The sequence below is a fragment of the Planococcus citri genome, chromosome 4 (assembly GCF_950023065.1).
Source record: "Planococcus citri chromosome 4, ihPlaCitr1.1, whole genome shotgun sequence".
In the NCBI taxonomy this organism is placed as follows: domain Eukaryota; kingdom Metazoa; phylum Arthropoda; class Insecta; order Hemiptera; family Pseudococcidae; genus Planococcus; species Planococcus citri.
In genome coordinates, this window is record NC_088680.1 from 6,959,596 (window position 1) to 7,031,684 (window position 72,089).

General features: G+C 35.2%; 6 protein-coding genes and 1 long non-coding RNA gene across 8 annotated transcripts in view; 5 read left to right on the plus strand and 2 right to left on the minus strand.

Annotated features, from left to right (window-relative positions):
* The first annotated feature begins 11,382 nt into the window (after window positions 1-11,382).
* On the plus strand, window positions 11,383-12,931 carry LOC135844702 (clumping factor B-like). Its single transcript, XM_065363017.1, has 2 exons — window positions 11,383-12,082; window positions 12,754-12,931. Exon 1 carries the CDS (start codon window positions 11,488-11,490, stop codon window positions 12,034-12,036), a length of 549 nt encoding a protein of 182 aa, XP_065219089.1. The 5' UTR covers window positions 11,383-11,487; the 3' UTR covers window positions 12,037-12,082; window positions 12,754-12,931.
* A 2,132-nt stretch (window positions 12,932-15,063) lies between these two features.
* Window positions 15,064-15,546, plus strand: LOC135843538 (uncharacterized lipoprotein SSP0535-like). The gene has a single exon (XM_065361473.1). It carries the CDS (start codon window positions 15,064-15,066, stop codon window positions 15,544-15,546), a length of 483 nt encoding a protein of 160 aa, XP_065217545.1.
* Window positions 15,547-22,666: 7,120 nt separating this feature from the next.
* LOC135843182 (collagen alpha-1(II) chain-like) lies at window positions 22,667-27,503 on the plus strand. Its single transcript, XM_065360961.1, has 2 exons — window positions 22,667-23,447; window positions 27,343-27,503. Exon 1 carries the CDS (start codon window positions 22,843-22,845, stop codon window positions 23,395-23,397), a length of 555 nt encoding a protein of 184 aa, XP_065217033.1. The 5' UTR covers window positions 22,667-22,842; the 3' UTR covers window positions 23,398-23,447; window positions 27,343-27,503.
* Window positions 27,504-29,875: 2,372 nt separating this feature from the next.
* On the plus strand, window positions 29,876-31,487 carry LOC135843129 (uncharacterized). Of its 2 annotated transcripts, none has more exons than XR_010558245.1 (2): window positions 29,876-31,164; window positions 31,274-31,487. XR_010558245.1 is itself a non-coding variant. In XM_065360887.1 (2 exons), exon 1 carries the CDS (start codon window positions 29,995-29,997, stop codon window positions 30,433-30,435), a length of 441 nt encoding a protein of 146 aa, XP_065216959.1. In that variant the 5' UTR covers window positions 29,876-29,994; the 3' UTR covers window positions 30,436-30,479; window positions 31,274-31,487. The 2 variants fall into 2 exon arrangements, 1 of the variants encoding a protein (XP_065216959.1); XM_065360887.1 differs by having other exon boundaries at window positions 29,876-30,479.
* Window positions 31,488-31,498: 11 nt separating this feature from the next.
* On the minus strand, window positions 31,499-42,592 carry LOC135843131 (uncharacterized). The gene is made up of 4 exons (XR_010558246.1): window positions 42,538-42,592; window positions 38,621-38,719; window positions 31,726-31,818; window positions 31,499-31,667 (listed from the first exon to the last, which is right to left on the minus strand). It is a non-coding gene; the product is annotated as an uncharacterized LOC135843131 (long non-coding RNA).
* A 212-nt stretch (window positions 42,593-42,804) lies between these two features.
* LOC135843130 (sericin-1-like) lies at window positions 42,805-45,300 on the plus strand. Its single transcript, XM_065360888.1, has 2 exons — window positions 42,805-43,296; window positions 45,012-45,300. The coding sequence occupies exon 1, from the start codon at window positions 42,893-42,895 to the stop codon at window positions 43,256-43,258; it is 366 nt and encodes a 121-aa protein (XP_065216960.1). The 5' UTR covers window positions 42,805-42,892; the 3' UTR covers window positions 43,259-43,296; window positions 45,012-45,300.
* A 25,855-nt stretch (window positions 45,301-71,155) lies between these two features.
* Window positions 71,156-72,089, minus strand: part of LOC135843544 (uncharacterized) — a 1,906-nt gene continuing 972 nt past the window's right edge. Inside the window, exons 1-2 of the mRNA XM_065361480.1 lie at window positions 71,298-72,089; window positions 71,156-71,188 (exon numbers count right to left, since the gene is read on the minus strand). The exon at window positions 71,298-72,089 is cut by the window's right edge and continues 972 nt beyond it. Coding sequence (XP_065217552.1) covers window positions 71,156-71,188; window positions 71,298-72,089 — 825 coding nt within the window. The remainder of the gene's footprint in view (window positions 71,189-71,297) is intronic.

Sequence of the window (72,089 nt, forward strand, 5' to 3'; positions counted from 1 at the left end):
TGCAGATTATTTTTATTTTTTCAAAATACTTATATTTTTTTCATTTTTTACATCATTTATTTTAATGCTGGTATGTAAAAAAATGAAATGGTAATAGTAAGGTTAAAAAAACAAAATAAGAAGAACAACAAGCTAAAAAAAAACGAAATAGTAACAGTACCTATAAGGTAAAGAACAAGAACAAAATAGTAACCAGCAACGTATTTCAAATCACCTGCTTTTCCTGTAGTTTTTATAATTTTGAAATTAAGCTCACCTAACACAGCTTCATTCGGCTTTGGCATTATGATTATACTAGGGGGCTCCGCCCCCTTGCCGCTTCGCGGCCTCACCCCCGTACTCGTTCCTCGGGCTTCGCCCTCGGAACTCGCTCTTGGGGGCTGCGCCCCCAAACCCCCCATCGCTCTCCCTTTTCTCTCTTAGAGCTCGCTTTTTCAAGGTTGCCCCCAAGTCCCTTTCCTTACAACAAACTATATTATATTACTAAGCAAAATGAGTAATTGAAAAGAGAAATACTCGGCTGAGAAGTATAAGTTGGATTTTTTGTTTACTATTATTTTGATGATAAATAAAATGCTTAGCAAATTGGAAATATTCGGCTGAGAAATTAAAGTTCAAAGTTATGATTGTTCAAAATAATGCTTTTTTGATTTTTAATTTTTCATGCTTAAACTAAAAAATTTTGAATTACAAATGTTTTATAACGTATCTACACGTCATAAGGAATATTTTGAAAAAAAAAATGAGCAAAATCGGTTCAGTTTTCATAAATTTAGAGGAGGGGGCCCAAAAATTGGTTTTTGGGCCATTTCTCCCTCTGTATGGGACCAAATTGGTTCAAATTTTGGAATTCGGTTTAAAACGCAATTTGGAAGAAAGTGTATTTCCAAAATTTTTTTATGTTGATTTTAGCCCCCTTTCTCCGAAATTTGAGGCCCTTAAAATCAAAATTGGGCCTTCGCTATAGTTTTCGCATCAAGTACTCGTCGAGGGCTTTCTTTTAAAAAAAAATCAGCTTCCTAGGTGTAATGGGGGCCGAATGAGAGCCTGGTGAACTTTTTTTGCTTGTAGCTTTATACTATAGATGATTACTAGTCTTATCACTTTTTCTGTTCAGTTCGTACCTAAGTCTATTGATTTCTTTTCTCAAATCAAATTCTTAATTGTTATAATCAATTTATATAATTCAAAAGAAGAAAACCCAAATTCATATTTCAAATTTCATTTCCTGAACAAAAAAGTTGAACTTTCATTTTTCAAAAGTGCATTTTTGGTAAATAAACAATTTGTTTGGCTTTCAGATGGGTGATTTTGTTGCATTCTACGCATTCTACACCGTATTTTATGCATTCTACGCGCATTCTACGCATTCTACGCATTTTACGCATTCTACATCAAATTTTACGTATTCTACACCAAAATGTAGAATAGGCTATTCTACGCGTAGATGCCCAACCCTGAAAAAAAATTGGTAGATTTTGTCCAAATTCAACAGAAACCTTCATTTTGAGTTGAAAGTTACTCAGAAAAAAATGTTAGCTCAGAAAGTGATATTGTTTGGGGAGGGGGGGTGGTTGTGAAGAAATGGGCCCCCAAAGAGAAGGAATTTTCAAAAAAATCGTGATTTTTTCGCTCCTTCACTACTCAACCTGCTTTTAGAAAAATAGGGATCGTTGCAAATGAAAGTATTTGAATTCAAAGCCACTTTTAGGGTTTTCTACTAAGCAGTTCAAAATTTGAAAAACGCCACTTTTGGAAAAAGTCGTTTTTTCAAAAGTTTTTTCTTCGCAAAAATTTGCATTAATTCAGCCAAAATATTGAAAAATGACATTCCTAAAACTGGGACAATATTTTGCAATGCAGTAGTGTGAGATGCAGGATGCCCGTAACCGCCTTAGCGATTATTAATATAACTCCCTTTTTGCACAATATTACTCGATCTATTTATAGGGAGATACTTTGTTACTTGCTCTCTCTAAAATTATACCTATACTGGAAGTAAGGGGAACGTGGGGGATTCTCTGCTCGTGGATCTGGCAGCAACTGTTGCAAGATCGCGAGCAAGGCTCTTCACTTAGCACCGGAATCTCGAGCTCTCTGGAGCTAAGTCAACGTTGTAAATATGTGTTCTCGCTTCGGCACCAGAAAATGTGAAAGTGCTTGGTCCTTAAGATCAAGTACCATTTATCGTGTTTAACCCACTTCTAACGTGGTAATTAGTGTTTTTCTGAACATATTGATTAATTTTACATAATCAATATGGTTCTTTTGAATGCACATTTGATTACCCCGGGCATCAAAGGCATTTCTCACATTACATCAAACCTCGTGTGGTATGTACCTATCAAGTACCAGGAATTAGTGAGTACACCAATTGGATAGGTAATATGTACAGTGTCTTTGGTAAGTATTGAAAAATACTTATTTGGGCCTGATGGTTCCTTCAATTAATTATAATTTAGCATTAGTTAATTGAGTTAGTCGAAGTAGGAATATATTATTTGTAACACCTACCCAAATTAACTCATAATGATTGTAACTTCATCTCGATCATTGGTGACATTCTGGTTGATTACGTATTAGGTACTCACTTAATATGTAATTAATTGGAATTCTTGCCTTATCTAGGTCGTAGTGGCAGGTAACGCGCCTGACCATTTCATTATGTTGAAAATGTGTAGTTTGTAATTGCTTTCTACGTACCTTCTTATATGTAACTAATATTTAATAAAGACATTTTAGTAGTCATCAGTTCATCACGAATGTGTTTTATTATTATTAGAGTACATACGTGATTAGTCAGGCAGGATTATCTACCCCACTTCATCTCTTGAGCTATCTAGGTAAGTGGTAATTATTCCCCACGTAAGGAATAATTATTGTCCCGATCCAGTAGGAATTAAATACAACGATTCCCACCATCTAGTTAATTCCTCCTCAAACTATATCAGTAGTGCCAATTTTTTGATCATTCCTGCTAATTTTAGAAAATTGAAAAAAAATTCAAAAATTTTTGCACATTTTTCCCGATTTTTTGAAAATTGGTGAAAAAATTTCCAGAACACAAATTTATCCAAAAATAAGTGATTTGCGAATTTTTAACCGCTAATTAAGGTCTCTACTAAATTTGGGAAGAACCCACCGGTTTTTTTTTCGCAATCTACCCCAAGGAAAATAATACTAAAATCAACAATACCAACATTCTTAATAATACATCACATTTCTCATACAAGACAGTGTTATTATCTTCTAAAATCAATGCAACGATTGCTACTTTTCGGATCTTCACCATTTTCTTTTGTCAATTTCACCCCCACCACTATGGTAAAAAATTTTGAAAAAAATCGTGTTAAAAGACCCACGCTTCCCCTACACATTCCACGCGGTACCAAAATTTTCTCCCCACAACTCATGGATACAGAATTTTTCTCGTAAAAAACGCGTTTTTTGGCTATACAGACCAAGGAGGGGGGGGGTTGAGGGGCGGAAATTCCGCTCAAAAATTTTCATTGGAGGTACCCAACAATAATCCATCATAATTTTCCAAATCTGGGGACAGGGCCATTTCGCCTATCTTACCGTGGAATACCCTTTCAAAGATATCCTTTTCCTCGTTTTCAAAAAAGATAAAGGACTATTACTATCCTCCAAAATTGTTTTACTGGAATAAGAAAAGGAGTGTAGGTAACACATATTACGAGTATGTATTGATATGTAATGTACCTACATAATTATGCATTGAAATATGTACGGTCTATTTATAATTTGTTGAAAATAAAATATCATCATCATCATCATCACCATCACCAACAATACGAAGCAATATTAAGATGGTGAAGAGATGGTGAATTGAATTCACTTGAAAAAAATACAGAAGATAATCAATTAATCATGCTTTACTAAAATTACTTAGAGGTAAATTATCTACCTATGGTGGTATAGAACCAAAAACACGCGATGAATTAAGGTACAAATAGGTGGATAAATCTTAGAACTAGAACAAATCAAAATAAACAGGCTAACCAATTATGAAAATAAAATCAAAATAAATAAATAAATTAAGCGCTCCTTGACTTTAGTAACTTGAAAAACTGAGATGTATATAACTTGCCTATCTATTCTGATGTACGTCCGTCTTCCAATTATTTACCGGTGAAGATCTATCGTTGCTGATCGGGAGGGATACCCTCTTTGTCTTGGATTTTAGATTTTACATTATCAATCGTATCGGACGATTCGACTTCAAGGGTGATGGTTTTGCCGGTGAGAGTTTTTACGAAGATTTGCATACCACCACTCGAGGCAAGTACCATCAAAACAACCACACAAAACATGAAAATAATTTTCATTTTTATTCGATATTGTATATGTACATATGTACCACGTATGATAGGTAGGTAGGTAGGTACCTATTTCAGCATACAGGTATGTAATGCGAGCCACACTGTATGGCACTTGTTTGTAATATTACAACAAATTTCAACGGTTTTTTTCCTTCAGTTGCACAAAATGACGTCTATACGATGTCGACATCTAGAAATACGTACAGTCTCTGTATGCGCAATAAGCATTATCAAATTATCATTATATCCACGTGTGCGTGTTTTTTTCGACGAATTACCATAAAAATTTACAACACCGGCGATCCTGACAACTTGGATAATAATAAGTAGGTACGTCATCATAAAAATTACCTATTTCTGAAATTTCTATTTAAATTCAAGTAAAATTTTAGACACCGAGTCTGACTTATAAAAGCTCAAACTTTCAGAAAGAAATGTCAAATTTTTCTTTTTATTTGAAATCCCAAACATTAACGACTTGAGCAAAAACATTTCATTATTTAATATTTCCTTTTGTAGAGCAGACTTCACCCTTACAGGAGACAAGAAAGTTTCTCAAGGAATAGAATACTCAGAGTTGTAGCGAATGGTCTCTTATTCGAGGAAGAGAGGGGGGCAAAGAACCAGAAAGTTCCAACTGGGTAGATATCGTGAATTTCCCAACTGGTCATCCCTAGCTGACCAAAAAAACTACAAAGTTCTCAAATCTATGCTAGGATGATTACCAATAATCTTGAAAGGTCCAAAATCGAACCACCTTACTCCTGCTTCCACGACCTTGTTGATCGATCCAAGTGCAATACTCAGTTTTTTTCAAACTTTTTCTTGACTTTTGAATTTCAAAAACTGAATTACCCAGAAACATTTCTCACAATTCAATGGACCCTCGTCAAAGAGGCGGAATTTTCAAAAAAATCGTGGTTTTTTCGCTCCTTTGCTACTCAACCGAAGATTGCCAATTTGCCACTACTGATTTCCAAAGTATACCCTCACTCAATTTAATGAATGATATTTTTCAATACCTACCTATTATATTTTGTCTAAATTAATGCAAAATATTTGCTTAGAAAAAATTGTCAAAACACGAATTTATCCCCAAAAATAGGAGATTTGCAAATTTTCAACCGCTCAGTAGACCCCTAAAAGTGTGCTTGAATTTTGATATAAACAGCCCCGGCCGATAAGAATCTGAAACATCATCTTTCGAAAGTGGGTGATTTTTCCCAAAACAGGTTGGTTAGCAACAGGAACGAAAAACACAGATTTTTTCGAAAATGTCCTCTCTTTGAGTTCTGTTCGAAGACCCATTTCTTCCCTCCAGGAATACCTCCGGGGCTGGAATTTTTTCAGAGTAGGTAACTTCTAACTTGGAAAAAAAATAAGTCCTTTTCCTCGTTTCTAAAAAAGATAAAGGACTATTACCTACTGAACAACATTCTACGTTCTGCAAAATTGTTTTACTGGAATAAGAAAAGGAATGTAGTTAATAGATACATATGTATTGGTTTTTCCTAATCCTAGAAAATTCGTTTTTTCAGAAAACCGTTCTGGAATATGCTCACAAGAGCACCTTTTGAATTCAGAATCACCCATTGGAACGAAACCGAGCTAGAATGCTGCCTATTGCAAAAAAAATAAAATAAAAATAGGTATATTTGATTTGATTTGACATAATTGTTGAAAATAAAAAATCGTCATCATCATCATCATCACCATCATCAACAATATTAAGATTGCGAAGAGATAATGCAATAGAATGTACTTGAGAAAACAAGTACAGAGGAGAATAAATGAATCATACAATTACCTAAACACGCGATGAATTTGGGTGAAAATAGTTGGATAAATATTAAAACTAAGTAAAACAAAACAAAATGAATGGGCTAATCAATTATGAAAATAAAATCAAAATAAACAAAACAAATCCCTCCTTGAAACGCGTTACTTACATTTAAACTAAATAGCTTTCTATCTGCGACTTCCACAAGAACAGCTGCCTTATTCAGACTTTTTACCATCACTGCTTCCGTTGTAATCTCCATCGGGGGTTGACTTTGGTGAAATATGCTCATCATCAGAAACTCGAACCTTCAATTCTTCAAGTATATTATTGATTAACGACCCTTCATTCGATTTACCGCTTTCTGTTCCCAAGTATACGTTTGAATTTTCTGATTTGACTTCGGGACTCGAGGCAAATATCATCAAAACAACCACACAATATATGAAAATAATTTTCATTTTTATTCGATGTTGTACTTCGTAGGGTAGGTATGGTATGTACTTCACAGTTACGAAACACGGTATTGTACTTTTTTGTAATATTACAAAAGTTTTTCCCTTTCAGTTGTACAAAATTACGTTGGAAATTTCGTCATCTAAAAAAATAGTCTTTATGCGTAGTGAGCATTATCATAATTTCCACGTGTGCGGATTTTCTCCGACGAATTTCCACAGAAATTTACGACACCAGTGGTTCTGACATATTAGATAGGTAATAATAAGTAGGTACGCCATAAAAATTTCCAAATTCTGAAATTTGTACTTGAATTCAAGTAAAATTTTAGTCATCGAGTCTGACTTATAAAAACTCAAATTTCCAAAAAAATAAGTGTCAGATTTCTCTTTTTATTTGAAATCTTAAGCATTAACGACTTGAACAAAAACACTCATAATAATTCAAGTCTTTCCTTTCGCAAATATAAAGCAGACTTTACCCACACAGGAGACAAAGCAAGTTTCTCAAGGAATAAAATAAGTATCGAGAGTTGTAGCGAATGGTTCCTTGTAGGAGAGAGAGAGAGGGAGGCAAAGAACCAGAAATTTCCAGCTGGGTATTCCAGTGTCCTCTCAGCTCTCTACTTGAGAAAAATTTTGTAGAATTTCCCTCCCCCTTCTCCACGCTGAATAAAATAGGGAAGGAATCCTCGTTTCATTCACACTTTTGGTAAATTGCCAAGATGAAGATAGTAAAGAAATAATTAAACCGAATGCATTTGAAAAATTGAAGAGATGAAGAAATTATTATTCTAAAATAACTGAGAGGTAGATTGAAGTAGATAGGTAGCTAAAAACACAAAAAATTAAAAAAAACAATGTTCAAATCAATAATAAAAATGAAGGCGAATTACCCAGACAAAAAGTCGGTAGATTTTGTCCAAATTCAGCAGAGACCTTCATTTTGAGTAGAAAATTACTCAGAAAAAATGTCAGCTCCGAATGTGTTCCTGATAGAGGGAGGGGTGAGAAAAAAATAGACCCTCAAAGAGGCGGAATTTCCAAAAAATAATCATGGTTTTTTCGCCCCTTCGCTACTCAACCTGTTTCGGGAAACATGACCCAGTCTCAGATGAAAGTATTTGATATTACGTCAATCTGTGCTGTTGTCGTCAAAATTCAAGGCCTTTTTTAGGGTTTTCTACTGAGCAGTTAAAAACTTGAAAAACCTCAATTTTTGGGAAAATTCGTTTTTTTTTTTTTAGTTTTTACTTTGCAAATAATTTGCATCAATTTAGCCAAAATATTGAAATATATCCTTCCGGGAAACTTTGGAAACCAATATTTTGGAACGCAGTAGTGCCAATTTTCTTGATCATTACTGTATTTTTACAAATTTTGTCCACAAACCCTTAAACACCCAGGCTAATCCTGAGATGTTGTGTGAAAATGCTTTCAATTTCCTGAATTAGATCATCACAAGTATCACTTTAACCCACAGTTTGCCCCCCAGCCCCTTAAAGCCATCTCGTAAAAACCGTACCGATTTATTCAATTTTCCTTGAAAACCGAGAAAGCAAAAACCCGAAATGAGGTCAATCATGGAACTGAATGATATAGTATCATTAGGTGTACTGAATGAGTGAAAGCATATCCCCAAAGAACACCCCATCCCTTTTTGGGGGGCAAATTTTGAAAAAAGTTGGGATAAAATAAAGGGACCCATGCTCTATTTTTGGATGAACATATAGATGGTAGACCCTTCACAAAATGAAATCATGAACGGTGTGAAAATGGTGGACCAGAACGATTTTTTAAAAATTTGATTCGCTTGTCTCGATAAAAACCCGAAAAAACAGAGCATGAATACGCAGAGTACATAATATGGGAAATAATATCAAGTAGGCTTGAAATGACCGAAACAAGAATTGAAAGGAACACATATGCTTTTAACAGCACATAAGTTCAGATAATCTACAATCCACCCATCAAATCTGTTTATCACTCCGATGATATTCTTTCTCGATATTTGTCACCAAATAGTTACATCCTACAAAGGTTAGCAGTAACGATTGTTTTTCTGCAGAAATATCGAAATAGGTTTATCTACCACTTTGAAAAGCTTTACACAGTCAAATTGCAGCACTCCCTGGCATTTCATAATGTTCAAGCATTCATGAAGAAGTCACTATCCCTCCTCGATCATAGATAATGTAGTTCTACATCATGAAAATTGCTTGAGCAGAAGTTGTCGTTTACAATCATGAGATTGTGTCTAGCTTATGACTACAGGATTCAGGGGATTTGAGATTCAGTAAAAAGCTTTCAACTGTTGTTCAACCACAACTCTGAACTTTTGAATGTTTTGAGAAATTCCTGCTGAAGTTGATATTCTTTCTCGATATTTGTCAACAAATAGTTACATCCCGCAAAAGGTTAGTGGTATGATTGTTTTTCTGTAGAAGTATCGAAATAGGCTTATCTACCACTTCGAAAAGCTTTACACTGTCAAATTGCAGCTGTCTCTGGCATTTCATAATGTTGAAGCATTCATGAAGAGGTCACTATCCCTCCTCGATCACAGATAGTGAAGTTCAACATCATGAAATATCATGATTGGAAACAACAAATTCTGCTCAAGCAATTTTCATGATGTAGAACTACATTATCTATGATCGAGGAGGGATAGTGACTTCTTCATGAATGCTTGAACATTATGAAATGCCAGGGAGTGCTGCAATTTGACTGTGTAAAGCTTTTCAAAGTGGTAGATAAACCTATTTCGATATTTCTGCAGAAAAACAATCGTACTGCTAACCTTTGTAGGATGTAACTATTTGGTGACAAATATCGAGAAAGAATACTTATCCATGGTGTGATAAACAGATTTGATGGGTGGATTGTAGATTATCTGAACTTATGTGCTGTTAAAAGCATATGTGTTCCTTTCAATTCTTGTTTCTGTCATTTCAAGCCTACTTGATATTATTTCCCATATTATGTACTCTGCGTATTCATGCTCTGTTTTTTCGGGTTTTTATCGAGACAAGCGAATCAAATTTTTAAAAAATCGCTCTGGTCCACCATTTTCACACCGTTCATGATTTCGTTTTGTGAAGGGTCTACCATCTATATGTTCATCCAAAAATGGAGCATGGGTCCCTTTATTTTATCTCAACTTTTTTCAAAATTTGCCCCCCCAAACGGGGTGGGGTGTTCTTTGGGGATATGCTTTCACTCATTCAGTATACCTAATGATACTATATCATTCAGTTCCATGATTGACCTCATTCGGGTTTTTGCTTTCTCGGTTTTCAAGGAAAATTGAATAAATCGGTACGGCTTTTACGAGATTGCTTTAAGGGGCTGGGGGGGCAAACTGTGGGTTAAAGTGATGCTTGTGATGAGCTAATTCAGGAAATTGAAAGCATTTTCACGCAACATCTCAGGATTAGCCTTGGTGTTTAAGGGTTAATGCGAAATATTTGCCAAAAAAATTCCTAAAACAGAATTTATTCAAAAATAGGCGATTTGCAAATTTTCAACCACTCAGTAGAACCCTAAAAATGTGCTTGAATTCTGATGTAAATATAGCCCAGGCCGATGAGAATCTCAAACACCATCTTTCGAAAGTGGGCCATTTTACCCAAAACAGGTTGGGTAGCGACAGGAGCGAGAAAATTCCGATTTTTTTTTTAAAATGCCTTTTCTGTGAGCCCTCTTCGAAGGCCCATTTCTTCGCTCTAGGGATACCTCCGGGGCTGAAATTTTTCTGAGCAGGTAACTTTCGACCTCAAAATGAAGGTCTCTGCTAAATTTGGTAAAAATCCGTTGACTTTTTTTCGTGATCCATCCGAATGAAAATAACCTTAATACTGTATTAAAATTAACGATACCTAATTACACTCTTATTGATAAATCACGATTCAAACTAGACAGCTGTTGATACTTATCTTCCAACATAACCACAAGAATTGCTGCTTTTAGGATCTTCACCGTTGTCATTTCCACCTTCATCTTCATCACTGCTGTCTTCATTACCACCACTACCATCGCCAATTCCAAGGATTGATTTTAGAACCTCGTAGATATAAGGCTCAGTAAACTCTGGTATCGAGGATGATGAACTCTGTCCAGCTTGGGAACTTTGATCTGGCGATTCTGCTGGGGAATCATCGCTTGACGGTTTTTCATCCTTCGACTGAGCTTGACAAGTCAAGGCGAATATCACCAATACAACGACACCAAAGATGACAATAATTTTCATTTTTTTTTTTTTTTTTTAATTCAAAATTGTACTCGTACTATTTTTTTTCTTCTATTATACAGAATGACGTTCGCAATTTCAACATAAGGTAATACCATATGCGTAATAAATATTATCGTAGGTGATTCTCACGTGTGTATTTTTTTTGTCAACGAATTTCCACGAAAATTTACAACACACTGATTCTGACACATTAAATGATAATAATTTATTTTGATGATTTATAAGTTGTACTAGAATATTTTCACAATTAGGCCTATCTACTGCCTATTCTAAAAAATATTCGGCTTAAGGTTCTTATCGCTTTCAAAATGGGGAATACAAGAGGAGAGAAGAGCTCAGGTATCATAACCAATTGCCTAATTGTTGCTTAACATCGGCATAGGCAGCTTTTTCCTAATAATTTATTATGGGCCTATGCGTTTGTCAAAAAATTCAAAACTGAGAGAAAAAAAATGATAAAAACAAAATTATACGCACAATTTTACGAAATTCGTCGAAAAAAATACCACAAATGGGGTGAAATTTCGCCCTATAAATAAGCACTACCTACGTAAATGTTGGAATATTATTACAACAGTGTATAACGCCTGAGCTGGGCACTGGTCGAAGGCCTACGTGAAATAAGTACTTACATTCGAGTACAACGTTGAATAAAATATGAAGTTTATTTTCATTTTCGGTGTCGCCGTGTTGGTGATATTCGTCTTGAGTTCCCAAGTCCAATCGCAAGCGGTAGACCTGTCCGGCCTGGGCTTTGGAGGTGGTTCATCTGAAGACAAATCTGAAGAGAAATCCGAAGAACCGTCCGAAGAACCATCCGAAGAACCATCCGAAGAACCATCTGAAGAACCATCTGAAGAACCATCCGAAGAACCATCGGAAGAACCATCGGAAGAACAATCCGAAGAACCATCCGAAGAGCAAAATTCGTCAAACGATAATCAGCAGTCGTCACAAGGAGATTCGAGCAACAACGCGACCTCTAAAATGGCAGTTGATCTTCTGTCAGACTTATCTAACCTCTTAGGTATTGGAAGCTCCGGTAGTGAACCCTCCGAAAGTAGCGAAAATCAACCGTCAGAAGATAATAGCGGTGAAACCTCAAATAATGAAACGCCATCAGAAGGTGGCGATACGTCTTCAGAAGGAAGTGGAACCTCAGCAAACGCAAACGCTCAAGAAGATACCCCTCAAGCACAAGACTGAAGAATAACAAAGCATCAAAAAAATCAAATCTGTTTCATATTAAGAGGTGAGCAAATTGAAAATATTCTTACCCGTTGTACCTGCGAATAGATAGGTAACTTACTTATTAAAGTTCCATTTCCATTCAAAATTTTTTCTTGTTCACCCTATAAAGTCGACAGTATTCACCCAATTTTCAAACTATATACTGCACATAACAGCCAGATCCCAATATCTGTCGAAATTTGGCAATAAACTTGGGAAATAATCACGATAAAAATATGTACGGTCATGAATTCTCATAAATCAGGGATTTTCAGGGCTTTTGAAAACGCTGAATAAATTTTTTCATCATACAATTTTACCTAGTTTCGAACCAAAATACAAAACAAACCAACATTCAGTTTGCGTTTTCCACCAAACGAGTATATTAAGTATTTGAATTAAAATAGCTAGAAAAATTGAATACACTATCTCACCTCCTCCTCGTTTGCAAAAATCATACTTTTAAATACACATGAGACACTTTCCTGTCATCAGTCAATAAAAAATTCTAAAGTAAGACCTCCCGATTGCAAAAACATAAGAACCTTTTCAAAGACAAAGTCACACGTCCCAAATTGAATTTTTTTCACATCTCATTCAAATACTCCAGACAAACTCACTCTAAAAATAAGCAAACATAATTATCGATTTTCTTGACACCAATATTTTCACTTAGGTAATTTTATATTCCAGCTGATCTCACTGTTTATGTACCTATAGCTACCTACCTAAACTAATGAACACTCCGAAAATGTATAGGTATCCATCAAGTATATTATTGTCAACATCATCATCATCATCATGTACTTTAAGCCTTTGTACGTACATTGAAATTTTTTTAAAATTATAATATAAAATACTTGAAGGTGAAGTTATTTGTTTTTCACTGTCTCTTCGAAATCTCAACTTTAACCATTTACAATCATTTTCAAGGAGAAGAGGGGAAGAAAATTACCCGAGATCTGGAAAGCTCTCTCTGAACATATCATTTTCGCAAGTTTTTCCCCTCGCTTCGCTCGAGCCAGTTTATTTTTCTTTTAGATTTCAGGATCAAAATTTTGATAACGTTTTCACAACACTGCGGCTCACATGAACAAAACTGGAGGAGTTTTTTTTTGGAGATGAGTGAGCGGGGAGGGAAGGAGAGGGGAGAGGGAGGAGGAAGAGAAAAATTTTCCATGAGAAAAAAATATGTACACTTTTTGCAGAATAAAATGACGAGATTTTTAAAATGAAGTAAAAAATTGTTATTTTCCCATTTGAATTTATGGGAGTTTCAAAAATAGATTCTGCTTTGGTTTTGAAAAAAAAAAAAAAAAAAAACAGAAATTGACACGAGGTCGAAAAAGCTTTTAAAAATTCGTATTTAAAGAGGTAAAAAACAATGTTTTTCAAAAAATTTGTTCATCTTTTTTGGCTAAAAATTTCAGAATTTGAATGACGAGTTTTTAAAAATATTCAAGTTTTGAAAAATGAAAAGCAAACAAGCCCGAGCAGAGAGAGAACAAAAGATAGTTACGAGAGGCAGAAAAACAATGGTTTTCAATGTGTTTTTTTTTTGGTTTGAACATTTCTCAAAATTTGAATACCTAATAAATTTTTGATAACAGATTTGATCTCCATTTGGGAAAAAAACACAAGAGGATCAAGCGAAACGAGAGTGAAAAATTTCAAAACTTCCTCCTCTTTTGAGAGGTAAGTGATAAATTTATTTTTTGACGAGACAATTTTAGAATTTCAATGTAATAATTAAAAATTTGATTGTGAAATATGTAAAAGAAAAGTAAATTACACCGAGCGAAACTAGGACAAAAGCTTGCAAAAATTCATGTTTAGAGAAAGTGAAAATGGCATATTTTTAGGTTTAAACACGGCCTTGGGGGTCCCTTAGTGTCTCGGAGGCCCTGGATGGTGACCGCCAGGAACATCATAGGTCAATTCACCAATGTGCTCCCCCTTCCTCCCAAAAAACCTCTCTAATTTTGTTCATGTCAGGATGACTAATAGTTTGGAAATTGAATAATAAATAAATTGCACAACCTGCATTCAAGTATCCAAGCCTAAAAAGAAACTGGACAAGAAAGATTCTTAACGGGAAGGGGATAAAATTGTGAGGGTCTCATTCGGTGCAACCACCAGGGGCCCTCAACTGGCCCAGTACAACACTGTCAAGTTCAATTATGATTGGGAAAAGAACCATGGTTTTTCTGGACGTTTGGAGTAGAACAAATCGTCTCGACTTGAAACTTGAATTCTGAACTTTTTCGACCTGTGGACACTTCGTACTGCACCCCTCCCCCTTGAATCTGGTGAAATTTACCTACTCTGAAATTTCAAGTCACACAAAAGAATTTCGTACTTTGAAAAATTTTGCAAACTATTTTCACCTTCGGCTGAGGAGATTTAGAATACTTACTCGATTTTGTATTTTTTAACGATTTTTTACCAGCCAATCTTCAAAACTTGAAAATTATGAATAATACACGTGTAAAATTCAGCATTGATAAGAACCAATCCCTTCGCACTCCATATCAAAATTATGGACAAAAGAATTAACGTCAGCAGCGAATTTCACCGTGACAAAATACAAAAAATTTGACGCACTTAAATATATATCACAAATATTGAATTTTTCAGGGAAATTACGAAATATTAGATGCATACATATTTTGTAACTAAAGTTGAAATTTACGTGACAATTTGATGGCAATATTATCACAAGTTTTCGCTATATAAATACGAAATCACGGAGTTACAATGCAGTACTTGCATACAAAGTAAACCTGTCCTGTTCATTGTGTGAACGTAGGTGCTTTCCAAGTGATAGGCATTGCAGTACCCAACTTCAAAACGCAGATTAGGGCACTGGTCGAAGTATCCGCGTCTACGTGTAGTACATACGAGTTTAACGTTGAATAAAATATGAAATTTATTTTCATTTTCGGTATCGCCGTGTTGGTGATATTCGTTTTGAGTTCCCAAGTCCAATCGCATGAGATAGACATGCCCGACCTGGTCTTGGGGAATAAATCATCTGAAGACAAATCTGAAGAACAATCCAAAGACAAATCCGAAGACCAATCCGAAGAACCATCCAAAGACAACTCCGAAGACCAATCCGAAGGACAATCTGAAGAACCATCCGAAGACAAATCCGAAGAACAATCCGAAGACAACTCCGACAGGAAAAACTCGGAAGAGCAAAATTCGTCAAACGATAATCAGCAGTCGACACAAGGAGATTCGAGTAACAACGCGACCTCTAAAATGGCAGTCGATCTCCTGTCAGACTTATCTAACCTCTTAGGTATTGGAAGCTCCGGTAGTGAACCCTCCGAAAGAAGCGAAGATCAACCGTCAGAAGATGATAAGGGTGAAACCTCAAATAATGAAACGCCATCAGAAGGTGCTAATACGTCTTCAGAAGGAAGTGGAACCTCAGCAGACGCAAACGCTCAAGAAGATACCCCACAAGAACAAAACTGAAGAATGACAAATCATCAAAAAAATCAAATCTGTTTCATATTACGAGGTGAGCAAATTGAAAATATGCTTATCCGTTGTACCTACATACGAATAGATAAGTGTAGGTACATATTAAAAAGTTACATTTCTATTAAAAATTCTTTCTTGTACGTTCAACCTCAAGTCGACATTATTCACCCAATTTTCAAACTCTACTGCACATAATAGCAAATACCTCGATATTTTTGGCAATAAACTCGACCACTAATCACGAAAAAAATATACAAGGCCATAAATTCTAATAAATGACGGACTTTCAGGGCTTTTGAAAACGTTGAATACTATTACCTAGTTTCTTACCAAAATACATACAAAACAAACCAACTTTCAGTTTGAATTTTCCACCAAACGAGGATATTTGAATTAAAATAGCTAGAATAATTTTAAATAAATAATCTCTTTTCCTCCTCGTTTGTCAAAATCATAATTTTAAATGCATATGAGACACTCTTCTTTTACCAGTCGATACAAAATTCTAAAGTCAGACCTCTCGATTGCAAGAACAAAGGAACATTTTCAAATGCACAGTCACATAAAATTTCTATACGCCACAAAATTGGATAAAAAAATTTAAAATTTAAAATTATACTTAGATAGCCCATCTCACTGTATTGATTGTAACTTTATTTCTAAATATGTATGTACCCTAATCATATGTATGTACCCTAATCATAAGTTTGTATTAATATAGAGCCCCTAGCCTAAGTTGCTGTAAACGGCTCTCAATAAATAAATAAACGTCCCAAATTAAATTTGTTTCCTGTCTCATTCTTGAATTTTTCCTGACATGCTCTAGACAAACTCACTCTAAAAATAAGTAGGTACGTACCTACATAATAAAAATATCGATTTTCTTTACACAAATATTTTCATTTAATTTTATATTCCAGCTGATCTCACACTTATGTACACCAACAAACACTCTGAAAATACATCTATGTAGGTACCTACATCAAGTATAATTGACAACATCATCATTCATCATGTATGTACTTAAGGCATTGTACGTACATTGAACATTTTTTAAAATTATACCTAATATACGTAAAATACTTGAAGTTGAAGTTATTTGGTTTCACTGTCTCCTCGAAATCTCAATTTTAAAATAAGAGGGGAAGAAGATCACACAAGATCTGGAACAATTGACGATTCTCTATGATAGGTAATCAAAAGAAGTAGTTTGAAAATAGCCGTTGAAATCTCAAAACTCAACGGTACATATGTACTTTTTTCATCTCCCTCTCCTCAGCTTTCATGTCATCTGACAATACCGAAGGAAAAACCAGGCTTTTACGCTTATCACGATTCCCGGATCGGTGGCGGAGTTACACATAAACTTTGCAATGCACCACCCTTCTCATCTCACTGTAGTCGAAGATGTTTCAACGAAAAACTTTGCTTCAATTTAGCATTATGGGATAACAAGGGACTTCACGAATGTGCAGTATCTTACCAATTTCACCCAATTTTTCCCCAAAGTAAAGGACTCTTAGGGTACTCTAGCACAAAATTTATAACTGCCCTACCGCTAAACTACGGGTTCTACAAGGGTACAGAAACAGAAGTCTCAAAATTTAGTTTTATGGCCAATTTCGCAACAAAATTGAAAACTGTGTATTTTTTTGGGCCCAAGATAGCTGAAAAATCACTCAAAAATGGCGAAGAAATGCGATTGGAAAGCCACATATAACTTTGGGAATCGTACCTATTTCCTACTCATAAGTAGAATTTTCTGGAGTTCGGGCACGAGATTTTCTTGAGCCCAAAACTTTCAAAAAGTCGCTCGAAATGGTTGAAATATTCCAGCGGGTAGCTACATTTTTTGGAATCGTCTTTTTGAGTAAAAATTCAAGTTTTTTGTAGTTTGGGGGCGATTTTGACTCTGCGCATCCATAAGACCATTTTTTGGAATTTTTTTGAAAATTTTGGATACAAAAAATACCTTTTTCGAGAAACTAGACTCGTGACTAGAAAATATGGCCCTTAAAAATTATAGCCATCTAGCACTTAGTCCTATTTTTTCGACCATTTTTGAGCATTTAAAATATTTTGGAATCGAGAAATAACTTTCTGGATGTTCAGACTCAAAACCGCGTCCAAACTTCAGGAAGCTTGACTTGTGATTAGAAAAGATGACACCAAAATTGTGACTACCCAATCAAATTTTTTGAAAATTTTGGGCCCAAAAAATACTGCATGGAAATTACAATCTTAACCTTTGTACCCTTTAGGTATTGCCTTAAGAGAATGAAATTTGGCATATACCATCCAACAACCCCTTTCCAGCTATAAAAAAAAAACAATTTTCGAGCCATTCTTCGCAGTTTTCAATTCTGTGTTGTCACTGGAGTCGTGGAGCCCCTCAAAATTGAACTATAGAGGTTGGAGGGATGCATTTTGGCGCGTATATTGGGTGTCCTAGTTATGAATTTGGAGAGCTTTGACTTTTCCAGCCCTCTCCATTGTTCTTGTAGCTACAAAAAAGTGAATTTTTTGACTATAATTAAACGGTTCGCCATGAAGGCAACAAGAACGACATAGAATCCCTCTGAAAAAACATTAAGCTTGCTTTTTTTCTTCTTATCAAAAAATGCAAAGAAATATTGAAATTTAAAATTCTAAAAAAGTGGCAGTCGTCAGCATATAGGTATACTCCAATTAATCAAATTTTTCGCTAATGTTTCGATTTCACTGCTATCGAAATCACAAACGTCAATGTAAGTTCAATTTTATAAATTTTACACCGCATGTAAAAAAAACAACAAGAACAGAAACGATAACGAAATATTCAAACGCCTTTGTTTCTGTAATCATTAGTAAAAAATACTTGATAACTGTGACAAAAAAATATAGGAAAGAAAATGCGAATAAAAACAATGACGCTCGTAGATAAAATATGATTTATATTGCGTTGAAAAATGTTGAACCATAAATCATAAAAAATAAGAATTCCTATCGAGAAATTTTGCAATCCACGTCAAAAGGATCCCTCTCCCTCCAAAAAAAAGCAAAAACGAAAAATGAAATAAAATAATGATAATGATAGTATGACTTTGTATTTCGATCGTGATTTTTCAAAAGGAAGAGGTATTAGCCGCAAAATAAAATCAATCACCGTGAGAAATTGAACTGGCAGAAGAAAATCATTCTGATGCAATTGACGTCCAAATCGATTGACTGAAAATGCTCAATTTTTCAAACTTAATTCATTTAAGACACAGTCTTTTTCAAAAAAAAAAAAAAAATACTCGAAATCCTTGAATGACGTTGACTCTCATCCTTCATAATGTTCGGCCCCTTCGCATTCCAAATTGAAAAAAATCCTAGTCTGAGAGCTCTAAACAGGAAAGCCAATATTGTTTGGGAGACTGAGGGACATTTTTTCTCAAGAAGAGGACAAAAATTTTATACCTAGGTATAATTTTAAAATTTTTCAAAATTTTCAAACTGGCAGTTCTTTAGAGACATTTTGAAACAGACTTTGATAATAATATAGGAGGACCTATAAATTGCTGTGATGACCGGAGATGGCCTTCCATCTTCAACAACGAACTATTTAAACTTATAATTATTAATTTCAATTAAAATTCAACAATTTTCTTTCTTAATTTTAAACAACGTGAAGTGGGTAGAAGTAGAAAAAAAATTCAAAAATTTTTTAAAAAGTGTAGACGGATCACACAAATGAGAGGCAGAAAGATCTTCGAGCAAGTATTTTCACCTTTAGACTAGGTAGGTAGGTACTGAAGATTTTTCGAAAAATTCTCACGATTCTACCGACCAACCAAACACCAACGACAATAATTTCATTTAAGTATAGCCCTCATAAAATTGAATTTTAATGTGTTTAAAAGTATGTAAATAGGTAATTATATTGTTTATAAGTTTTTTATATGTAAGCATTCACTTTTCATCTCCGATACTTCAAAGCGACGAAAATCGTTTAATTTTTCGACACGATTATTTCTGCACATTACACATATGTTTTTCTATGTTTGAAAATCTACCATCAAGAAATAAAACTCTAAAATATCAACTAAATCGCCATTAACCCATCACATCACGAGTACCTTCGTTTCAAATTGAAAACAAAGTAATGAAACTTTATTACTCAGATCGAATTGAATCTTTACAGTCAGTCACCAACACTCTACCTAGCATTAAAAAAATTTTCAAACCATAGGTATAAAAAGCAAGTACTGCATACAGTCTTGTACCTGTGTAGTAAAATCATATTATTTCAAATAATTTAAAATGAAACACACTCGTACTCTCGCACTTCTGGTTATTTTTACGTTAAACGTAGTGTTAGTCCAATTGCAAAATGCAACAAATGGAACAGGAACTATTAGTGTCTCTGTACTGCCTCATAATGGTACCATCATCAAACCACCTTTATCGATGAAGGAAATCGTTCATCAGCACTTCGAAGATTTATTCGGTTACATTTTGGATACGAATAATACGTTTTTACAAAAATTATACCAACTCAGCTGCGTTGACGAGACTTAGAAATTGTGCAGAGGGGAACGAGGTGAGTACCTGATTGAATTTCAAATAATTTTCATCGATAATGTACTCACTATCACACTGCTAATGATTGGGCGAGTGCACAATTTATAAAAAGCACCTATTTTTTTTTTTTTTTGAAAAATGCTAACCTGGTGGCTCGACTTTGAAGTTCTTTTCTACGTCTTTCTTCGAAAAATTCCATGTCAGTTTTTAAATTTAGTCATTTGACCAATTTTACATAGGTACATGAAAAAATTACTTATAAATGATAAAATTGTATTCATAACTCACTTTCAACATTTCGAATGAATTGATCGAGTTTCCAAGGATTCTGGTAAAACTCCCCGAATCCATTATTTCGAATTTAAATCATCTGAACGACTCTTCTACCAAATCGTCTTTTTTTGGAATTCGTATCTATAAATTTAAGTTGCCAAACACTTCGATTTTTGGACAAAATATCCAAAAAGTCATGTTTTTTGCCAGAATTTCCTAAAATTCCATTTCTTGTGTTAAAATATTGCTGAAAGGGGAGAGTGACTTGTTAAGAAATGAACAAGAACAATTTTTCAAAGTTGTTAGCAATTCATAACGACTGGAGACAAAAACAAAAGCATTTGGAAGCCTCACAGGGAAATTTTCAAATTTAAGCCAGATGTGAAGCGAAGAGTTGGTGGAAGGAGGAGGGGTCAGATTGGCTCTTATTTTGATTAGGATCCTGAGATAAATTCTGGAACCTCCAATGGGTCTTTGGATTTTTCAGTTCCGAAGAAATCCCAGAGAAAGAACCAAAAAACTTGGATTTATCACCTTCATGATCCATTTGATCGATTTAGGCAAACATTTTTTCAAAAAATATGTATTTCTGCTTGTTCAAATTAAAAGTTTTCTTCGACAATTCTTTTTTTTTTTGTTGAAAAAATGCTTTAAAAAATAAGGCTACATGGTACGAGTAAGTGAAAAATTCATCTTTTACATATGAAGGGATTGATGTAAAAAGCTGTAATTGGACGATTTCATCCATTGTTTTGAAATTTTTTCAAAACTAAACAATCTAATATACCCATTGGAGGCTCCAGTACGATTGGAACCACCAGTCGTTTATTCGAGAAGTGTTTGAGTGAATTTCGATTTTTCCTGATTGATTAAGAATAGTTACTTCATCTAATCAAAGTGTACTTAGATGAGACGATTTTTCAAACAAACAAATTGACTTTCAACTGGTCTTTTTTTCCAGAGGAATTAACTTGAAATTTATTCGTTTCAGATGCCTCGGGAACAATCAAAAATTAACATTGTTGGAGAAAAATTGAGCAGTATCGTATCCATTGAAGAGCCATCAAAACACGAATGCATATTTTTATCTATACCTATCGTAATTTATCATTCATCAATAGTAACTGTAGTTTCGACCTTTTTGCTTATGATTGAAATACATTTATAAAAATCAGAAAAATTAATAATAGAAGAACTTTTTTGTTTGGCAATGATTGCTTATTCGATTTCACCAGAAATCCAGGATTAATTGTACCCAAGTAGGTACATAAGTATGGTCAATAGATAACTTATACTTAAACAGAGGCAACGTGACCAAGGGATGAGGGGGGCTCTACCCCCTGGCCATTTCGGAAGTTGGCAATTTTGAATGTTCAATGATGAACTGTGACAACTCTAAAATTTGTTAATTGTGTCTAAAATTGAAAAATCCCTCATTTTTCAAACAAAATTCCTCAAGAAATTGTAGCCCTCGCTCCACTCGGGTAATATTTGACGCCTCTCTTGATGCTTCTGAATTTTAAAAAACTCTTCGAAATCACGTTACATTTTAATCATTTTTCATTTATATCTTTCAATTTTTCCAACTACATCTACATACCTAACTAGCCAAGTTGTTGGAAAATTTACGATTTTGTATACTGGACACTTTCAAGCTCATCCCTCCTCCCCTCTTAAAAAAAAACGGTTTGCTTCGCCCCTGTACTTGAAACACATTTCTACTCATCCAAAAACTGAAAGAGATATTGCTTTCTGTAATTTTTTTCCTCGTAAACCTTATCAAAGACCTTAACTCAGTGAACTGAAAAAACTGTAGAAATTCACTCGACGATGATACTATACACAAATTTGAAATATACCTAGGTATAAAATTTACCAAAGCTCTCTTCGTTCTCCAACAACAAAGTGGTTTCAAAAAAAAAAATCAATAGTGGACTTTATCGACTTGATACCCTCCCCTCCCCTCCCATGGGGACTTGTCAGCAAAACGTTACTGTCTTTGAAGATTTAGAATGCACGGTTTTGAATTTATTATCCATATTGAGCTAATCTTCAAACCTTAAATTGTGAATACTAGCTATACAAAAAAATTCAGCAATGATAACAACCAATTCCCTCGCACTTTCCATCAAAATAACGGACAAAATAATTTGCGTCAGCAGAAAATTTCACCATCGAAAAATAAAAAATAAATTTCACGTAAGTAAATACGTACGTATTTCGCAATTTTGTTAAATTTTCGAGCGAAATTACGAAATTTCAGAAATTTTATGATTCAATGTTGAAATTAACGCAACAACTTGACATCAACCGTAATCACAAGCGTTGTAGCTGTATATAAATACGAAACCGCGGTGGTAAAATTAAGTAGGTACATACAAATTAAACGAGCGAAGTTCATTGTGAATATTGTGGTTCATGCTGACATCGCAGTTAGGTACATAGTTCAAGTCTCAAAACGGCATCAAGATGAAACTAGCTTATATATATGGATTGATAGGTTTCGTGACATTCGCGCTGCTGAGTTCCGAAGTAAATTCGGGTATACCAGGATTAGACGAAATATCAAATTTTGGAGGCGGAGGATCCAAAGACTCGTCGTCTCCGCCTGGAGATGCCAGTGGCTCGCCTCCGCCTGGAGCCGTCGGTGACTCGTCTCCGCCTGGAGATACCAGTGGCTCGTCTCCGCCTGAAGATACCAGTGGCTCGTCTCCGCCTGAAGATACCAGTGGCTCGTCTCCGCCTGAAGATACCAGTGGCTCGTCTCCGCCTGAAGATATCAGTGGCTCGTCTCCGCCTGGGGATACCAGTGGCTCGTCTCCGCCCGGAGCCGTTGGTGACTCGTCTCCGCCTGGAGATACCAGTGGCACGTCTCCGCCGGGAGCCATCGGTGACTCGTCTCCGCCTGCAGATGCCAGTGGCTCGTCGTCTCCGCCAGCACCCAACATCTGGCAGCAATTCTTGGAATATATTGGTCTTTCATCTGGAAAATCCAATGGTGATACGAGCACAGAATCCAAATGACCGTAATGAACCAAAAGGAGGAAAAATTCAAATCATTTTCATCTCAAGACGTTAGTATAAATATGCTACAAGTGTTTTATCTCTTCCCGTACAACAATGACCATGCTAATTTCGATGTGAATGTCGACCCATCCACATCCGTCACTTTTGGATGCCACATGTCGATGTGAATTTCGACTCTGTGTCGAGCTAATTGTCGATGTAATTGTCGACTGATGTTGATCTACATTCGTGTCGACAATTGGCTCCACACAGGGTCGAAATTCACATCGACATGGGGCATCCAAAAGTGACGGATGTGGATGGATCGACATTCACATCGAAATTTATGTCTACCCCCTGCTTCGTTAAGTTATAGAATTTGAGTTTAAAAATTTTTAATATTTTTTCCAAAAATTATTTCCTCCGATGTGGCTTATTGCTAGTGCTGAAAACAGCATCGATGCAAAGTCCACTTCCGAAGAAGTACAGACGAAAAGTCTGTATAATCAAGAAGTTCAACAGAAATCCCTTATATCAAAGATGGTGCAATACTTTATCTGCGAGTACTAAACTAATCCATTTTCATGTCGACATGTCGATGTTAATGTTGATGTGAAATTCGACATCAACAAATACATCCACAATATCAACATCATATCATCTACAACTCCAAACTGCGGAAAAGTGAATAATTTCATCAATTCCCTAAAAAATTTGTTTTCCACATTGAACAAGATCATTATTTTGTAATGTTTACTAAAATTTTAAACACTAAAACAGAAATTTTAATTCTGAAAAATTGGTCGACATAGTTGTAGATGTAAATTTCGAGCATCGAATTTTACATCTACATGTCGAGATGGCATGTCGAGGTATCAGAAATAATGAGAAAATTTCGAAAATTTTCATTTACCTGGCTTTTGTATGGACAGAAGATTCCTACTAAATAATTAATTGATCACTTTTCCATCATGTGTTGGAAAAAAACGTAGTCGATGTAAATGTCGATGTAGACAATTGTTGTGCGGGTTATGCACATGCAACAGTTACGCTCTTTTGCGTTTCATATTTATTTACGTTTTATGCGGCTTTCTGTACAGCGTTCGAATTTGAGCCACACTTTTTTAGTGTGCGTAGCACACTATTGGTTTCGCTTTGAGAAATGAAATTTTATTGGAACTGAATGTTCTCTTAAGCTATCCAACCGTTTTTTGTACCTATTGGATACCATTTGAGAATCATTAAGGCGGAGGGAATAGATTAATTTTCATTCAATTCGGATGGGTAATTGCTGAGTAATTGCAATTTTAGTTCATTATTTTAATGCGTTAAATCCTAAAAAAGGGAAGAGGGGACTTGTAGAACACCTGCCGCTCATTGTACCCTGCTATACCCCCAGTCTATTCCATCACCAGCTGTGTTTCATTGTACCCTGTTACACCCCCAGTCGTTAGCTGTAAATTCCAAGTGGGCGTGGTTTGGTGGGGCGTTTACCAAACAAATATATTATTTTAATGCCCTAACCCTCGTAGCAAAGTGGTGGCTGAGTGGTTAGGGCATGTAGGTAGGAATAGGAAATTTAGGGACCCAGGTTCGAATCCCCGTGAGGTAAGTAGGTAGGTGACGGATTTTTCATAGGAAAATTGGATAGGTAAATGCTTTGGAGTTACTATGTAGTATATGGTAATGGGGCAAAAATAATGCTGAAACTGAGTTATGAATTATGATATCATTTGCTAACTAAAAATTCATTTCATCAATTTTTTGTCTACCTATAACCATAAGTATTGAGGTTGCAACATTTGGAACTAATACCCCTATTTCAACTAAACGACACTAGCGCGGCACCTGAATTTGCATTTAATTGAGGTGGCAACTTTTGGAACTATACCCCTATTTCAATTCTAAAACAATGCAAACACACTAGCGCTGCATGAATAATTTTTAACTTTTTACTACTTATAATTTAAAAATTACTTCAAAATGAGAAATTAAACTAATTTTTGTACAATTGAAACATGTAATTTTTATTATCATGATTTAGTAAAAATTATTAAAACAAAATGATTTTTAATATTGGTACCTATAGCAAAATTTATTAAAATGATAAGTTTTACTATACGATTACAGTAAAAATTATTGAATGGGATCTGGTACTTAATTGTGAGTATTTAGTTAAATTTTTTTGTAAAAATTACCCATGTTCTTTTCGTGTAATAGGCAATGCAAATTCTTAACATAGGTATTTTATAAGTTTTAATTCTTAATTTAGAATAAAAAGCAAGTTCTGAAAATTGGTTTAAAAATTTATAAATTTGAAGACAATGGAAATTCTAAAAAAAAATAATATGAAAATTTGTATTCAGAGACGCTGAGAATTCCAAAAATTGATTAAAAGTTCTGTAAGTTGCAGATAATGTGAACTTGAAAATTATATGAAATAAGTATTGTAATATTTATGAAGAAGATGAGAATTCTGAAAAATTGGAGGCAATGTGAATTCCAAAAATTGAGTAAACGTTTTACAATTTGTGGACAATATGAACTTGAAAATTGAATTTGAAATTTTTTAATTTAAAGACAATAAGAATTCTGAAAAATTATTCAAAATTTGACTAGGTATTTAGAGGCAATGTGAATTCTAAAAATTGATTGCAAATTTCCTAACTCAGCAGCAATGCAAAATTCTGAAAATTTATTGAAAACTTTATGAAATTGTAGCGATGGGGAATTCGGGAAATCGATTTGAAATTTTGTAAATTTTAAAACAATGCAAACTATGAAAAACAACTAGAAATTTCTTAATTTAGAAGCAATACAAGCTTATAAATTATTCTGAAATACCTATTGTAATTTGGAAAATATGAAAACACTGAAAAACAATTGTTATTTTGAAGCAGTGAGCGTTTCAAAAATTCTCATCACTGTGACATGGTTGATTCACTTATGCACTACCTAGATGTAATAACGGTTATAGCTGTAGAAAAGGCAGCTAGCTACGCACACTTTAGCTGTCTAGTTTCAATTCACATAGATTTTCCCCCCTAAAAAGCTATTCAAATTAGGCCATCTGAATGATTCCATATCCATACCAAATCAACCAGGTTTTGAGTTAAGACAATAGACACTCTAATTTTGTTCATTTTTTTGTACTTAGGTTTTTTTTTTTATTAGGAAAGATGGAAAACATTGCTATCATGACATCCTAATCACTTTTAGTGCAAGTGAGGCACATTTTTTTTCAGCTGTTGAAATTTCTCTTCATTATGCCCCAGTTTAGAGTTTGACAGCTAGGTCTAGGTACTGCCGCAACTTGGAGAAAATAGGTTTCTGTGACATTTTGAACAGTTAAGAATAGTTTAAGAAGTATTCTTCGAAAATTTCAAAAGTTCAAAAATGAGCTTTTTCCATTAGGTATTCGACATTGGTGCTTTGTAACCCTTATCTACCTATGGTTTTGCAAATCCCAACACGAAAATCTCGTAAGTAGGTATTTGTAAATAACATAAAAATGTATGCTCACTGAATTAAAAAAATTCAATTATTGATATCTTCGAAATCTGACAAGCTGTTGAAAATTCAACGATAAAAAAAGCTCAACGTTCAATTTTTGGAAAATATTTTTGAAAATACTCTCAATTATCTTTAAAACAACGCAAACAAATTTCCTTCAAGTTTTTACAGTCCAAAGCAGTTGAACTCCCAGGATAAGCGTTACGACGAGACATTTATTCAATTGTTGCAAAAAAAAAAAAAAAAAAATCGGGCCAATTCGATGTAAAATGACAAATGACTCATCCGTAGGGCACAAACAAGTTCATTACCCATCCACACGCCAGCAATGTTCACATTATCACACAATCTCTGTATAATACATAATGTACTTAGGTATTCTACTTACGTATGTATGTCTATGTACCTAATTGTTTTTCCCAACACTTAATTACCCATTTAATATTTCAGGTATTCTCGCACCAACATCATCGGACACGCTGAAGATTTCTATACCTTATTCATATTACAAACTGTATATTTAGATACCTATGTTGTATTGTTACTTACTAATCATAATACATATTACCTATTCTACATATTATGTAATTATACGATAATGAAGCAATGTAGATATTGTACATATTATTCATCATTTCAAGACCCAAATTTTAGTACATGAATTTAATTATTCGAATGAAAATTTCTCATCGAGGTTGGCGTAATTGAAAATAAAAAGCTTATTTGGGCCAAAAAATTGGAAATTGTTTTAGTATCCTTCCTATTCTCTTTTCAATGAAAATATAACTCAAATATTCTGAAAATTATCACAGTTTTAAAGAAAAATGTTATTTCTGACATTTCTTAAAATTACGTAGGTACCTATACTTGAAAATCTTACCATAATTAAGGTTGAATTCTTAAGTTTCTCGACCAATGCACTGGTAACTACCTCGTATGATGCTCAATTCTCGAAAAATAACCGGATCATAGTTCTTCACCTGTAAGAAATTCAGATCCATTAAAATTCTACATTTTTTCAAACTCAAAAATAGATAAATTTATACATACAAACTATACAATGCACATGTTTTGAAAAATTAATTTATACAAGTAGCACCTAATTAAACACCATGATTAGATGACTCAACAAAAAAAATTGTCAAATATTTCATAAACATTTGCTGTTATTGAATTTTTCGAGTATTTAAAAATTCTACGACAAAAGCCGGAAATAACAAGACTATTAGGTGTTTCTTGGAAACATACTCGCAAGTTTTCATTTTCAGTAAGTACATAATAAAATACTTGTAGGTAGGTGACTTCTCTAAAGTTGAACTTGGAAAATGATCTACTCTATTTTAGAGCCTCCAGCGACTTTTTGGAAAATTATTGAAGCCTCCAGTAGATTTTTGAAACTTGAACTTTCCCCAAAATTTCATCGAACTGAGATGGAGAGTCGAAATTCATTCTGCAAACTAATTTCAATACGCTACAAAGTTGACTGCTGCTGGATTTCAAGTCGTTTTGGAGCCTCCAGCGACTTTTTGAAAGGTCGCATGACGTTTTATTGGAAAATTGAAATTTCCTAAAAGTAGCTGGAAGCTTCAAAACCATTTGAAATCACCATGTAGTCTGCGAAATAAATTTCAGCTTGTCAACTCCATTTGATAATTCAATGTTGCGGGAATTTCAAGTTTCAAAAATCTACTGGAGGCTCCAGTAATTTTCAAAAAAGTTGCTTCAGACTCCAAAATGACTTGAATCCACCCGCAGTCGACTTTTTAACTCGATTTGATGAAGTTTTATGGGAATTTCAATTTTCAAAAATCTACTGGAGGCTTCAGGAATTTTCAAAAAGTCGCTGGAGGTTCTGAAACGACTTGTTCACCTGCAGTACTTCGTAGCGTATTGAAATTAGTTCTTAGAATAAATTTCAGCTTTACAACTCCAATTTGATGGAATTTTGTGGGAATTTCGAGTTTCAAACATTTGCTGGAGGCTTCAGAACTGCTCAAAACGGGTTGAAACCGTTTACAATCAATTTGACATGTCGAAAATAGGGTATATCCCAAATTTCAGCTTTCTGGGTCAATTCGGTAAAATTTTGATTTTTTCCCTCATTTTTGGCCTAAATTCGATTTTCAAAAATTCACCAAAAATCGAAAAACGCACTTTAGCACTTGAAATTTTGACAGGTGATGAATTTTTGCATGATCTTTCGATCTACCTTTGTAATGTTTGAAAAATTTCGTGCAAGTCCCATGTTAAAATGCAAAATCTGCGATCTCGGCTGACCTGTCAATCAAAATGGTCGCCATTTTGTAAGTAAGGCCAACTTTTTTTGGGCAAGTTTGCTTTAAAATGTCCCTTAGGATGTCCCCTTCAAGAAAAAAGTTGTCCCGGAAGATTGGCGACTCCTATTGTCATACGCCGGACTATTATGCACACAATTCAGATAGGTATTTGCCAAGACAGCTTCTCGTGAAATGAACATCTTGGAAAACAAAAAACTACCCCCTTCCTACCCCTCTTGACTTGCTCATTTTTATGACTTGTATTATTTGTACCATGCTGTAGAAATCCTTCAAATTTCAATTCACACGAGAATTTGAAATGTAATGATTTACAACTCCGCAATACATTTCCATCTTCGAAGATTTAGAATAAGTACTCGGTTTTGAATTTTTTATCCATATTGAGCTAATCTTCAAAGCTTAAATTGTGAATACCAACTATACAATAAAATTCAGCTTTGATAACAACCAATTCCCTCACACTTCCATCAAAATAACGGACTACATAATTTACGTCTGCAGAAAATTTCACCATCCAAAATACGTAGATAGAAAAAATTTGACTTAGATATTTCACAATTTTGTTGTAATTTTTCGAGCGAAATTACGAAATTTTAGAAATTTTGTCATTCGATGTTGAAATTAACGCGACAACTTGACGGCATGGCAACGTTATCACAAGTTTTAGCTGTATATAAATACGAAACCACAGCGGTGAAATGAAGTAGGTACTCATATATAAATTAAGCAAGCGAAGTTCATTGTGAATAGTGTGGTTTATGCTGACATCGCAGTTAGGTAGTTCAAGTCTCAAAACGGTTTCAAGATGAAACTAGCTTATATATATGGATTGATAGGTTTCGTGATATTCGCGCTGAGTTCCGAAGTAAATTCGGGCTTACCAGGAGATCGTCTATTAGATGGAATTGGAGCTGGAGGATCCAAAGACTCGTCGTCTTCGTCAGGATCCAAAGACTCGGCGTCTTTTTCAGGAACCGATAACGCGACAGAAACCACCGAAGACCCGGCATCTTCGTCAGGATCTGAAGACCAGTCAAGTTCCGAAGAAGATCCGACAGACTCCGACGAAGAGGGGCCGTCGGCTTCCGCAGAACCCCCGTTAGAACCCGAAGATCTGGTGTCTTCATCAGGATCCAAAGACCCGTCAGAATCCGAGGACTCGTCGCCTTCGTCAGGATCCGATGGCGAACCCGACTCTTGGGACATCTTTACATGGTTTTTTGGAAATTCCGATGGTGATAAGTAGGGCAACCCAAAATATGCTCTCATTCGAGGTAAAATCTTGAATAGGTAGGTATTATATTCGATTTTTTGGAATAAAATATTGCCGAAATATTCGAATACCCTAAAAATATTCGAATTCAAAATGGGTATCGTTTCACTTGTCTTGGCATGCACATTACAAAAATGGTTATATCGTTGGGTTTTGTTTCCTAAATTACACACACTATTCGCAAAATACAACAAAATTGTTGAATTTGATTTTAAATTCTATTTTAATCGTCAAAAAAAGAAACAACATCGAAGCTTTTAATCTATAACTGAATCTTCATCATCATTCCATCAATCATTTCATCATCATCAAAAACATCCATTTTTTTCATTTTCAACATAGGTACTGTGAAAATAACGTTTACTGTGTTGCGATTCTCAAAATGGAAAAATTTCCAAAAAATTCAAAAATTTTCGATAAATTGTGAAATATGTGGTAATTTTTGACGAAAATATTTAAATGCAATCGAACATGTGAAAATATGCATTTTAAGGCAAAATATTCGAAAATTCGAAATGTAGTTGGGCTTATTTGAAATGAAATTTTCTGAAACATGAAATGATTTCGTTACATTTGTAATCGGAGTGTTAAAAAAAAACATTCAAAAAAATATATCGGGTTACCCTAATGCTAAGAGCGGACAATAAAGTGACAGTGATGAACCAAAAGGAGGAAAAATTCAAATCATTTTCATCTCAAAAAGTGAGTAGATAAATATATGCTAAAAATGTTTGATCTCTTATGTACAATATGCAACAGCTACACTCTTTTGCGTTTCATAATTCTTCTCGAATCAACTTTTTTTGTTCAGTACTCTTGAATTTCAAGCCATTGCTCATCAATGCAGTTCAATTCCTTCATGTCATTCTCGCACCAATATCATTGGACACGCTGAAGATATCTACCTTATTCGTATTACAAACTGTATATTTAGATATGTTGTAGGTAATGTTATCAATAATACATACGTAGACCTAATCATAAAACCCATTATAATATTGTAATTACACGACAGTGAAATAATGCATTTTATTATCATTTCAAGATCCCAAATTTTAGTAGATAGGTGCATTTAATTAATCGAATGAAAATTTCTCATCGTGGTTGGTGCAATTGAGAATTAAGAACTTATTTGGGCAAAAAACTTGGAAATTGTTTTAGCATCTATCCTACTCACTTTTCAATGGAAATATCACTCAAACATTCTGAAAATCATCAAAATTTTAAATAAAAATGTTATTTCAGAACTAATAATGATCTTACCTTGAGGTTGTATTCTTGACTTTCTCGACCAATGTAATGGTAACCATCTCGTATGAGGCTCAATTCTTGAAAAATAACTGCATCATACCACACCTATAAAGAAATTCAGTTCCATTAAAATTCTACATCTTAAATTATATAAATTATACAATGCAAAGGTTTTAAAGAATTGAACACCATGACTCAAGAAAAAAATGTCAAATATTTCATGAACATATTCGCTGTGTTGAACTCTCCGAGTAAGTAAAATTACGAAATTCTACGACAAAAGCCAAAAATAACAAGACAATTATTTTATGGCAAAATAATGAGAAAATATCGCGATAATAAAATACATATAGGTAGGTGAAGAAAGTGAATAGAGTCAAGTATATTGTGTATCCCTGCATAAGTTCCAAAAATAGCAATAATTCGAAATGAACTCAGTTCACGTTCAACTTTTGCAATATTCGTGCTCTCAAATTTTGAAGTGAATTCACAAGATGCATCGTAAGCACATGTACAAACGAAAGATGGTCAGAACCTAAATGATTTACAGGTTCACAGTCCGGAGACAACGGATCCTCAGGCTCGAAGTTTTCTGTCAGAATACCTAATCAACTCTAAGCAGCGTCTCTAAGAAGGAATCTCCCTTGGCAGTTTGCTCTAAAACAATAATATTATTTTATTTATTTTAATTATGCAAACTTCTTTCTTTTCAGAAAATAACCTAACCTCTCTTTGCTTCAAAAGTTATGCATGGTTTCTAAATAAAGCTACAAAACATTTTGTTTTTAAAATTGAAAATAAAATATGTATCTAACATCAGTTTTTCAACATTTTCATTCCATTTCTGGTCAAAATTTCTTCAAATACTTGATTCCATTTCTAAGAGAAATTTCAAAGAAAATGAAAAAAAGTACCTAATAATAGGCTAAATAAAAAAATTAAACGTCACGAAAAATATTCTTTGAAAACTGGAGGTTCCGGTGTTGATTTTTTTTCTTGAAAGGAGCATTTCTCTTGGAGTAACTTTGACGCATAAATGTAACATTTTTTTAAAATTTCCATTTTTATTTATTATTCAACCATTTTTAAAGCTCTTTACAGGTGGACCAATTTAACTGAACGGGGAGATTTTTTCGTGAAAATGAGTTCTGTTACTTGTCCACAGATACAAATGCGGACAGCAATGATGACCATCAGCATTTTCATCATGGTTTTTGAAAATAGTGTAAGTTTTTAATCAATTATCGTAAACGTAGTTAGATTAACCCATTTGTGGACAATGCTCCGATTTTTTTAAATCAACAATCATGTAAAATCATGTCGATACTTTTGTCGAGGCCAATGACGATCTCGTCAGTGCTACGCGGGTGGTGCCAAAAAAATGTCCTTATCGCAACTCCTCCTTTTCATTCACATGAGAATTTGAACTCCGCAAAACGTTTCCGTCTTCGAAGATTTATAATACTCGGTTTTGAATTTTTTATCCATATTGAGCAAATCTTCAAACCTTAAATTGTGAATACTAATCAAGTATACAAGAAAATTCACAATTGATAACAACCAATTTTTCGTACCTCCTGTCAAAATAACTGACAAAATAATTTATGTCAGCAGAAAATTTCACCATCAAAAAAAAAATTAGACGTAAATATTTCACAATTTTTTTTAATTTTCGGGCAAAATTACGAAATATTAGAAATTTTGTGATTCAATGTTGAATTATTGCGACAACTTGATGGCAACGTAATCACAAGTTTCAGCTATACCTAAATACAGAACCATGGTGGTAAACTGAAGTACTTAAGATACAAATTAAACAAGCGAAGTGCATTGTGAATATTGTGGTTTATGCTGACATTGCAGTTGGGTATTTCAAGTCTCAAAACGCCATCAAGATGAAATTATCTTATATGTATGGATTGATAGGTTTTGTGATATTCGCACTTCCGGCGAGCATATTGTCGTCGCCGTTGCCATGTCCGGGACCCGAGGACCCATCGCCTTCTCCAGGACCCGAGGACCCGTCGCCATCTCCAGGACCCGTGGACCCGTCGCCGTCGCCAGGATCCGTGGACCCATCGCCGTCACCAGGATCTGTGGACCCGTCGCCGTCGCCAGAATCTGTGGACCCATCGCCGTCGCCAGGATCCATGGACCCATCGCCGTCACCAGGATCCGTGGACCCATCGCCGTCGCCAGGATCCGTGGACCCGTCGCCATCGCCAGGATCCGTAGACCCGTCGCCATCGCCAGGACCTGTAGACCCATTGACTTCGTCAGAAGATGACGACTCATCAGAAGATGACGACTCGTCACCAACGTCAGATTCCAACTTTGAGAAGGAGTTTAAAAGCTGGTATAGTCATTTATTTTGAAAATCTCGATGATGATAAGAACGGACAATAAGATCACAGTGATGAACCAAAAGGAGGAAAAATTCAAATCGTTTTCATCTCAATACGTGAATGTAAATATGCTAAAAGTGTTTTATCTCTTATGCACAAATGCAACAGTTAAGTAACTATAGATGGTCTTTTGCTTTTCATAATTCTTCTCGAATTGACTTTTTCTGATCAGTACTCTTGAATTTTGAGCCTTAAAAGCTCATCAATGCAGTTCAATTCATCTGTTGTTAAATTGCCATAATTATTTTAATCACTCTTCTGTAGTGTTATCGGCACTTGTAACTTTGACGGCAGTTTTTCAGGCTTATTATTCCCACATCAAAGTTACGGTAGGTGTTTTCGAACGCTCATCAACAATACAGAAACCTTCATAAATTACAGCCTAAAAAGCTACCTATTCAAATCAGGCCATCAGGATGATTCCATACCAAATCAACTAGGGTTTAGGTCAAGACAATAAGCACTCTGATTTTGTCCACTTTTTTGTAGGTTTCTTGCTAGGAAAGATGGAAAAAACCGCTGTCATGACATCCAAATCACCCTTGAGGTAGGTGAGGCGAGGTTCGTTTTTTTTTCAACTCTCCAAATTTCTCTTCATATGTAGCTGTTGGAAATTCAACTATTGAAAAAGCTCAACTTTTAATTTTTGGAAAATATTATTGAAAATACTCGCAATTATTATGCAAACAATACAAACAAATTTCATCCAAGAAGTTCATATAATGAAATGAAAATTTATTATTATTTTCTGATATCGCACATCAACACAAGTACTAACAACCCCTCTATGCCCAGAGGCGAGGCGAGGAGCCGGATTATTATTACTATACGTACATTCCAACTGAAATAACAATAAAAAAAAACAGAAAAATAACTAAATAAATAGATAAATACATGAAAAAATGGCATAAGTAATTAAAAAAAAACAAACAAAAAACCCCCCCAAAAAAAAACAATCATACATAATAATAATTCCCCCATCCCCTCAAACTAGAAAACTGCGTAACATGAAATACGTATAAGAAGAGAAAGATTTGAACGATGAACACACAGGTGATTATTTGAGATATTTTGCAGCAAAAAAACAACATCAAAAAACATAATAAGTACACATAATAATAATAATAATAATAATAATTCTTTATTCGAGATACATGCGGCAGCATTGCTGCCATCATATCATGTTAAGCATTCCATAGTTGAAATCTATAGAATATAAATTGAAGATGTCATAGCAAAAAGGACATACCTATGTGTGAAAGTTGTACAGTAAAAATCGCTTATTATTATAACGGTTAATGTTATAAATCGCTTTATGTTATTAAAATCGTCCGGTCCCGATCTTTTATATCTCATTACATTGAAATTCCATCGGTTATTGTAATTAGAGCATCGGATAATGTTATAATTTTTAAGTGATTTTTAAGCGTTTTTCGCATTTTTATGGAATTTTAAAATGTTTTCAACATTTTTTCACCCAGTTTTTGCCTAATTTTTTTGAAATTTCTGATTTTTTTCTAATTGACATCATTTTTTGATATTTTTTTCATAACTTTTTGTCTCGCAATTTTTGCGAAATTTCAGTTCAATGACTACATATTTAGTAAAAAATTGACCATATCAAAATTTTTGGAAAAAAAATCATTTTTTTGTTCAATCGGTTTGTGTTATAAGTCGCTTAATGTTATTATAATGGGCTGGGACAAACGTTATAACATTAAGCGATTTTTACTGTATTTTGAGAAAAAATTGTTTGAAAGTTTGAGTGCTTGTGAAGTTTTGAAATGTGCATATTTGAACATGGTGACAATTTTATCTTATTTACCCACTATCTAACTAATATGAAATGCTATGCACCATCAGTCCGGAGGAAACTGTGTGTTAGCGGTAAGCGCTCAAACATTTCAAATTATATGTCCTTTTTGAAGCGAAAAATTGGCCAATTTTTTTTTGATTTAAAAATGTTTTTGAGCAAATTTTTGGATTTAAAGAAGGTAAATAATGGTTGATAACAAAAAATCGACCATGAGTAACCCATTATCTCTGAAAATAGATCGCTATGTTGAGTAAAAAAAAAGAAGTTTTTTTGGCCAATTTTTTTTAATTGATTTAAAAATGTTTTTGAGCAAATGTTTGGATTTAAACCAGGTAAATAATGGTTGACAACACAAAATTGACCATGAGTAGTAAATTTTTAATCGACTTCACAGTTTTAAAATGGCGATATCTCACTGGATTTTCGACTTTGTGAAGTGGGGGTGGTCTCATATGATAGAGGAGGGTCTGAAGAATAACAATATGGATTCGTCTCAAAAAGGACATATAATTATACCCCTTTTTGTTATGACGTCTTCAATTTCAGCTTTAAATAGGATAAAAAGACATGATTAAAACATAAAAAGTTTAAGACTATAGGTACATAAAATCTACTCCAGATTATTTTTAAAAATTTTAAAAAAATAAATAAATAAATAAATAAATAAATAAACAAATTTTGAATATTTATTAATTTGGGGAGCTGAGATATTCTTCCAGGGTATAATAAGCCCTAGTTATCAGCAATTCTTTGAGGGCATTATTGAATTTTTCATTATACATGCTACAAAAGTAAGTATAAGTTTTCCACCCTCCATGCATGCTACAAAAATGCTCTATGTTTACCCGGGTCGAAAATGAACATCTTTCAACTTTTAAAGCGCTCTGGAGGCGGAAAAAAGCATTCTACAGAAAAATGTAGTCGAGGAAAATTATAGAGAATTCAATTTCCAATCGACATGATGTCTTTAGTTTTTTTCTAGGAGGCTTAGTATTCGATATATTTACGATGCAAAAAAAGGGGCCATACTCATCACTTCAACCAAAATGGGCGTAAAACTTATTTTCGTTGCATGAATAATGAAAAATATCTTACAATGCAAGAAGCGACGTGAAGAATGTTTGGTCTCGCTCCTTGTATTGTAATATACTATTTTTGCAGTTGGCTGGTTTTTTACACTCCCTGGAATCCGATTATATACTTTTGCAGCAGATGATACAGTGCTACTCTGAAGACGTTTTGTGCGGTGGTGGGGAGTTCTGAGGTTACCTCGTGATCTGGTACTGTATGGATGGGTAATTTTTGGAAAGGTTATAACCCCAGTATAAACCATGATAGATATGTCCAAAATATATTGTGATATTGTAGTGAGAATTTTATTATCACCAAAGGTGGGCCTGCATGTTTGTCTTAGAGGTAGTTTATAAATTGTTCTTATCGCACGTTTTTGTAAAGTGAGAATTTGCTCGACATAAGATGCATTACCTCCCCAAAAAACTACCCCATAGGCCATTGTAGAGTGGAATAGTCCAAAATATGCAAGTCTGAGAATTTTTTATTTGTAATTTGGTGTAGCTGAAATAGTAAAAAGTTTATAGATGACAAACGACAGGTTAATTTAGTGATGTATACATCCCATTTCAAATTGCATTGAACATCAACTCCTAAGAACTTTGCAGCACTTGAGACATTAGGTAGAGTTGAGAGAGTTTCTGCTACCAGGTCTGCCTCCTTGGGGGTTACATTGAAACTATTGAAAGGCACTGTTACTGTTTTTTCCAAGTTCAAGCTCATGCAATTTGCATTAAACCAACAGATTAAGTTTTTGAGAACATGTTCTGTTTTTTTAAGCAGTGTGTCCCAGCTACCACCTTTTAAAAACATAGCTGTATCATCAGCAAACTGTGTTAGAAGTGCATTAATGTAAGATGACAAATCATTAACATAGAGAATGAACAACAGAGGTCCAAGTATTGAACCTTGGGGGACTCCTTTGTCTATTATTTTCTCTTCAGAAAAGGTGTAAGTCTCGCCATTTTGGATTTTGACTATTTGTACCCTATTTTCAAGGAAGGATTTCAGCCAACTGTGGATTGGACCCCTTATCCCATATTTTTTCAACTTTCCCAGTAGAATTCCGTGGTTCATGGTATCAAAAGCTTTTGTGGCCAGCTTGGAGAATTTTAACATTTACCCAATGTTCACGTTATCACACAATATCTATGCATTTAGATATCATATTCTTAGTACCTAGGTACCTAGTTATTTTCTTCAACACTTAATTACTTATTTCATATTTCAGCCATTCTCGTTCCAATATATCGGACACGCTGAAGATAATCTACCTTATTCGTATATTACAAATTGTATATTTAGATACCTATGTTGTAATGTTAATAAAACCTAATGATAATACGAGTACATATTATTATGTAATCATACGACAATGAAATAATGGATTATTATTATCATTTCAAATTTTAGTAGGTGCATTTAAATTAATCGAATGAACATTTCTCATCGAGATTTGTAATTGAAAATTAAGAACTTATTCGGGCAAAAAACTTGGAAATTGTTTTAGCATCTTTATTCCTACTCACTTTTTAATGTAAATATCAGTCAAACATTCTGAAAATCATCTCAAAGTTTTATAAAAATGTTATTTCAGAACTAATAATGATCTTACCTTGAGGTTGAATTCTTGTCTTTCTCGACCAATGCACCGGTAACCATTTCGTTCTGGTATGAGGCTCAATTCTTGAAAAATAACTGGATCATACCTCACCTATAAGAAATTCAGTTCCATTAAAATTCTACATTTTCCAAACTCAGGAACAGTGATAAATTTATACAAACTATACAATGCACAGGTTTTGAAAAATTGATTCAACTACAGCACCTCATTGAACACCATGACTCAAAAAAAAAGTCAAATATTTCATAAACATTTGCTGTGATTGAATTTTCCGAGTAAAACTACGAAATTCAACGACAAAAGCCAAAATTTGACGAGACAACTATTTTATGGCAAAATAGTAAGAAAATATCGTGGTATAATAAAATATGTACCTATAGGTATGTTGAAAAAAGTAAATCGAGTTCATGGGCAGATGGGCACATGCAAATAAAGGATGGTCAGAACCTAAAGGATTTACAGGTTCACAGTCCGGATACAGAGGATTCTCAGGTTCGAAATTTTCTGTCAGAATACCTACTCAATTTTGAAGTAGCGTCTTCAAGAAGAAATCTCCTTTAGCTCTAATACAATAATATTTTATTCACTTTAATTTTCCAAACTATGGGAGCTCCATACAATCCACTTTTTAAAACAACTTCTTTCTTTTCAGGAAATAACCTCTCACTGCTTCCCAACTTATGATTGTTTGAAGCAACAAAATATTTTTGAAAAATTGAAAATAAAGTACGGTACCTACCCAACATCCTTTTTACAAGTTTTTCATTTCAAATAATTCCTGTTTCAAGAGAGAACCTTTTTTGGAAATATAACATTTGTTGAACATTTACTTATATTTTTCTTTTTTATTCAACTTTTTTAAGGCTCTTCATAAGGGGGGGGGGGCAATTTAACTGAACGGGGAGATTTTTTCGTAAGAATGGGTTAGGTACTTAAGTATGCAGCATGAATGAAAAAATGTTCAAAAAATTTGCGCAGACTTCAATATTTCAGTTTCAGAAATAAGGTCTAAGCATTTGCAGGGTTTTGCGAACACGAAAACCAATATTATTGGGAGGATCGCGGGAAGGGGTTTTTTCAGAACGAGGAAAAATTTACATAGAGAAATTCTTCCTGAAAAATTAAAAACTTTCAATAAATTTTTTCATTGCATTTTTATGATTTCTTCAACATTAGCAGGCTTCAGTCACCGAATTCTTTTTCAGATTCGAGTAGAAATAAAAAAGTTGAAACATTTTTCTCATAAATAGACTAAAAAAAATCTCAAAGCATCGAAATAAGCACCACTCTAATGAACACAAGACCAACTGTGCAAAAATCTTGAAATTTCATGCAGTAAAACCAAGATTTTGAAAAAATGAAAAAAGTACTGAACATTTTTCTGGTTTATATTTAAAAAAAAAATTCAGGTTCAACTGCATGAAATTTCAAGATTTTTGCACAGTTGGACATTTTTTTTTCTACACTCTGCAAATGTCATAGTTGTTTTCGATTAATTAGAAAGTTCGCTTTCGCAAGAAAATGACGGACCAGCATACTCCCTGTTATAGCGCCCTAATTAGGAGGAAGGAGTTAACTTTAGAGGGAAAAGAAATTCATTTTCGAGAATTTTGTTGCAAAAAATTGACGACTCGTATTTTTTCAAATTTAAGTTCCCAACTTGTAAAAAAAATATACTTTTCAACTCGTCACCACAAATTTTCGATTCATTCGAACAAATTGATTTGTGAAACCAAAACCAGGACAGGATTCAGGGTTGACTCAAACTATGAGACCTCGAAAGGGTTACTTAAAGCCGGATAAAAGTCTTCAATAGTCTGACTTGATGTCAAAAATTCATTGAATTTTTCCCCCAAGTTTTTAAAAGCCAGACAAAATATGTACGAGTAGGTGGACCTACTCTATTGTAAAATCAGCTAGACATATAAACGTGAGATAATATTTAAAATGATTCAAATTTTCTCCAAGTTTTTAAAAATTTAACATTACGTCAAAAATCAACTTTAAAAGGCAGTGTTCATTTCAGGAATTCGTCGGAATTGTTTCCAAGTTTTTGACAAAATAGGTATTGCAAAATCAGCTAGGTACCTATCATAAAACTTTCACCAAGTTTTCAAATTTTTGACTTTAAGTACCTAAGCAACGTTGGAAATCAACTGAATTTTTTTTTTCGAATTTTCAAAAGCCAGTCAACATGTCAAGAATACATCAGTATTTTTTTCAAGTTTTAAAGTCACACAAAATAGCTATTCTTTTGATAATACTGAAAATTTATTAAATTTTCTTCGTGTTGTTTTTCAAGTCTGACGTCGGAGTCATTCCATGTCAACTCAACCAAAAAAATGCGATTTTGAAAGTCATGTCTTTGGGTTTCACTCAAATTCTACCCACCCAATAATTTTAAGAAACCTGTCATGTTTGGTCCCAGCCCCCTCAGGGGGAGTGAGGGGGGAGCTCAGCTCCGATCCTTTTTACAAAATAACGCTGTAAGTGGGAGCTACCATTTAAAAATCTGATAAAATTTCCATAGATGTACCGTTGATGCTTCTTCGAAATATTCAATTTTCGAGATGGGATGATTCAATGAAGCGAGAGCACCCCCTCCCCCTTTGGGTAAAACTTTCAAAAAAAATTTGAGGCATGTGATACATCGAATTGATAGTTTTCGATGACGCTGAACGCGAATATGACGTCATATTTTCGATTGGACCCCATCCGCGTCCCCCCAGAAACTCCCCAAATAGGATATTAAAGTACAAAAAAGTGTTTTGTTCGTGCGACACATGAAATGGTATGTTTTTGGTGACGCTGAACACGAATATGACGTCAGATCTTTCATTGGACCCCAAATAAAACAAAGTTTTTGAACTTTTACACATTGGGGAGGTTTTGGGGACCATGGGTGATGTGAATTTGAAAAACTAAGGCTATAGTCGTGTTCAGCAATATCGAAAACGTACTATTAATGTGTCACACGAATGATGAAACCATTTTTTTTGACTGTTTCCCCCTTTGGGAAGGTGCTGGGGACCGTGGATGAGGTCCAATCAAAAATCTGACGTCATATTTGTGTTCAGCGTCATCGAAAACATACAATTCGATATATCACATGCCTCAGATTTTTTTTTGAATGTTTTACCCAAATTGGGGTGAGGGGGTGCCCCACTAATAAAAGACCCCCATCTCGAAAATTGAATATTTCAAAAAGCATCAAAAGGCACATCTACCTATGGAAATTTTTTCAAAATTTTAAATGGTGGTTCCATCTTGAAAATAATTGGAGTCCGCCCCCCAATCACCCCTGGGGGCCTGGGACCAAACTGATTGCGGCGTTCTTACGTATCGGGTGGGTACAGAATACATTGCAAAAAAAAAATTGATCGAAATCGATGGACGTGACTCGAAAACGTTGGTTGAGTTGAGGTGGAATGACCCATTACCTATGTCAGAAATTCTACGTTTTTTTTCAAGCCATCAAAATTCAATCATCATAATTATCCGGAATTCATCGGCATTTTTTTCAAATTTTCAAAAGCCACACAAAATAGCTTTTGTAGAATCAGCGAGCTATAAAGCTTTATTAATATTGAAAATTGAACAAATTTTCTACAAATTTTTAAAAGTCTGACATCGTGTGTCAGAAAGTCAAAAGATTTTTTTCTCGTTTTCAAGTCAGCGTGACGTCGCAAATTTTAAAAAAATCTCGGCCACGGAGCTAAAATCATATCCCTGTTACATTTCTGAAGAAAATTACGAAAAGCACCGATCAAAACTTCAATAATATATGGTAGATTTGGTTAAGAAGATACTCGTTCGAGAATTTCTTGCACCTTGACCCGTGGCAGGATGTCGCAGTCTTTTCAACTTATGACGTAAATTGTACATTTATTCATTTTCACTATACTTACTATGTACAAATACATAGATAAAAAACAAATTCACGAGCACTTTCCTCATAAATACTAAGTAGGTATTGTGCAAGCATTTTACGTCAACGAAAAATTTCACCGCAACAAAGTGTTGAAAATCTAACGTATCTATCTGAATATTTCGCAAACATTTCGTTCGTTTGAAATTTCGAGTTGAAAAATCACAAAATTTGGTGACAGGGTGAAAATAAAGCGACAATTTGACAGCAGTATTATCACAAATTCTTACTATATAAGTAGCCAAATATCGCTACATACAAAGTAAACGAGTCGGGAACATTGTGCGACGAAAACAAGTACCTACTGGAGCAACGTCGAGTCACAAGTCACAAAGATGAAACCAATTCATTTATTATTCATGCTCGTAGCAGTGCAGACATTCGCGCTGATTTCCGCGGGAGGAAATGACGAACAGAACAAGTCGGATGTGATAAGCAAAGCGGAAAACACGCTCGGTACTAAAGTAGGACTCGGAGGAGGTCTTGGTGGGAGCACTGGCAGCTCCAGCTACCCAGGCGGCAGTGGCAGCAGCACCACTGGTGACAAAGACACTTCCGGAGACAAGGACACCTCCGGAGACGAGGACACCTCCGAAGACAAGGACGCCTCCGAAGACAAGGACGCCTCCGAAGACAAGGACACCTCCGGCGGCAGTAACAGCAAAACCACTGACAGCAGTGACCTGCCCAGCGCTGAATAAACCGAAAGCGACGAAGGTAGCGAGCATGGCAAATGGTTGTAAGTAAAACTCAACTTCACAATTCACTTTGGAATTACCTTCCTGAACCACGAATCCCTTCATTTAGGGAATCCGATTCATTTGTAATGCAAATTCCCCAACTTCAGTAGGTAGGAATCGAAATCTATTGCGATTCCGATCACCTCGCGATCCTTTTCACGATTCAGATTCCTTTTTCGTTTTTTGTCTTTTTATTCTTCTGTTCGATAAAAAACGTTGAATTGTCCTACTTACCTACTTCGTATATGTACGAATTTCTCTAAAACATTGAATAAGGGTAGCAAAACAATTGAAAAATTAATTTTCAGCACCGCACTAGCAAAAAAAAGTCACGGATTTTCGATTTATGGGAGAAAGGCGATATTTTACCCCTTATGATATGCAACATATAAACCACGGCCGCGCCACGAATAAAACTTGTATCACCTTGATTACCCTTAGCTCCATCCTCTTCTCTGTCTCGCGTTCGTCTCCCATGTTCATGTATTTTTCTTACTTTGGGGCATTTTCGGACCCAAGAAAAGCATTTTCGCACCCGAGAGTCGGGTTCCCTACAGCCCCTCTCGGGTGTAAAAAGGTCCACTTGGGTGTTTATAGACCCGAGAGGGGCATCATCATACCCAAGGGGGACATTTTTACAATCGAGACATGGGTTCGCGATTCTATGACGTTTTCTCTAACGCATTTTCTCTAATAACAAATTTTTCTTATGTAATTTTTTCGAAAACTGTATTCACTAGTGATGAATTTCCTAACGTCGGTGTCGCTTTCTCTAACGCATTTTCTCTAACACAATTTCTTCTAAAAGACAAAATTTGCAATATAATTTTGATTGCCTATAGCAGAGATGTTGTACAAGGGGACCAATATTACGGACATGGGCGGAAGGATGAGGCTGTTTATTGAAAATGTGAAAGGGGGATATTCAGAAATATTTTGACCAGAAAATGAAAATTTTTCAAATTTTTATATTTTTAAGTTACCTTACCTACTTTACTTTGTTTTTTTTTTTGGGGGGGGGGGGGGGAAGGGAGTGTTTGGGATTGGGATTGTGATTGTTACACACACGCAGAGAAGGTTTTTGATTTGATTTATCAGATTGATATTTTGGATTTCAAAATGGTTGTCTGTTATTTTTTCCAATTTTGGAGACCTCTGCGAAAGACCAAGAGAGGGATTTTTCTTGAAAAAAGAAATTATATTCAGAAAAATTCAAACACAAAAATGGAAAATTTTCATACTTTGAAATATGTTTTAGAGAAATTGATGTTTTTAAGAAAAAGTAATGTTAGAAAAATTTTTAGTAGAAAATATGTGTTTTAGAGAAATTGACGTTAGATAAATTTTCTATCAGAAAAAATTGTTTTAGAGAAAATGTGTTAGAGAAAAAGTCGCAGTACCCGGGTTCGCAAAAGCCCCTCTCGGATATGTGAACGCTCCACTCGGGTTTACATACACCCCTGGAGACCTTTTCATCCCCGACAAGGGCATTTTCACACTTGAAAGGGGCTGGCTTTTCAAAATTCTGAAAATGGGTAGGTAAAGAAGAAGTTTTGGTTTAAAAATATTTCAAAACCTCCTAAACAAGTTTCGTATACCCAGTTTTTTTTGTTCGTTTTTTGACCACTTACTCTCCTTCCCCCTTACTACTTTTGAACCATTTTGACAGTACCTAATCATTTTCTTGTTGTTTTTTTTTTCTTTCAAATTACAGCACTCGTTCCTTAGGATATTCATTGAGGACTGTGAAACATTTCGTCTTAATTGCTATATTTCAACAGGATGATTTATTAGGTACCCTAACACTTCACAACTGCTCCGAATTTGATCATATTTATTCACATTTTAAATTTTAAGACTTAATCTTTAAATATTTTTAACGGGTTTATGGGTGGTGACGGTTTAGAAATTAATTTACACTATACTTAAGCATAGTAGGAATGGGTAACGACAATTTATGTTGTACACTATCTACTTTAATAAAGGTTTACTGCATTATGAAATCGTTTCACTGAGCCATAAACACTAAACAGTTATCGAACTGTACATAGGTAATTTTATGACGAGATAAAATATTCAACTTATCCGTTATATACAATTCCACAAAAATTGTTTTCAAATACTTAAGCGTTCTAGAAGTTATTCTCATTTCAAAAAAAAAATCGCAAAATTTTACAACAATGAAGTGGGTGGGAGCAAAAGTTTGCACTTGGTGATTGAAACTCCTCACAAGGAAGTAAAGTATGTTGGAGGGGGAGCACGTGTTAGTGAAAGAGCGACCCTTTACCTACACTTTGGCAAGGGAACAACAATTTTTGGTCCCTAGGTAAAATTTTCGAAGGGTGCATAGTTTGAAAATTCTACATCTTCGAAGTTGGAGTAACGAAAAGTTCGTTTTACAGAGTTGGTCTGTATGAGACCAATTTTTCATTACTGCATCTTCAAAGGCGTAGAATTTTGAAATTTCACGCACACGAAATCGTCGAGAATTTAAATTATTTTATATTCTCATTTCAATAAAAAATCGCAAAATTTTGCAACAATGAAGTGGGTGAGAGCTAAAGTTTGCGCATGGTGTTTGAAACTCCTTACAAGGGAGTAAAGTATATGGTGGGGGAGGGGGGTTGGAAACACGTGTCAGTGAAAGGGCGACCCTTTACCTGGGTCATTCCACGTCAATTCGACCAAGAAGTGGTAAGGGGGCGGCGATTTTTTTTTAAAATTTTTCCTGTGGAAAGACCTTTTGAAGGGATGGCCAATGGCGCAAATCGCAGCCCTCTAGACCTTTTTCAAAGACTGCCAGGGGGTGTCATTTGCAGTGAACTTAAAATATCATCCATTTCAGCAGTGGATTACTCAATAACCGCAATAGCTACCACCATGGATTTTTTTTAATACTGTAGGTAGGAATTTTGAGAGGCTTTTTGGTAATATCATAAAAATCAGTGTTTCCACTTTTTTTCGTACAAAAAATTAGCTTGAAACGTTTCAAAACGTATAGTTTTCATATCGTTTCGACTCTCAAAAATTCTGAAAAAATATATTACGGACAACTTTTCATGCTGAACAACATATTAAAAAATTGGGATGGCCTTGTGTCGTGAAGTCGATTTGAAAAAATTGAAAGTTTGCGAAAAAATTTGATTTTTCAATTCAAAACGTAAAAAAAAGTTTTGAGTGGTGAAGTTAATCCGTTTGACCCCTATTTATACGTTTTCGATGAAAAAGTTGAAAAAACCCTTTCACTCGATGAAATGAACTCCTCACAAAAAAATAAAAGTTTGAAAAAATTCAAAATAATAGGTAAACGAATTTCAATTTTTTTGCGATGAGTGCGATTTTTATCAACTTTTTCACGAAATACGTCAGAAAAAGGTCAAAATAAGACAACATGATATAGTGAGAGTTGGAATTATCATAATAAGCGGGAATTACTTTATTATTCCTACTGCAGATGGACAATAATTATTCCCTAGGTGGGGAATAATTACCTCTTACCTGGATAGCTCAAAAGAGGTAAAGAGAGGATAAAACCCCCCTAAAAAAACACAGATGTACTCTAATCATAATAAAACACACTCATAGAAACTACTAAAATGTTTTTATTAAGGATATAGATACATTGAAGAAGGTACTTTGAACACAAATGACAAAACAAGTGTAAAGTTATCCTGTATTCAGTGGCTAGGCGATTACCTGCCACTTACGACCGAAACCGGCAATCAGTTTGGTCCGAGCCCCTTCAGTGGTGAGGGGGGATCAAATTATTTTCACAAAATGGCGCTGTAAGTGGGAACTACCGTTTAAGATCCTGATAAAATTTCCATAGATGTACCTTTTGATGCTTTTTGAAATATTCAATTTTCGAGATGGGGTCTTTTAATGATGAGGCACCCCCTCCCCCAAATTTGGGCAAAACTTTCAAAAAAAAAAAAATCTGAGGCATGTGATAATTGTGATAATACCTATCGAATTGTATGTTTTTGATGACGCTGAATTCGAATATGACTGTCATGCAGATTTTTGATTGGACCCCATGCACGGCCCCCGACACAAATAAAACAATTTTTTTGAAATTTCAAACATTAGGGAGGTTTTGGGGACCATGGGTGATGTAAATTGGAAAAACTAAGGCTATATTCGTGTTCAACGATATCGAAAATATACTATCTCATGCGTCAAACGAATGATGAAACCATTTTTTTTCTGACTGTTTCCCCCTTTGGGGAGGTGCTAGGGACTGTGGATGAGGTCCAATCAAAAATCTGACGTCATATTTGTGTTCAGCGTCACCGAAAACATACAATTCGATATATGACGTGTCTCACATTTTTTTTTTTGAAAGTTTTGCCCAAATTTGGGGGAGGGGGTGCCCCACCATTAAAAGACCCCATCTCGAAAATTGAATATTTCAAAAATCATCAAAATGTACATCTATGGAAATTGTTTTCAGAATTGTAAATGGTGGTTCCAACTTGAAAATAATCAAGCCCTCCCCCCACTGGCCCCACTCACCCCTGTGGAGGGCTGGGACCAAACTGATTGCAGGTTTCTTACTTATTGGGTGGGTACACAATACATTGCAAAAAATAAATGATCGAAATCGAATGACATGACTCGAAAACGTTGGTTGAGTCGAGGTGGAATGACCCATTACCTATGTCAGAAATTCTAAGTACGTTTTTTTTTCAAGCCATCAAAATTCAATCATCATATCCGAAATTCATCAGCATTTTTTTCAAATTTTCAAAAGTCACACAAAATAGCTACTGTAGAATCAGCGAGCTATGAAGTTTTGATAATATTGAAAACTGAATTAGATAATTTTCTCCAAGTGTTTAAAAGTCTGACATTATGTCAGAAAGTCAAATGATTTTTTCTCGTTTTCAATTCATTTTCACTACTAGTGGGTACCCGTGTAGCGGGTACAGGGTACAGTGAACATCTGTAAATGATGAAAGAATCAGGGTTGCCATTGTACTTAGACTTACGTTCTTAGGGAGGAAAGTAACTTTCCACACATGTTTAGATGGCTGGGTTAAAGACATATTTTCCAACCGCAAAAGTGGGTAGGAAATATTTTAATCATCAGGTTTCCGCACCACCCCTGAGGTACTGATGTAGGCGCGTTTTTTTATTGTGGTTTCCCCTGTAGGCCTAATCCACAGTTAAATACTCATCACAAGCACCACAAAGTTAACATAAAATGAAACAGAACAAAAATTACTAAGTCTTCCAAATACATTGGTCTATTTGTAGGGTCCTCATTTTCAAAAATAGCCATAGGACATTTAAAATCTTCTCTCCTCAGCTTCAAGGCAGCAAGGCTTGAGATCTAATTACCATTCTGACCATATTGCAAATTTAATAAGGCAATCAATGAACTAAGATACAACACTTCTATACACAATATTTTTTGTTTTAAATTCTACACATTCAGAGGATAACTGTACTTTGAAATTATTTTCATTTTGTACTCTGGAAAAAGCAGTATATAATTGACCATGTGCAAAAACTTCATGAGTTAAGTTTACTCCAACAAATTCAAATGTTTGACCCTTGTGAGGAGCAGGAATGCCTTAACCGTGTATCGTGTGTATTCTAATACCCACTATACTCGCGGGTATTAATGTATCTTTTCGTTATACTGGTTTTTCTATGAAAAACCAGTACATGATATTTTCATGTATTGTTCTACTATGGTGTGTGTGTGTGTGTGTAAGCTTTGACGTCAGTCAAGGACTTTTCCGATTTCGCATAGGGCTCGTCTCTAGGCGAACCGCACTCGATTCTCACTTGATCTTTTACGTCTGGCCAGGGTAGAACTTCTCGTCACCAAAACGATTGTTCATATCGTTCAATGGGTTACACAGTATCCTTCTTGCAATTTATTCTAAGTATTACCCGCTTGTTCGGTGTGAATTTGTATGTCTTTTAAACGTAATGTAAATCGTGAGATACATCGTCTCGTTATATCGTTTTTATGGTATTTTGGATCACGTCCCATAATCCGGATCTTGGGGCTGTGATCTCGCTCAAAATGTATTCCTCAGACTTAACAGAATTATCGATCGGACCTGGTATTGGTGAGTCCACAGGAGAGATAATTTAACGCGAATAGTTCTGGGTAAGTAATGAAAAAAGCTTACTCGTAGAGTCTGGCACTCTGCTGTGGTTAACTCCTTTTATTAATTAATCATAATTAATATTACGACTAACTAATAGTGAGTAGACATAATTTTATCGTGTCTATGTTCATACCTATATTATTGCCCTAATTGACAACTAAGTATCTACGTGTTGTCAAATGTTGCTTATTTTACCGCATACTCGAATATTTGTTCATTCGAGATGTATTTCTATGTAAATCTTCTTTTGGCTACTGTGATTTACGTATTTTCCATGTATAGTTGTATAAATACAATATAGGCGAGTTATACATGTTCTTTCGAGTTTTATTTAATGGTACGTAAAGCTCAACTTTTATAAATGATAGTGGTTCGCTAATAGAAAGAGCCTGCCTCCAGAGCTAGTTAGGTATCAGGCAATTATTCCCCTCCCAGGGAATAATTATTTGATTCCCTTTTTATGAGCCGCAAGACAAAACTTCTTACCGTCAAAAGTAATTAGTTACTTTCTACCACTGCTATCTATTACAATTACCACTATATCATTTATTGGCGTCCAACTTTGGGGGCTTACTCTTCGATGTACGTAATTATGGTGCACGAAAATTATCGGATATTTTCTGACTGATATAGAGGACCTCGAGTGACGGCGTCTATGGGTCAGAAAACCTCTATGTTTCGCATCATCATATTTACGGAGATTGGAGATAAGTCTCGAAAACGAATTCACTAATAATTCCTTTTCTTCAAATTTTTTCGTAAAAATTTGAAAATGCCTAATTCGGGGATTTACTCTTAAATTCACGTAATATAATGCACGAAAATTATCGGATATTTCCTGACTGATATAGAAGACCTCTATTGATGGCATCTATGGGTCAGAAAACCTCTATGTTTCGAATCATCGTATTTACGTGAGTCCAAAGATAAATCAAAAATACGAATTTGCCTAACTTTCAATGAATTTTTTTATACTTTTGAAAAATTGAAGTCGTTCATAAATACCAAAAAGCTGCCTATAAGCATTATTTATGACGAACTTTTGAATTTTTCGTCGAATTTGAGATTCATTCCTCAAATCTTGGCACCCATAAATTATGTCTTTATAATTTCATCTAAATATTGAACGGAAAAAGCTAAGAACAAAGCATAGTTCAAATCTAAATTTACGCTTTTCTTGTAGTTTAAGCTAAATTATCGAGTGTAAAATGGTTCGGTGAAATGTACTCTTTTTCTAAACATCATGCTCTTCTCACCTCTCGGATTTCTTTGGAAAGATGAAAGTGAGAAATTCTCGTGAAAAACTGTTGATATCGAATTAACGATGTGTGAAATAATCACGATTCAAGTTGTGTCCAATTGAGATTAGACCCTATCTGTGAGCAAGGCCTCGAGTCTGACAAGTATCACAGTGGGGTGGTCATCTCTAAACACAGGAGAACCGTGAGGATATATACCACTTCAAATTTGAGAAACAACAGGGATTCACTAGATTACGAAAACTGGAATAAATTGAGTAATTTTATCGACCCATTTATACTCGAAAACAAGTCATGGTAAGTTCTTTTTCTCTCTTCAAACAGAGAAAATTAACTGTAAAAAATTGACTCGTGTTTGTTCTTCCTAGTCATGTTAGAATTAGAATATCTAAAATTAAGCTTTTTTCAAAAATAGACACCAAATATTTCGAGACGAGATTTCACTTATTTTCAAAGTCACGAAATATTTTGAATCTGTACTTTGAAATTATCATGGCCAACAATTTTTTGATTAGAGAAAAATTCTTGCTGGGTAATTTCACGAAATTCTAACCTGTTAAGTTAAGAAAATTCACCAAGTATGAAATGGCTTGAGATTTCGTAACTGAGGAACGAAAATTCAACTCGTTTCATAATTGGAGAATAATTATTTTGAAGATCATTTTGGTTTCGTAAAAAATGATACTCTCAAAATAATTTACCATAGATTTAGATATAATGATTATTCCCACAGAGTAACAGAATCTTGTAATTCAAAAAATGAGATTTCTAAACACTAGGTGATAACTTTGAATTCACTTTGAAGATCATTTTGGTTTCGTAAAAAATGATACTATCAGAAAAATTCAAAGTAGAAATGAATCTAAGAACGCTTTATTTTCTAAGTCTCAAAATTAATGTTTGTCATTTTTGGATTTTTTGCAAATAATCAGAAAATTCGAAAATGATGAAACACCAAAATGTGGCATTGTTCAAAAATCTGTTTCGAATACTTTGAGACGAATTTGAACAATATCAATTCATGTTCCTTATACTACAAATTAAGTATAAGTCTCTCTTCCGAAACGCATTTATTCAAAATCTCAAATTTCAAAAATCTGAAAATGAAAATTTTTTCGTATCTCTGTAATATTTGGCAGAGAACTACGAAAAACGAGGTGGTTTAGGCTAGAAAAGACCACGTTTTTCGATCGTTTTTTCGTCCCTACAGACGACACAGGCGATCTTAGAGGTGACTTTAAGCCTAAATTTTCAAGGATAGACACGACGCCATCTTTCCACACGAGTCTGGAAATGTCATCCTGACCATCTAGAATCGTCTTTAGGCTCTTCCATCAAAGAGAGCCGACAATATGATGTAATTTTTTACGATTTTTCTTCACTTGAAGTAAGAAGAGAGACACACTATTTTTAGACTAGATATGGCTTGACAATTTTTCGTCCCATATGCTTCAGTATAATAAAAATTAGTAATTAAGCTTAAGAATATGTACTTGACACTGGTACTAATTTTTCAAGGTAATTAGTGCTCGCGGTAAAAATCAAAGCAAGCACAGAAATCTCCGCTTTTCTGGAAATTACGAGCGGCAGAACTGACCAATCTCAAAGAAAAACCATTACCTATGTCAACTGCATATACGTTGAGTGTAATAAAAATTATTCTTCTTCTCTCTCGTTTTGTTCAGACAAAACCATGATTTTTAATCTCGTAACAATACACTCAGCGCCATACCACCGCTTACCCCTACCTTCCACCCATTATATTCTTTTGTTCTATGCCGAAAAAATTGTACTAATCACTTTTGTCAAAGCATAGGTAAAGATGTCAAACAGCATGCCGCCAGGAGATGCTACAGTTCTCTAGGTAAAAATTACGTAAAACTGCTAATATTTTTACGAGCAGGTACACGAAGATGAGAACAGCCGCCGACCTAGCAAGGCCATGCAATTCGCGAACTTTTCATGGTCAAGTTCATCGTTAAAATCTGGCCCACTGACACAGTCACGATGCCGACATCGTCCTGCATTGAACTGGTGACATAAAATCGCACTAGTTAGTCAAGGACACCTGTACCATCGTTTCGATTCCTTGGTTAAGTTCAGCTTCCAGTTCGATACGAAAATCATTCTGTGCTTTGATCTTGAGCTCTTCGGATCTCTTCAGTCTTTTCTCTCTCGACTCGAGTATATGAATACTCCTCCGGCATTCAACACTAGAAGTAGGGTAAGTCAGTCGCAAATTTTACCAGCTTTGAACTTTGATAAATTACTTCAAAGTCTCCCTTGCAATAATTCTCTCGCGAATATGGATAAATCTGCTAAGATTATTGATTCGGATACTTCATCATTTAGTGATCATTCTTGTATCATAGATAAAGAAAATTCATCCGATGATGAAAATGCTTTTATTTTTGTAACCGATGAAGGCATCGGTACCCAAATTATTACTCCGCCTTTTGATTATGATAAATTGCGCGATACTACTGACGACGAAGTCTATAAAATCTTTCGAAAAACTTGGAAATGGAATGAAAATATCCATAAAGAAGTTCGTAAAAATCACGCCGAGCTTAAAGAAGAAATTTCGAAAAATATGACTATGACTTCGGAAAATAAAGATGACGTTGATAATTTGAAAAAGAAAATTTCGGATATTAAAACTTCGAATGATGCGAATAATCAAACATCTACAATGTGTTATAACGAATTAATCTCGAAATTTAATGATACGCAAATTACCATCGACGACGCGCATGAAAAAATCTTCGAAAATAAAATGGATATAAAATCGATTTCGGATTCGCTAAATAAAATTGAAAATGACAATACGATTCGTGACGAAGGTAGCAGTAATTTGGTAAACGAAGTTAACGTGTTAAAACGAGCTATTCGCCATCCAATTACGGCACCTGCGAAAGCTAAATCTTTGGCTATCGATGCAGGATCTGTAAAAAATGCAGGAATTGCATTTGCTGATGAGCAATTGCATTTTCCTCACAAATTCCTCCAAGAATTCGATGACTATTTTGCTGAAACGAATGCTCTCGAAAAACATAAAATTTTCGCGTTTAAAGGTGTCATCACCACAAAAGATCGTAAAGCTTTTTTGGAAACGGTTCGCAATGTTAATAATTATCGCGAATTGAAGCAGAAATTCCTTGATTTTTATTGGGATCGTCGTGCTCAAAACGAAGCCATGAAATTCTGCCGATATGACTTTGTCATTTCTGAAAATGTCAAAGACATGGCAAATCAAATGACTCGTTGGGCTAGATCACTAAAACATCATCGTCATGGTAATGACGAAGAAATCATAGAAATTCTACTCGGAAAAGCGCCTGAGCAATATCAATGGATGTTGTCCGATGACAACCAAACTTTGGACCAATTCATCTCGAAACTTAATAAATTGTCTCGTATGCAACGCGATCCGGATAACGAAGTTCCGATTGTTTTTCATAGAAATCAAAAACGTTTTGACGACTATACCGCTAAAGCTCCTTCGAAACCGAGATATACTTCCACGCAAGCACTGGATAACAATCAGTTGCAGTCTTTACTTGAAACCATTGCTAAAAAGCTTAAACCTACCGCGACGAATTCGAATTATAATCGCGGTACCTATCAGAATAATAGTAACGCTACGCCAAATTCAAATTATAATCGTGGTAATTATCAAACCACTAATAATAGTAATTTGCAATCCGCAAATAAGAATTCGAGTACATATCCACAAAAAGACAAATATGAATCAAAATCTACATCACAAAATCCTATTCAAACCTCTAAAAATACGTCAAATTCTACTCCAACAACGTATGCGAAACCTTTTGACGTTGATAAAGGTGGTAATCTCATAATGAAAAAATTTATTCCGAAAACACCATCCGCCAGCATTCCCCTTCCTGTCAAAACCATTCAAGTTGACGAAGAGGACGATGACGACGTGATTATTCAAACCTCTCAAGAAGATTCCACCGATCTAACTGCTGTTTGTAATATGCTTAACACTCTTTTCGAAAATTCCGATGATATTGATTCTCAACAAATCACAGCCGCGGTTCAAATGCTTACGACGAAAGTCACAGACTCTATCACCGAAGATGATTCGTCTTCGGGAAACGAGAGTCACTAGGCAGCCGAGGGGCACCTCCTAGTGTTACGAACGCCCCTATTGAACCTCCATTAGATAGATACATATGGATAGGCGATGGAATTTCCCATTTTATGGCTCGCGGTGAAGTGGCCTTTGCAACGCAACTTCCTCGTTATTTACGCGATCAAATAGCTCTCGAAGATCTGCAATACCAAATTTCCATCTCAAAATTTCCGAAAAACGCAGATTTCATACTTTCTGCTGCCCAGCTAGAGCTAAATTATTCAAAGAAACCCTATCGCATAATAGAACGTCAACTTCGCGCAGTCATAGTAACCTTACTTGAAAAAGAGCCAAACAGCATAATTTTACTCTTCCCTTTAATCAAACCGAGAACTCCAGGTGACCCTGAGGTACGCCTACATCGATACATTGATTTCAAGAATATCTTCTTAAGAATCGCTACCCACGATAGGATCATGTTATGGCGCAACCCATCAATGAAATTTTTAGAAACAGAACGAGCACAAAATCATAATAAACCGTTTATAAGACCAAAAATTGGTCCGAAAACCGAATTAATTCCTCTCGTGCATAAATTTCATTTCATCCCTGGACTCAAACGCTATTTTCCTTCCATCACAGAATATCGAGATGTTCGTAATGCGCTAATTTCATCCATTCGTACACTTGATAGGCTGAATGAAGAAAATTTGAAAATACAGAATGTTGACGTAAATCCGGAATTGAGTATTGAACCTTCCAAAAATGAAAAATTAGAAGATGATTCTCAAGAAACGAAAATAATAATTCCATCTGTTTTTGCTACAAAAGAAATCCAAACTGACGATACTTCATTAGAAAACACGCCTCTAGATTGCGATTTTGGCAATCTATTACTCGCTAGAATAAATGATCATCAATATCAATCAAAATCTGCTACGTCAAAAGCTCACAAGCTTGAGAAAAGAAACGAAATTGGTTATATTGACGTGATTGATAATATACCTATCGATCTAGAAGAACCGGATCTGTCAACAGCATCCCAATTAATTTCAGAAAAAACCAATGACCCTGCCTGCGTCATTCCCGTTATCATAGGTGCTCGCAAAGTTGCATTGCAACTGGATTCAGGGGCACTTCCAAACGTTTTAACTCGACAAATAATTAAGACCTTTTTAGAAGAAGCGCCTAGTTGGATAAAATTTATAAAAATCACGAAAAATATTCAACTGAAATTAGCCGACAACTCGCTAATTCGTGCGGCGACACATATTGTCGAAATTCAAATGATTCTAGGTACACAGGAAATTAAAGTTCCTTTTTACATTCTCGACGCACCAGGCCAAACGTTTATCATGGGTCGTGTATCCATGGATTACTTGAAAATATCACTGAACGTGCATAAGCGAATGGCAAAATGTCAACCTCCATTTTGCGATAAATTTTACATTCCCTTTATGCATCCTGAAGAATTCCAGAATGCTCTGACTGTTTTCTCTCTTGTTTTGAATATTGAAGAAGATGAACAACTCTATAACGACATCTCCGATGACATGTCAGAAACAACCTACAGTGCTGAAGAACAAGAAATTTTCGAAGAACGTCGATTTGCACGCAGCACTTTTATTCAAAATTTAAGAAATGACCTACGAGAAACAGCAGAGAACGGATTAATTACACCTGAGCAAGCGAATGCAGGATTCGATAGTCTGAGCAAATTTGAAGACATTTTTGACTTAAACCCAGGTAGATATACAGGCGAACGCGTAAGCTTCAATTTTGAAGGAGAAGAACACCTTCAACCTTGGAGAGGTGAAAAATTTCGTCCGAGTAAAAAACTGTTACCAGCCTTAAGGAAAGCTATAAATAAAATGCTCGCGCTCGGTATTATTCGATACTCGCATTCGTGTTATATAAATACATTAGCTCCTGTAGTCAAAAAGAATGGTGATATTCGCCTTTGTCTTGACGCAGATGAGCTCAATAAATACCTAATTAATGTCCTAACCGAACCGAATACTATTGCAAGCATGTTGTACGACAATGCTGGTGACAAGTTCTTTTGTACACTTGACTTTACTGCTGGTTTTTGGCAACTCGTTCTCTCTTGGAATCGAGAAAATTTACTGCCTTCCAAGTTGAAGGTCAAGTGTATGAATTTACTAGATTGCCATATGGTCTCAAAATCTCATCAGGAGAATTTGTCCATATGATTAATCAAGTCATTCCGAATGAAGACGGTATTACCAAATACGTAGATGACGTAAAAATTTCCGGTACCACTTTCGAAGAAACTCTTGCCCGTTTAGAGAAAGTATTCACTCTCATCAGAAATCATGGTTTAAAATTAAATCCTACAAAAACGCAATTTTTTAAGAATCGTGCTGATCACCTTGGTTTCATTATTTCGAGCCAAGGAGTAGGCAAACAAAGTGAAAAGATTAAAAAATTAGATGAGTTTGAGAAAAAACACACAAAACGTGGCAAATTTTCGATTAATAATAAAAATGACATTTTAGCTCTAATTGGTAATACTGGACTTTATCGTGACTTTATTCCTGAGTATTCGCAAATCGTTAATCCTATTTACCATCTTACTAAAGGTGATGTTCCTGTAGAATGGACCGAAGTCCAACAGAATGCTTTCGAAAAATTGAAATCTGAATTTCGAAAAGATTTCAAACTTCAACAAGCTCCCAAAACGGGAGACTTGTACCTCGATACGAAACTATCCGATCATGCGATGAATGGAGTTCTATTTTACATGGAAGGCGACGAAAAACGGATAATTTTGTTCGTATCCATAGCCTTCAAAGAACACCAAACGAACTTCACTCTTTTCGATCGAGAAACAATGTGTCTCGTGAAATGCGTACAAAAGCTTCAAATGTGGCTCCATGGACGCCGCATTCACGTTAGATCCAATCTTCTGCCCATAATTAATCGCTTTCGAGAAATCGCGCAAACACATCGAAAAGCTGCACATTGGATCACTGTCTTAAATTGCTATGACCTGATTTATGACATGACCCATTCGAATAATGCTTTATATTGAATTAAAGCTCCTGAACTCGAGATCAGCTATCTTGGCCATCTTAGAACAGAAGCTACTGAGCAAATTGAACAAGATTCCTCATCCGATTCAGATAATATTTCGCCTGAAAAAGAGGAAATTGAATTCGAAACTGCTATTGAACCTTACGAGTTGAAATTTTTAACTGAAAATATACCTACACTTCATCAACGTCTCAGGGACATTTCGTCATTTCAAAAAGACGACGAGATGTGCAAACGCCTCGTAGAAATCCTTGAGGAACGTGTTCCACCGAACAATAAGAAGCAACCTGACATTCAAAAAATAAAGCTCACGAAATTTCAAATCATAAAGAATACTATAGGTGAAAAAATCCTATATAGAAAACTCGAAAATGGTTCAAAAGTACCTTGCCTACCCAATGTTTTATTTTTCGATACGGTTGATTATCTCCATTGTGCATATGGACACATAGGAGCAGCAAAGCTTGACGTAATTTTTCGACGCATTTATTACCACAACAACTCGCTCGCGTACATCCGCGATATTTGTAACATGTGTATCCTTTGTAAAGTAAATAAAAATTACGCGACGCACAAAACACTCGAATATGCGCAAATCGAAGCATATTCTCTTGCTGATGTCTTATCTGTTGACCTGTTTGGGCCTTTACCAGCGCTCAAAAATGACCCTAAATATCTTTTAGTCGTAAAAGATGTTTTTACCAACCGTACATGGCTTCGAACCCTCTTTAATATTAAGAAGAGGTCAGTTTGTCAACAAATGCAAACTGTAATTCTCGATATCGAAAGCCACAAGGTCAAAATCAAAAAGGTTATTACAGATAATGGCACTCAATTTATTTCAAACGCTTGGCATGACCTACTTGATTCGTTTCAAATTCAAATCGCTCATACGAACGCCTACAATCCACAATCCTCATCTGTCGAACGAACGATGAGATGCATAGGCGATAAACTTCGAGTCAAAATAAATAAAACTTACGATCCGTTTCGTTCGCATCGCGATTGGCAAGATCTCATAATCGAAATTGAGAACGAGCTTAATAATTCTCCAACATCATTTGGTTTTAAGCCTAATGAGGCCTGGGGCATTGCAGATACTATTAGTCTGCAGCTCCCTCATGAAAGCTCAAAGTTCAATTTTGAGAAGGAACTTACAAAAATTCAAGAGAAAATGTCAAAACGCGATCTACCATTGGTTACCTCTGCAAGATGCCTGGAAGAGAAATTAAATCCAGACATTGACCTCGTAATTGACACTGACGGTTACGCTCGAGTCACCGCTGATGGTGCTTGTTCCAAAAATGGAGACGCGAATGCAATTGCGGGTATAGGTATTTGCTTTGCACCGGATTCAGTTTTGAATATTTCAGAACGTATCACTCATGATAAATATCCAAGTTCTAATAATCTCGCTGAATTGATAGCGATTCGAGTTGCTCTTGAGATACTTCGAGCAAATGAGATTAAAAAAGTTAAACTGCTTAGCGACTCGAACTACGCGATTAAAGCTTTAACAAACACATGTTCATTTTGGCAAACCAATAATTGGAAAAACTCGCGTAATAAACCTGTACACCACGAAGATCTATTCAAAGAAATTTTAAAGCTGTGTAAAGAATTCGACAAAGTTGAATTTATTCATGTATTCGCAAGAAAACATGAATTCACGAATATCATTGCGGATTCTTTAGCCAAAAAAGCGGTCTATACTATTGAACATACTGAAACGAGAATTAATGAAATGACTCCTCGCCAAGTAATTGAAACTTTCATCCGCGAAAAACGTAGACTCAAAAGGATCGAAGACGAATATGCCTTCAATAAATGCCACCCTGATCCTACCTTTTTCAAACAAGGCGACTGGGTACTTATGGCAAATCACCGCCAATCATCCTATGCAAAACGTACTTCTGGAAAACTCTACCAGAAAAAGACAGGACCCTTCATTGTGGTTCAACGAAATGGCCACAATTGCTATCTTTTGAAGCCCACTGACGACTCAGACATCGATCGTGTCGCCAACATTCGCCAACTTACCCTATTCATCACGAAAGAAAACCTTGAGAAACTCAAAACAGAATCGTGTTTAAAATCCAGTCTTGATCTCAGGTCACTTGAACAACGAATTAAAAAATTCCTCACCGACTATCAGAATGAAGAATACGAAGAAGAGAGTGAAGAAGAAGTACAAGACTCAGACTCTGACTACGACAACCCTCCAGAAATCGTCATAAGTAGAAAAGATTTCAAACGTGCATCGCAAGTTGTGCTGAAAGAAGTCGTCGAAACAGCTCGTGATCGACGCAGCAATGCTCGAAACAAGCATGAAAAGCAAACAACCTTAGACAAACGACTTCCAGGAGGATCAACTTTATTTCAACCTTCAGCCTCGACTTCGAGTGGGGCATCTGGATCACCTCAAACCCTTCCAAAGAGAAGAGGTAGACCTCGAAAAAATCAGATAGAATCAGAATCTCAAAATTCTCAAAACAGCTTTGACCTTGGTTCAGATAATCCTATTGAAACCGACGATTCAATTATTTCCCAAAATACACCTGAATTTGACTCTCAAAATTCTACAACATCTCAGAATTCATTGCTTGACTCTGGATATATCGACTCTCAACCAGATTCTCAACAGCTTATTGTCATAAAACGTACAACTCGATCACAAGCAAAACGCCCTACTTCCTTACCTTCAGGAACACGTGCAGAGCGAATTACGACGAGGCAAATGCGTTCAAGCTTCGACACAGGGAAAAAACAGCTCGAGTTAAAATTTATAAACTACGTTTCCGACGACGACCAAGAACCTTATGCGAGATTTTATGACATGGCTCCCGATGAAAAATCAGACGACGAGGACTACACCCCTCGATAAATAAATGAGAATACTTGGATACCAATCTCAAATACATGTGTCTAGTGTCCAAGTACTTCTCATTACTTATTCCATTTTTACCATCAAAAAACCAGATAGCCAAAATTATTCAGATGTTTAATCAAAATGCATATGCCCTACATCTGAGTGATTTAGCTCTTTCTCAATGTCCTACATCTGAATGATTCAATTCCTTTCTACATCATATGCCCTGAAAAATCTATGTCTATGAATTAGCTTACAGAATTCTCAATTTATCTCACCATACAAATGACCTATGCGGAAATAGGCCATATGATAATTGTCTACTTCAAATATAATTCACTTCCCAATGCTGAACAAATTGCCATGGTATTTTTTACATTTTTTCTGTATCGGAAAAAATCACCCAGCTTGTAATACTTGCGAGCTACTTATGCAATAAAACACCATCTAACTCGTGTAATATTTAGCACGATAAAGCGAGGTTACACCCTCGCCATATGTTACGAAAAGACTCGTCGCGTCTATATAAATTAACCACATAGGTAAACAACCCCTATGTAAACAGTAGCCGTGATTACTCGACGCGATGACTTTTACGACCTTAAACCCGTTGCTACGATTACGAAGACAGATATGCTGCGCGGTCTCTTTCAAACACCTTTTTGCCGCCTGTACCTGTCCATTCATCAACGAAAATACTACGCGATGGTAAGTACCGTGTATGTACACTGTATGTCGCGTAATGCCTTGGTAATATTTCGCCGAGATGATATGTAAATAGTCAACTAGTATATTCTACAAGCTATGTATTTTATTTTTCAATCCCTCAAATAATGACATTTTCATTCGATTCATTCTCTGCCAAATATCATCCAAAATCAATTCGATCCAATTTTCATTCCTTTTCGTATTTTAAATCTCTGTAACTATACACGAAGATGCTCGTCATGAAAGCTAACTTCTTCAGTATACATATTCGCTTATACTTTGTGCTTTGCCAAAACAACTTTGTACTTCCAAAACCAGATCTTGTTGCCTACGTGAGATCGTATTCATCATGTGTATTGGTATCTCATTGTTTTCACGCGATGTTTATTAACCAATACAACGACAAATCTCGTCAATCCTCTGGTAATTCATTAGCCAAGAGAACCTTGAGCAACGAAACTACGACTTACGCATACATACGCATCGCGGTCTCCTATTACAAAGTTGTTAATCACTACTTCGCGCTTCAGCTAACCTTTTTTGCCCAAAATTTACGAATGTAAAAACATTCCACACGCTCGTAAAAAAGCGCTGATGCAGGCATAGGCCTACCTCGCGATACCTTCAACGAGCGATTTATAGAACATTTGTCAACTACGCGAATGAAAATAATACGATGAATTAACAATTCGCCCACGTATTATGCAGTTTTCAGTACCATTCATGAATGCAATTTCTCCACGATACCTCTGATACATTTCGCATGAATTTTTCTACAAATTAATCATTTTTTCGATTAATTTACCTCGTCGAGATGGTAACATCCAGACGAACGTTGCCAGTTCTCTAAAATTCCTTATTTTAGAAGGAGGCGGCGTAGCTATTAAAAACTCGAAAACATATTTCGTTCTCTCTTGCACATTTATTTCTCTCTTTCTTCTCATAAAAATCACGACGATTTTTTCGAAATACCCTTTCGTTCCTCTTCCTTAAAGCACACCAGCGTCCGTTTTCGACATTGGTCGCTTGAAATTTTATGTGCTAAAGGTGGGGACATTTTTTCGATCCTCTATATTTCTTCGTCTGAAAAATTAAGACGAAGCAATTCCAATCGTCAACCACAGCTTATTATGTGCGACGACGAGTTCCAGTAAAGAGGTATCCTGGTAAGCATTCAACGACTTTTTACCCGAATCTCGCGATCATCATATTTCTGCTTTATATATGTACTTTCGATACTTGAGTGTGACTTTTATTACGTATGTAATTTAACACACTACTAAATTGCGAATTTTCTCTCGTAAACCGCGTAAATGATGTCGATCTCCTATCGTGAAATTCTTTGTGAAGCCTGTGATAGGTCCCTGGCTCTGCCAGGCATCGATCCTCCTCCGGTAGGCGACTTCCTAGTGATCACCATCTGCTATCATCTTTTTCATCATTCTTGCTTGATTACGTACTACCGTAATTCTACTCAAATTGACGAAAATGGTAATCGAATTTTCCAATGTCCGGCAGAAGACTGCCATCGTCCCTTAAATTCGAGTGGATACTACCGTGTCAATCATCGTACTCGATTATTCCGAGTACAGACTGTTATCGATGCCCATATTTCTCAACTTTCCAGTCAGATAACAGCCCAACACGATTATCTCACCCGTTTGGAGAACACCTTTGTTCGTGAAAATGCAATCTTGAGAAATCAATCAGAGCATTTTCAGAGAGAGTATGCGACGCTCTTCGCTCGATACAACTCTGTAATGGAACCCCGCCATGGGAACCATTTATCAACCTTTAATCCTTCAAACCCTTCTACTTCGGGCATACCCTCAAATACCTCTTATTTGAGCATGCGCCCACCTGCTTACGAGCATCCACCTCCTTATTCAAGGATACCCCCTAATGCCGAATATTTTCCGAATCAACCCCGAATGAACCGCGTACCTACTTCAATGGTACCCCCGATTATTCGACCTGAGCCACCTAGAACTCCGGTTCCAGCTCTGGTTTCAATTTGTAATGTACCCCCGACACCCTCTTCGCATTCGGCTTCCGTTATTGTTTCAAACCCTTCAGCTTCGGTACCTGCTCCAGCTCCTACTCAGACTGGAAGTACACCGAAAAGACCACATAGTGCAATTTCTACTGACGATTCTTCGGTGAAGATTTCCCCTCCACCACCTCCGCCATCAGTAGCTCAAAATCAGCCGAGTACTTCTACCTATCCGAATCCTACTCAACCGGCAAAACGCCCGCGAGGACGTCCGCCTAAGAGGAGGACTTTTGCGAATAAAAGCGCCCATCATCGTCGTTATCTCCGACGATTTGGCACTAACGCACATGAATTACATCCCTATTACCCGATTGACTCGTATCCTCACTACTTTACGGCGGTAGGATATGAGCTTGACATCGATACCTATATCATAGCCTACTTTGCGTATAACATCCTCTTAATGGGGGATGGACACGCTGAAGGATTGGCTCGGTACTTAAATAATAGTCGAGTGTATGAGAGTCGTTTAGATACGGACTTATACAGACGAGACTTATACTTGGCTGAACTCCTCCAATACATCATGACCTTTGAGCATTTACCTAGACGAATTATGTTGTCAATAGGCAATTTTGACGTCTATAAAGGTACAACTTATGAAATTTTTTATCGAGATTTCAAACTGCTGATGGAACTTTTTAAGAATCTAGGTGTTCGAGAAGTCATTCTTTTACCTCTTATTCCCCAACCCTCGAACCATCGCACTCCATATGTGGTAATTTCCGAAATTCTGTCCCTTAACTGGGCTGGTGTTTTAGAAGGCACCATTACCCGAATTCCTGAAGATTTCATGACTATACATGAACAACGTAGTGGATGTAATGAATTAGGTCCTTTTTTCCCCACTCATTACTACCATGAGACGGCTCGTCTCATACGACGTCGTTTTATTCCCCCTATTGTTCGTAGGGCCCAGGCTAACATCGATTCCGACTCCGAAGATGACAATCCTCCTCCTCCTGCTGTCGCTCCTATTACACCTCCTCAATCAACTCGCTCAAATAACTCGAATAATAATGATAATATTGTTAATAAGAATTCTTCTGAGCTACAGAGACTCCTAGAAGCACAGCCATCAACGTCACGAGCAGCCCTAATGGCTGATAAACGTCCGGAGAAAACCGCTGATGACTATCGTCATGTGGGTAAGATCGGAAAGATCAGACGTAACTCACAAGAACCCATGACGATCGACGTAGAGGATCCTGAGGCGAGAGCAGAGCTATTTCGTACCATCATGCACAAAGCTCTGCATAAGGAGCAAACTACACCCGGCACTGTGCCTACGCTCAACGAAATGTCACAACGTCAGGTTCGAAGTTTAAACCTTTTTACAATTAATATTTCTCAACCCTCCACCTCTAGAAACGCAGCTACAACACGTTCTGCGACATGGCGAGAGGAAATTTCCGACGAAGAGGCAGCACAGGATGCGATCACTGAGGCAATCGAAGTCCTCACGAATACGACCATTCATGACCCCGCACCTCCGGAAAATGAGGAGTAAAGTATAGAAGTATCGCCGAAAGGCAAAATTGTTCAAATTTCGCTTAGCTTGTAACTTGTATATGGTTGTACATTTGCGTATATTTTGTTTAATTGTTTTTATTTCAGGAATCACTAATTTTTTTTTCTTTTTGTTGCTACTTTTGCACGATTCCCCTTATTTTATAGATTATTTTTTACTTTTTTCTAATGCTCTTATTGTTTGCTGTACGAGAAATAGCTACACCATACACGACGATATGAAATGTCCAGCGCTTAACAATTCGAATGATACTCTCTATAGAGTGATAATATTGACGACGGTTCGAGATAACACCATCGTTCTGCCGCTACGTCTCATTATTTCTTTGCATTTTTTGATTTTATTTCATGTACTGTATATGCGTGTATGTATGTTCCTTTTTCTGTTTTCCACAGCATTCTATATTTTATAAGTTAATCTAGAAATATGCTTACGGTTAAACGTATGCCCATTAAAAGTTGTTAACCCCAAAGCCACTAGAATATAAGCTAAATTTCAAAAATTGTTAAAACTTTGGCTCAAAAACTTAGATTTAGTCCAAATTTCTTGCCACCAGGGTGACGTAAAGCTTCTTGATCATGTACATATATTTTTAAGTGCTTTTTAAAATTCTTTCTTTTTCTATTAATCCCCTTCAAATCGTCACTCCTGACACAGGTTATTTTTTTTTTTTTACATACAAAATAGTCCCATTAAAGCAAGATGACGTTAAAACAAATTTATAAGTTCATAAAAAAAAGACTCCGGCTTTTGAAACTCGTCATACTTGTAATTGAGAAATTCTCATAAAAAACAAAAAATCAAAAATTAGACATATTTTTAAACATTGAACAAGCGAGAAATTTTATTAATCAAGAATCTACCAAAGGCCAAAGATTACTTACTTGCATAACTACAATTCGACTTTAATTCGTCGAATTCTTCTCAGCTACAGAAATTAGATTCCTTTTTGACTGCTTCGTTACTAATATCTTTACGATATTGGTTGGATTTTTTTGCGGTACTTTTAACTTGTTTTTTGACTTCAAATGATTCGGTACTTTTGCAGTTGGTATCAGTTTTCTGCTGATGCAGCTGTAAAGTCTTTCGCCCACTTCTTCAAGGGTCAGCGAATCTAGCAAGTCGTCCAAAACGCACAAACCGGATTTGGATTTCCGTCCTTGTTGAATTTGGCTCTGCAATTGTCAATGAATTTGCAAGTCATGCAATACGAATAAGCGGAATTGCGCTGTTCTTTGCTGAACGTTTTCTCCGCGGAAAATTTCATAATCTTTTCTTATACTTCTTTTTCCTTTCTGCGACCAAAATTTCAATATATTTCATTACATGGACAGAAGACGTACTTCAAAAATTCTTCGTCTTTTTTCGCGAATTTGCCATCCGGCACTGATTTTTCCAGTTCAGATAAAAGGCGCAGATAAGGTTAAGAAGCACTTTTTCAGTTCTTCGTCATTCATTTCTAGGAATCTAAATGACACTTTTTCATAATTACCCGTCGTTGCGATCAATCAAAATATTCTTCGACCGCAGACGGAGATTTCGATGATGATTTCATTTCATCATCAATTACCACGATTCTCAAATTTCGTTGTCTTCATCATATTCATCACGATGAAGTGTTATGCAACTGATGCAAATCAGTCATCAGTCATGCATTTGGCGCATTTATGACCCCTTATGAGAATCATTAATATTCTTTAATTTAACCGAGAAACCTTTTCTTCTTCTTCAATAATAAAAAAAAAAATACTGACAAAAGAATAAAATACGAGTCAGAATTTTCAATATGATAAGAATAAATAAAGAAAAAATTGAATTTACGTTTTAAATACTTGACAACTGTTTAAAAATATCAGGAATTTGGAATGGATTTGCGTTTTAGATTCTCACAATTCGCTTCTTGTTTTCGGAAAATATCCTTCTTCGTCAATTAAATCAAATAGGTTCTTCTATTTTTGGAAATATGACGAATGAATAAAAACCTCCATCCCTTAAATAACGCGAGGATATTCGAACTCTTTTAGAATTTTTACGTATATTGGTTCGTTTAATTTTTTCGAAAAAAGATTAAAGTTAAAGTTGTCAAGAATTCGTAAACTCGAAAAACAACAAAATAATTGCATAAAAATTGAAAATTTTAACGTAAAATAAAAGAAAAATTAATTTTCTCTCTGCATTTTCTGAGAAGAAAGCTCATGCTTAGGTGGAAACAAATTTGGCTAATTCCAGATGGAGCTTTGCGAAAATGTAGACATTATGATTAAAAAATGAAAAGAAGAAGAAAATCCTTTTCTCTTAAATACTTTTAAAAATCAAACACACACAAAAGATTGCTTACTTTGCTCGTATACATGATACAAAGGCGCTCCAGTCACGTTCGAAATATTTACGTAAACTTCTATTTTCTTTTTCCATGTGCCTTCGTAAATTCGTTCCGTCCTTTTGATCGTTTTCCTGAATCGAGTGTAAATTGGATGTTAGATTAATGTATTCTGCTACACGTGCTTAGGAATCCACATAAAATTTACTTGAATTCTGGATTCATTATCGCTTTCATTTTATTATTCAGATCGTTCTGATTGCGACGCAATTTTTTGTTGTAATTCGTTTACTGTGCAATTTGCATAATTCTTTGTCATTTTAGTAATTTTCTTTTTTGATTAACGTAATTGATTACTGCAGTACATTTTACAAAAATTTGTTGAAGAAGCTGATGTAACGGCTGCTTCGAGATGAACTCGCAAAAGTCAGGCATAAATCGCTTGTACCTTTTTGCTGTGCCAGATCACATCCCAAGTATTCCTTCATTGTGTTTACTTTCTGTTTGGATGCTGATTCTGATGCTGGTTCACGTTTAATGTTGCTATCGTCTTCTTCTAAGCAACCTTTATCTTTATTTGACCTTTTAATTCACTGCAGTATTCAAAAATATTTACATTGTTATAATTTTATGGATTTTATGAATTTTTTCGTGTGCCTTTGAGCCACTTTTTTCTTTTTTCCGTCACTGACGAAGACAAAAATAATACTTTAATTTGCTTAATTAAAAGACGCCTTTGAGCGCACAGCCTTTCTTTTATTACCTTTAATTAGTAGCCTTCTCTCTTTTTTCGACCCTGTTAGTGTTGCTGTCGTTGCTGTAGCATTTTATTATCATTCTCAGTGGTAAATTGTTCACTGATTTGCTCACTCAACCTTTGCTGTTGTAGTGATTATGCCAACAACTTTCAGCACACTTTGTAATTGCCTGCCTTTTTGTTCTCTCTTTTTTGGACTTTCTTTTTTGCGTCACCTCAAAAACGCCTGTAGCCATCGCTGCAGACTAGGGAGGGGCAGGTGGTATCCCTCAGTGGATACAGATAGGACAGGGGAGCAGAGGGGGGTTTTAGTTAGGCATTCCACTCTCATTCCTTTTTCCTCTTCCTTTTCCATACTCTCCCCCGATGGCTTGGCTCATTGAGCGAGACTATGGGGGGCATATGTGAGGAGCAGGAATGCCTTAACCGCGTATCGTGTGTATTCTAATACCCACTATACTCGCGGGTATTAATGTATCTTTTCGTTATACTGGTTTTTCTATGAAAAACCAGTACATGATATTTTCATGTATTGTTCTACTATGGTGTGTGTGTGTGTGTGTAAGCTTTGACGTCAGTCAAGGACTTTTCCGATTTCGCATAGGGCTCGTCTCTAGGCGAACCGCACTCGATTCTCACTTGATCTTTTACGTCTGGCCAGGGTAGAACTTCTCGTCACCAAAACGATTGTTCATATCGTTCAATGGGTTACACAGTATCCTTCTTGCAATTTATTCTAAGTATTACCCGCTTGTTCGGTGTGAATTTGTATGTCTTTTAAACGTAATGTAAATCGTGAGATACATCGTCTCGTTATATCGTTTTTATGGTATTTTGGATCACGTCCCATAATCCGGATCTTGGGGCTGTGATCTCGCTCAAAATGTATTCCTCAGACTTAACAGAATTATCGATCGGACCTGGTATTGGTGAGTCCACAGGAGAGATAATTTAACGCGAATAGTTCTGGGTAAGTAATGAAAAAAGCTTACTCGTAGAGTCTGGCACTCTGCTGTGGTTAACTCCTTTTATTAATTAATCATAATTAATATTACGACTAACTAATAGTGAGTAGACATAATTTTATCGTGTCTATGTTCATACCTATATTATTGCCCTAATTGACAACTAAGTATCTACGTGTTGTCAAATGTTGCTTATTTTACCGCATACTCGAATATTTGTTCATTCGAGATGTATTTCTATGTAAATCTTCTTTTGGCTACTGTGATTTACGTATTTTCCATGTATAGTTGTATAAATACAATATAGGCGAGTTATACATGTTCTTTCGAGTTTTATTTAATGGTACGTAAAGCTCAACTTTTATAAATGATAGTGGTTCGCTAATAGAAAGAGCCTGCCTCCAGAGCTAGTTAGGTATCAGGCAATTATTCCCTTTTTATGAGCCGCAAGACAAAACTTCTTACCGTCAAAAGTAATTAGTTACTTTCTACCACTGCTATCTATTACAATTACCACTATATCACCCTGACTTTTATTTATTGTCATTGTAAAAGCAGGAATTACAGGTAGTTGAGTTCTTTTCAATTGAAATGGTAAGGTAGAATCACTGGGTAATAAATCAATTTGTGGTATATTGACTATTTTATTTGAATGTGTACCAGTCAAAATTTCACACTGAATGAAATGATTGAATAATCGTACTATTAATAATCTTGTTCCATTGCAGAGACCTTCTCGGACATTTAGATTTCGTAATAACATGACTACACATCCTACTTTTAAGCGCAATTCGTGTGGAGGCATACCAGAAGGTGTTTGGTTATATAAAAAATCTAAAGGGTATCTTTCAATTTCTAAAGGATCATCGCTTTGAATTTTATCTGAACTGTAATAAATTATTTCATCTCCATTTATTAATCTTAAAATTTCATTATTTATTAGTAATGCAGTGGAATTGAGTGCACAAAGAATTGTTTTTGATTTTACTACATTTTTGCTGAAATCATTACCATAGATATCTTCAATAAGATTTTTTGAAATGTACTTTTGTGGTATTTCAATTTTATCATCACTATCATTTATACTTCCATTTCCTATTGATAACAGCCAAGCATTAAAATGATTATTAGTGCACCTTATATTTTCAGTTAATGAAAAAAATTTAAAATGACGCCATAAAGAACTATATATTAAGCAGTGTTCAAGTATAACAGTAGCATTTGCTCTAGGAACCACAGGTAAAGTTTGTCTGAAATCACCACCTAAAATCATGATTTTATTTCCAAATTTACAATCATTTTGCATAATGAATCTCAATAATCTGTCAATACATTCTAAAATATATTTGTCCATCATAGAACATTCGTCAATAATTATCATTTGACATTTTTTCAATTCCTCAGCTTCTTTAGAACCAGCTTTTATATATGAAGTTGAATCATCTAAAATTGGAACAGGTAATTTGAATCCACTATGAGCAGTACGGCCATTTTCTAATAAAAGTGCAGCTATACCAGTCGTTGCAAATGAGAAAACAATTCCATGCTTACTTTGTACATATTGCATAATAGTATTATATATATAGGTTTTTCCACATCCTCCAGGTCCATCTACAAAAAAGCATCTCTGTGAACTATTTTTATTTTCAAATGCATTTTTTATTTCATTAAATATTATCAACTGTTTTTCATTTAACGAATCTATGCGTAATTGTAATGCTTGCTCATCAATTATTGGTGTGCAATTATTGGCATCTTCTTGTTCAGCTAAATTTTTCAACATTTCTCTATCAATTGGTAATTGTAATTTTTCACAAGAAGTGTTATGTAAATGTAAAAGTTTATCAATTTCTTCTAATGCTTTTTGCTTGGCAATAATGGGATCAGAATAATGTCGCTGAAAATCTTCTGATAATGCATCACTAAATTCATTCCATAAAATATTTGGATTGCTTTCAATACAAAACAGACAAATATAACAAAATGTATTTCTTAATTCTGCAGGCATTGCATAAACACTCATTTCTTGCAAAGTTTGAATATAACTGTTGTTGTTTGTAATGAGACCTTTTGCTAAAGCTGCTTCTTCAAACGTATTATAACAAATATTATTTACAGTTCGGATATCTTCATAACTTGTTGCACCTATACAATGTAAAAGTAATGTTCTCAGATAATATAATTCCACATTTTTTGAATTTACCATATACATACGTGATACAACATTAAAATGTTTTTTTCTTAGTGACCAAACCTGATTACTTTTATTAAACACATAATGTTGAGGTATTTCAGTATATTTATATTTTCTACTATGGTCATTCTTCTTATTCAATTCAAACCAAGCTAACAGAGTACTCTTAGTTCGTTGCAAACCTATTTCTTCGTTTCCTTTTTTAAACATCACATTTTGTTCGTCTGGTAAATGAACTTGTAAACGAATGACACTATGTGATCGATCATGTAACTTGAATTCAAATAATCTCCAAGCAGCTTCGCATGCACTTATATAACGACAATCTAGGTAGGATTCTATCTCATCATACAATAATAACGAAGTTCCTTGATGCATTATTTTAATACAAGCACAATCATAACCCTTGTAAATATATTTGAAAATATACTTTACACTTTTTACAGTTGTACATACTTCAACATTAATATGTGCATTATATTTCTTTGATAGGTACTTATTATAAGGAACAACATATCTATTATCATAGGTAACACCATTTTTAGTAATTTCGATATCATTTCTACGCCTATAAGAAGGATAACCTGCTCTATCCATACAAGTTTCATTGTGAAAAGTTTTTGGAAATCCTTTTACACATTTTCCATTTTCCATACAATAAGCATTAGGTTTCATTGCACCACAAGGACCATGAATCATATTATTTTTGACTATTTCATGTAATGCAGGATACACTTTAGGATCTGGAATTTCAGCACTAACAAATCTATCAATCATTTCACTACTCAATATTTTATCTTTCAAAATGAATAACATGTGAGCATGTGGTAAGCCTCGTTTTTGAAATTCAAT

What these genes read in the sequence shown, in the direction of transcription:
- LOC135844702 (XM_065363017.1), top strand. Translation starts at nt 11,488, where the DNA reads ATGAAGTTTATTTTCATTTTCGGTGTCGCCGTGTTGGTGATATTCGTC.
- LOC135843538 (XM_065361473.1), top strand. Translation starts at nt 15,064, where the DNA reads ATGCCCGACCTGGTCTTGGGGAATAAATCATCTGAAGACAAATCTGAA.
- LOC135843130 (XM_065360888.1), top strand. Translation starts at nt 42,893, where the DNA reads ATGAAACCAATTCATTTATTATTCATGCTCGTAGCAGTGCAGACATTC.
- LOC135843182 (XM_065360961.1), top strand. Translation starts at nt 22,843, where the DNA reads ATGAAACTAGCTTATATATATGGATTGATAGGTTTCGTGACATTCGCG.
- LOC135843129 (XM_065360887.1), top strand. Translation starts at nt 29,995, where the DNA reads ATGAAACTAGCTTATATATATGGATTGATAGGTTTCGTGATATTCGCG.